The 72,089-nt window shown below is 46.6% G+C and overlaps 2 protein-coding genes across 2 annotated transcripts in view; one reads left to right on the top strand and one right to left on the bottom strand.

Moving 5' to 3' along the window:
* The first annotated feature begins 28,356 nt into the window (after positions 1-28,356).
* On the top strand, positions 28,357-62,286 carry GCSH (glycine cleavage system protein H). The gene is made up of 5 exons (XM_082269979.1): positions 28,357-28,502; positions 55,734-55,813; positions 59,066-59,129; positions 60,678-60,809; positions 61,710-62,286. Exons 1-5 carry the CDS (start codon positions 28,391-28,393, stop codon positions 61,808-61,810), a joined length of 489 nt encoding a protein of 162 aa, XP_082126105.1. The 5' UTR covers positions 28,357-28,390; the 3' UTR covers positions 61,811-62,286.
* Positions 62,287-68,543: 6,257 nt separating this feature from the next.
* The window catches only part of LOC309565259 (deoxyribodipyrimidine photo-lyase-like), a 26,630-nt gene continuing 23,084 nt past the window's right edge, over positions 68,544-72,089 (bottom strand). Inside the window, exons 7-8 of the mRNA XM_082270142.1 lie at positions 71,736-71,961; positions 68,544-69,185 (exon numbers count right to left, since the gene is read on the bottom strand). Of these exons, the coding sequence (XP_082126268.1) occupies positions 68,617-69,185; positions 71,736-71,961 (795 nt within the window). The 3' untranslated portion in view covers positions 68,544-68,616. The remainder of the gene's footprint in view (positions 69,186-71,735; positions 71,962-72,089) is intronic.

Raw genomic sequence — 72,089 nt, 5'->3', positions numbered from 1 at the left:
GATGAAGTCACGTGGGCTGTGACGCAACTAGTCGGGAAGGAGTTGGGTATATCACTTCCCGTTTTCAGCCAATCCTGAGAGACGAGTGGATAGTGGGAGAGAGTGAGGACAAACCCATATACCATAGCATTGCTGATTGGAAGAAAAGAGATGATATAGCCACCCATGGAGAGGAATTGCTTACACCCTAAATGCTTTTAGACCTTCTGGTCTAGGGAATGAGATGAGCTGCTAGCACACACAGTGTGGATTGAGGTGCAAGGGATCACATCACTGAGGAATTTGATAACATTTGCACAACGGATATCACTGGACACACTGATTTTGTTCTGTAATGGACACTATTATATGAAAATTGCATCACCAAATTGTATTGTTGTTCTCCCTTTATCACTTTATTTATTGTTTAACCTATTTTAGGCTATTTGCACATTTTTGCACAATTTTGCATTATTTGCAGCACTGGTGTTTTGGTTACAATACCCAGTAACAGTATTATTTTAATGCTGGATTGTGATAAGACATAAGACATTTATTTTTATATGCATTATTTTGCACATCTTTATTAGAAGTTCCTTTACAGCACTGGCACTTTGAATACAAAGCCAGCAGATAAAATATTATTATTTTCTGTTAAGTCCTCTGACAGTCGCCGCCCCGATGGTATTAGCCTTCACTAATGTGGTAATGGCGCACCCTGCAGGAGCAGGCTAGGCAGATAATTAATTATCAGGTTCATACAAAAAAACTTTTGTACCTCAGCACGCCACTAGGGGGCCATCCCACAGCCATTACCAGAACCCAATCTGATATTACTTCAGTTTCATGCTGCCTAGCATCAGGAGCAGAGCTTTAGGTCTTCTCTGCTAAGACCTTGCGTCTTGGCTTTCTTATATTTCTTTCTGATTTTAAGTGTGTTTTCTTTACACAATAGATTTTTATTTCTTCTCACTATGACTAGTTAGTCAGGGATTCCTTTCCTGGAGGACTACAAGTGACTGCAGAGCTGGTCCTCGGACTGTGTATCATAGATCCTTATGGAGTCCCAGCCTGCCAACGAGCATCGCAGGTTACTGGTACGCCCAGGCCTCGCAACGACCGTGCCCCTCCATATGGGGACGAGCCGGCGGAGCTGCGCTTCGCAGAGGATGTCTCAACCCGGATCGCCCGCGTGTTGCCAGCCTCTCTCCATGGCTGACGGCACCCCCACTTAGGGTGGGAGGTCTCCCATTTTTGAGCGGTGCCCGCTGCTGGACTGGTGAGTACTGAACTCCCTTGTCCCTGGGGACGTTTGGGGAGTTGTGGGCCCACTCCTAGGGGATAGCAGGGAGGACGGTCTCTGTAGGATCCCACTTCTGGCCGGGTGGTTTTCCCTCCCCTCCCTGCCCCTGCTGGGGGCGCTGCATGGGAATGCTGTGGGGGGTCTCCCTGGGGTCCCTGCTAATAGCCAGAAATGTGTTTGGTGCATTTATTTTGCAGCCGTTTGGAGCGGCCGCCACTTTAGTGGTTTGCAGATTCTAAGCTCTGTATAACACAGCAGCCATGTGAGAATTCTGTTCAGGCTCCCTGTCGGGCGCAATCATGTATGTGGGCAACATGCCTAGTAAGGGCAAGAGGCCATTTTCCCTGTGACTTTCAATAGGCACCTTTTCTCTGGGCTCGAGGGTTGGCCTCTAGCGATGTGAGGTCACTTCCTCATTTTTTCCTGTGTAAAATGGGCTGACAGGCTGGGGATTTTTGCTTATATCTCAGGCATTATTCGACCAAATCAAATTCTTTTTTTTTGCTAGTGTGTTTTCTCAAGGGGCTCTTTCAGTTGGTGCAGTTTGTGGGAGCCGCCGATTTAAAAGGCCAGCGTCCCTTTTTTCATTTAAGGCAAAAATGGTCTCCCATGGTAATAAATCCCCCGCAGACCTGGTGGGGACTTCGGGTACACCTGAATCCTCTCCCCTGGCACCCATATCTGCTGCTCTGGCGACTTTGGTGTCCCAGGTGAAACTGCTGATGTCGGCACGCTCCTCCATAAAAAACGGCTTGTGCCCTCCCAGTCCTCTGACTCTGAGCCCGAATTGGTTGCCATGGACGATGGTCCCCCTGAGGGGTCCCAGTCCTCCACGTTGAGGGTGAGGAGGAGGGGGAATCTTCCTCCTCGGTAGCACGGGAGCATGCTGCGATGGATGCTCTCATGGGCGTCATAACAGAAACTCTCAATCTTAACAATGAGCTAGCTCAGTCAAGTGAGCGGTTCGTTTTGCTCGGGTTCCGCAGACCCCAGACTGTCGGGTCAGTCATTTTTCCTGCCCGGGGGATTTTCACGAGATTGTGAATGGCCAGTGGTGGCGCATTTAGCGCATGTTGGTGGTGCCTAAGCGTTTTCCACCCGCACTCCGTTTTTCAGAGGCGGTAGAGGAACGTTGGTCAGTGTCCCCAAGCAGGGGATCACACTGTGTCTAGGCTGAATAAGTCCACCTTTCTGCCGGTAGGGGATTCCCGGTATTCAGGGATCCGGCTGATAGGCGTGTGGAAGCGCTTGCCCGCCACATTTATCTAGTGGCGGGTTCAACCTGTGTTTTGCCTCAGTGTTGGCCTCTCAGGCACTCCTGACATGGTGCAAGGGGCTTCACAGCAGCATCGTGCACACTGCAAGCTTCCTGGGTGATGCGGCTTTGGACGTGGCTCCGTTGGTCGCCCGGTTGTCGGCGGTGGGGAATGCGATCCACCGCATTACCTGGTTAAAGTGCTGGTCGGTTGACCACACCTCCTAAAAGACGGTGTCTGAGGTCCCCTATGAGGGGGGTCGTCTTTTTGGGGTAACTCTAGATGAGTTGATTACGGGGCTCATGGGAGGTAAGAGTACTCGTCTGCCCCAGGTCACCAAGGGAGAGCTCCCCCGCATGCGGAGTGGGCCCTCCTTCAAGACTCCACATAATTGCCTTCGTGCTTTTGGGACGCAGGAGAAGGGTAAACCCTTCCGCCTTCCCGGTGGCCACGAGGAGCCGTGGTGGGGTAAGCCAAACGCCAGTGAGTCTGGTTCGGCGGCCCAGTCCACCTCTCCCTAAAAGGGAAGCCCTCCCGTTCTCGTGGGTGGGGTGACGTCTGCTTTCTTTTCACGAACCCTGGTTGTCCGGCATTCAGGACAGGTGGGTTCATGAACCAATTCGTTCAGAGCACAAGATCGAGTTGATCTCGCCCCGCAGACAGGTTCCTCCAGTCCATTCTTCAGCCGTCCCTTGAGCATCTCAGAGATCTCATGGGGGCTGTGCGCGGTTTGCTTGCACACGTCATTGTACCCGTTCTTTTTCGAAAAAAGTTTTTGCGGTTTTGACTCCAACTTATTCACAGTGCCCAGGAAAGAGGGCACGGTGTGTCCGCTTCTGGACTGGTAGTCCCTGAACCGCTTTGTGCGGGACGTTCAGGATGGGATCCATCCGGTCAATGATGGCCTCGTTGAGGCCTGGGGAATTACTGCATCCATCGCCTTGCAGGATGCGTATCTCCACATCCCTTTTTTCAAGGGTCATCAGAGCTGCTTCCGCTTCGCGGTGGCTGGGGAGCATTTCCAGTTCGTGGCGTTGCCTTTCGGTTTCGCCTCGGCTCCCAGGGTTTTCACCAAGGTGTTGGCTCAGGTCTAGCTTTGCTGCGTTTACGGGGCATTGCGGTCCTCGGTTGCCTGGACGACCTCTTGTAAGGTCGAACTCATGTGTAACCTTGGCAAAAGCTCTGGCTGTGAAGGTTCAGACACTTTAGGAGTTCGGGTGGGCCGTCAATTTCAGAGGTCGGCACTTTGCGGGAGGAGATCGGAGCTCTCAGGAATGACGATCTCTCCTCTTTGCGGACCTGCATGCGGGTTCTGGGATGGCTGTTCTCGGCCTTCAAAGCAGTTTTGTTTGCTCAATGTCACACCAGGTCTCTGCAAGCGGAGATCCTGGACAGGTGGGACAGGACACCTCAGTCCTTGGAAAGGAGTATTTCCTTGAGTCATTTGGGTTGGATCTCCTGTGGTAGCGCTGGCCGCTGTCCATGACACAGGGTCGGTCCTTCAGACCTCTATTATGGATGGTTGTCACCACGGATGCCAGCCTGTCGGGCAAAGGGGGAGTTCCTGGCACGTTTTGCGCCCAGGGGACGTGGTCGGTCGGGGAGACTTCGCTACCGATCAACGTCTTGGAGCTCAGAGCGATCAAGCTTTGTCTGTTCCGGTGGTCACCTCAGCTTCAGGGGTGTCCGGTGCGGGTACAGATGGACAATGCCACGGCTGTGGCTTATATCAATCACCAAGGGGGCATGTGGAGTGCCGGGTGGCCATGGTAGTGGCTGAGATTCTGTCCTGGGCCGGATAGCAGGTACCTGCGTTCTCGGCCGTTCTCATTCCGGGTGTGCAAGCCAGACTTTGGGCCGAGGGGAATGGTCCCTACATCCGGAGGTGGTTCACCTCCTGTACGCCCAGTAGGGGACCCCGGGCGTGGATTTGTTCGCGTCCCGTCTCCACTAAGTGGTTCGTGGCCAGGGCTCGCGATCCTCTGGCAGACGCCGCGGACGCGCTGGTGGTGCCTTGGCACCGCTATTGGCTACTGTATGCCTTTCCTCCGATTCCACTGTTATCCAGGTTCCTCCGCAGGTTGGCGTCGGAATGGATGTCAGTCATTCTGGTGGCCCCGGACGGGCCTCGATGGTCCTGGTACGCGGACGTCATTCAGATGGTCGTCGAACCTCGATGGCGGTTTCCGCTGCAAGACGATCTGTCTCAAGGACTGATCTTCCATTCTGCTTTACAGTTGCTGGCTTTGTCGGCATGGCTGTTAAAAGCCAGGTCCTGAGGGATAGAGGTCTTCCTCAGGCGTTCATCCTTACCTTGTAAGAGGCTCACGAAGCCACTTTAAGGACGTTTTTTTCGCAGCACCTGGAAAGCGTATATCGCTTGGTGCAAACTGCATGGTTTTTACCCTCATTCCTTCTCGGTGGCGAAGGTCTTGGCCTTCTTGCAGAAGGGCGTGGATCAGCATCTGGTGCTGACTAAGGCCAAGGGTCCGTTGTCAGCCTTGGCCGTCTTGTTTCTACGACTTTTGGCGTTGCTTTCTTTGGTCCGCACCTTCATTCAAGAGGTGCGGCATTTGGCTCACCCCGAGGGGAGCTCTCTTGCTTCTAGGGGACCTGAATTTGGTTTTTGTCAGTGTTACAATTAACCTCTCTTCGAGAACATCAGGGGGATATCTCTGTCTGTGTTGTCACAGAAAGTTGTCTTTCTGGTGGCCATCACGTCGGCTTGCAGAGTGTCTGAATTGGCGGCCTTGTCCTGCCGCTCTCCATATTTGGCACTTCATAGAGATAAAGTGGTTCTGCGACGAGTCAATCTTTTCTTTGCTTTGTTTTCTCTGGATGTGGTCCGGGCGGTCAAGGTCTACCTGTCCACCACGGAGTCGATTCAGCAGTCTGATTCTCTATTTGTTCTTCCTGAGGGACCTCAGAAGGGATTGGCCGCCTCTGCAGCGACCATTTCTAAATGGATCAGACAGACGATTGTTCAGGCCTATTCCATCAAGGATCAGGTTCCTCCTTTCCCGGTAAAAGGCTCATTCTACTTGAGCCATTAGTGCCTCTTGGGTTTTTCGCCATCAGGCGTCTGTGGCTCAGGTGTGCAAGCCGGCGACATGGTCGTCAGTGCACACTTTCACAGAGTTTTACAAACTTGACGTTTTAAAATCTTCGGATGCTTCTTTTGACTGCAAAGTTTTGAGTGCGGCAGTTGTTTGAGAGGACATTGTTTTTGATGTCTTCCTTGTTGGGGTGTTTTTTCTGGGTTGGTTCCAATTTTTTACTGTGGGCTCAGGTTGTTACTAGCCCGGTTATTTGCGTTACCTTCCTATCTGGTTGCGTTGCTTTCCCACCCCTCATACCTGCACTGCTTTGGGACGTCCCATTAGTGAAGGCTAATACCATCGGGGCGGCGACTGTCAGAGGATGTAAGAGAAAATAGAATTTTTGTAAGAACGTACCGTAAAATTATTTTCTCTGAGTCCTCTGACAGTCGCCGCCCCCACCCCTCTGGTTTTTGGATCTGGGGGTTGTTGCCTTCCGGTACTGCTTGCTACGAAACTTAAGTAATATCAGATTGGGTTCTGGTAATGGCTGTGGGATGGCCCCCTAGTGGCGTGCTGAGGTACAAAAGTTTTTTTGTATTAACCTGATAATTAATTATCTGCCAAGCCTGCTCCTGCAGGGTGCGCCATTACCCCATTAGTAAAGGCTAATACCATCGGGGCAGCGACTGTCAGAGGAATCAGAGAAAATAATTTTACGGTAAGTTCTTACAAAAATTTTATTATTCACATTATTCAATATCTACCTTGAAAGATCAGATGCATTTAATATTATTTTTTGCAGTTATTTATATCGTTTCAATATTCAGTTATATGTATGTTTTGTTCTGGTTTTAGTGTAATTTGATATTTGGATGGAAGTTCAGCTCATATAATACTGTTTGATTCAGCAAAGACTATGGTCAGCCTTCAGCTGGGGATTTTCAACTTTGAGGAGGTATTGTTAGCAACCATGCAGTTTTATTGGAGATAAAAATGAATGGAAGAGTACGTCACTGGCTCAATATTAGAATTTTCTGGATTATTTTCATTGTGGAGGCACATCTCACACCAACAAATAGGGGCCTGCTTCAATTTGATGTAAAACAGATCAGCTTGCGAGTCAGCTAACTTTTTAAAATTTGATGTGATCACCTTATGGCTGATACTTAACCTCAAGAAAGAGTGAATGCAGCAAACTTCCTCTAGTGGCTAATCTTTAAATATGTAAAATCATTATGTGTCTTTTATTTATTTGCCATTAAAAAGTAGAAGAACAATGGTTCAAAAATGTAGGAGTCCTGTCAAATACTTTTTTAATGTAGACACTGCAATAATATCCAACAATATACACAATAGGGTTATTTTACTAAATCCAATGGGGTTGATGTACTAAAGGCAAATATACTGTGCACTGCAAGTGCCTAGTATATTTGCCTTTAGTAAATCAACCTAATTGTACCTTTCCCTTAAACGATCAGCTTCTCTGATTTAGGCTGGAACCCAATACTATCACATTAAAGCCTTGTAGCCAGAATCAATGGAGGTCATGTTTGTTGAGTGTTTCACTATTGTAAACGAAACCTTTGACCAGTCCTCTTGTGTTTTGTTACCAGAGAAGTCCCATTGCCATTTTAGAAGAATGAGCAGTGTGTAATAGACCAGAATTAAAAGAAGATTCAGTCAGGTAGATCAGTTTATGGGTGTAAGAACTGTAAAGGTAGAAATGTTTAAAAGGGTTATGTAGTAGGGGAGGGTAGCCTGCTAATCAGGGTTTTAGGACAGATGCTAATCTGTTAATACCTACATTTTTTAAATTCTGGGGCACCGTAAAATTCACTCAGATACTCGCAAGAAAATAGCTGCCTAGAGGCCAGAAAGTTGTAAACTAAGAAATATAGTGAAATACCCACCATAAAGGATTTCTAAGCCAATTTCTAAACCCAAAAGAATATAGAATAAAGGATACATGACTGCTGAGAAGCATAGCCTCATTTATGACCAACTAATAAACCAGTACCTTGCCCCCCAAAAAGACACAGAAGCTGATTAGGTTGGAAATAGGGCAAGGCCACAGCTTTATTGAAATTTACAAAAGTAACAACTTTCCAAATGTACCAAACAACAATGCCAGTCACAGTTATACCATGAGCACCAATAAAACATAAACTCACTTAGTCTAAGAGGCCCGTCCTTACCATTAGTGCCAAACAGACATTAGATTGACCCCAGAATTTAACTTGAGGGCATAGCCCATAAAGCAACATAAATTGCTGGCAAGGTCAAAACCGCAAAAAATGCTGTGACAAAACATCACAAGCGGGACAGTGGTCAACTCTTGTGACAGTTGAATCTCCTCAGAACAGTTGGATGTGCCCCAGCATAGACTTTTCCTAGAGTTCAGCCTCCACCTATTCACCTCAGGTCTTTGTAGCCAATCCCAAGGGAGCTACTTAACTTCTCTTTTAGGTTCACACCCACAGTGATGCCATGCTTCCAGCATTCAAGGCTCCCTTTCCCTAAAGGAGGTTCAAGGGGCCTTCATTAGTTTGCTGTAGTCTCAGATTTTATGAATGTTCTGAATAATGAAGCTCATTTAAAGCGGAGTTCCAGCCATTTGACTCACCTGTCCAACGGTCCAGCGATGCAGCCGCCCGAAGCCTCGATCCTCTCCCCCGGCGCCGGCATCACTGCTGTGGGCACCCAGCTGTTACAGTTTGCGGCTTCACAGCCGGGTACCCACTGCGCATGCGCGAGTCGCGCTGCGCGCCGTGATTGGCCGGCAATCTTCTGGGACCTCTGACGTGTCCCAGAAGATTGCAGGGAGGGAGGGGGAGAGGAGAACTTCCGCTCAGGGCGCCGCGGCGCTCAGAGCGGAAGTGGGAGCGGGTACCTGTCAAAACTAGGTACCCGCTCCCCCCCAAAAAAAATGACATGCCAAATGTGGCATGTCAGGGGGGTAGGAACACCTAAAGCGGAAGTTCCACTTTTGGGTGGAACTCCGCTTTAAGTTGATGAAATGTGGGGGCATTAAAGCAGAACTGTAGCATGGCCGAGAAAAGGCAACTGTTGCCATAATAGGCGGTATGCACAACATACTTACATATTATGACAGCCCCCCCTCTTTGGGCCCTTCTCCAGTAATGACAGTTTAGAGCTGTCTCCCACTGTTCCGTCCATTGACGCTATCTTCTCTGTCGCTTCTTCAGGGTTTGGTGCACCCGCTGTTCAGCTACTGGGTGGCCATGGATGATGTAACTCCTGTTCGTGTGCATTGGAATTAAATTGTCCTTATACTAGACTCTGTTTCTACTTTATACTAGGTACAATGTATAGTAGGGGTGCAGCTGGGTACCACCAGGAAGAGCAACAAAGGGTCGGTAACTTTGTAGCAAGTGACCAAAACCGAAGGATGGGAAATCAAGCCTCAAAAATAAATAATGGGGGGAATTTACTAAAACTGAAGCATGCACAATCTGGTGCCGCTCTGCATAGAAACCAATCAGCGTCCAGGTTTTATTGTCGGAGCTTAATTGTACAAGCTTAAATTAGAAGCTGATTGGCTACCATGCACAGCTGCACCAGGTTCTGAGGACTCCTGTTTTAGTAAATCTCCACTGACATTTACTCAAATAAAATCTTTCTAAATATTGTCACTTTTGAAAGCCATGTGATGTAATTTCATTGCCAGGTGTTGGATTATAACCCTGTGCTAGGCTCATTTGTCGTTGGATCATGTATTATTTTCATGACTTTTGTGGTACTGAATCTCTTCATATCAGTTATCTTGGTTACATTCAGTGAGGAGCAGAAGAATCACCAGGTAGGCTAAAAACAGTAAAGGCATACAATTGTATACAGTACATACACAGAGGATAAGATGTGATTCAACAGAAATCATTCAGGAAATAATCAGCAATTTCTCAGGAAATGCTAACTATTCAGGAACCTACATTTACATGGTCATTCATAGATGTCTTTGTGGTAGTGAAAGAATTATCAAATTCTTCAGAAACTAATCCTCAACAATAGAACAAGCCTTAGGTATAGTTTGAATCTTACACTATTTAAAGTAGACCATGCCTGATCCTTCTCTCTCTACCTTCCTTTTACTTATCTGGAGCAAAAAGATACACCGGGTGGAGAGCATGATTGTCCCACAATGCAGCACTGGTTCTGTTTTTCTTTCTCTGTATGTAATATGCAACTATATATTGAGTTCTCTCTCTGTGACGTTTTTCACACTGAATATTTGATTCATCTATGTTTCATTGGCCCCTGTGGGCTAGTCGGGGTGAGTTTTAGCCCCGGGAGCTGCGATGTACGAAAAGGGAGTTCCTGCCTCCCTTGCTGTCCCCGCCCCTCCCCTTCCTTGGGATAAGTGGGTCCACCTGTACATCGGCGTCATGCCGCACCTCCAGCGCTGTGCGTCAGTGCCCCCACTGACATCACCGTGCTGTCTGCGTGCCTGTACATCTACGGGACAGAGAGGTCCGCCCACAGCGTTCCTCTCCTCCACGAGATCACAGATGCCACTGCTCTGTTTGATCTCCACATACCCGGTGCATGACGTTAGGGTTCCAATCCTTACTGCCAGCTTCGGATCCATTGGGTAGGTCAGTCACTGAGCTGTTTCCCCACTATTCTGTTTCAGATTCACTCTCTCCTCCCACTTACTTTTCTTGGGTTAGCTTCTTCCACACTCTCACCCATGTCTCCACTTTTCCTTGTCTCCCATCTTGAATCCTTTTTTCACACACTGTCACCCATTCTTCCCCTTCACTCCATGGTGTTTTCCTTCCTTCAGCTCACCCTTGTTCTACCAATTTGGGATCTTCATTTCCTGCACACCAGCCCTTCCCACCTATATACACCATGTCTGCTATTCATTATTGATAGCAATTGCTATCGCCTCACTACTATTTTTACTTTTACACATGACAGGTTGGAAGGTGCTTTATCTTGTTTGCACATTCATCACTCACCTGCCATGGACCCCCTTCTCTGGCTGCTATCATTTGGGACCCTTCAGCTCCCGGGTCAGACTTAACACGCCGCTGCCACACAGGAGTCCAATCTCGGCATTTTAGTCCCATTGATTTGTGAGTAATTCATACTCCATTGAGTTCTCATTATTTGATTGAATCTTTCTTTCAAAAAACCTTAGTAATACTGCATATCTCAACAACAGTGTTCTTTTATAGATATATCTTGAACATATTGATCTCTGAAGAAGGGAGATGTTGTTCCAGAAACGCGTCAGATCACGATGTTTTATATTCTACTGTCTTGTCATCTCAGCACACTATTCATACTATGTCTGAGTGGTTACACCAAGATGTTTTGCCAACATGTGATTTTATATTGCCTGTGTTGTATATCATTCATATTACAGCCTTTGAGCTATATCATGTGCCATTGAGCACATGTTACTGTTTGTATACTTACAACCTGTGCATATTATGCAATAAAACGAATATTGCTTTACTCATCAATTGTGTATTTAATTGTTCTCCAGCCACCAAACACGTACCTCATACAAAGTCCCGCAGGCCAATTTCTCTTGTTTGTATATATATTTTGGGATGAAGGAGTGTTTTGGTGGGAACCAGATCATTGCCCCTTTTTTGTTTTCTAAAGGAGGCATATTGGTACTCAACCACCTCAAACCCCCCTCCCCGATTTGTTTTTTTCCCTGATACCTAATTGCCGGGTACTCTTCAAATCACATAGTCTCCCGCAGAGTGAATTCAAAACACATGCTTACCCGCACAGTGAATTCAACATTGCTCTTCCGTTATCTACTGTTTGGGTGACATAACATTGGGTTCGGCACCACCATCTTTGTCCTCTTCAGTTAGTTGCCTCTCCCAGGTCCAGGCAGCCAGTTACCGATGAAGTGCCAGGTTGTTATTTTCGACCCCCCCCCCCAGGTTGGTCTGTGTTCCTGATCCTGCAGCTTCTTGGGAGATGGGTTGGCTTCAACCCACCTCCTTAGGCCTAGGGACACGTCATTTTGGCCAAGGCCATTTGTAAACCAGGGGTTGAAAGGTTTTCCACTCCAGCTGTGGTGAAACTACAAATCCCTTGAGACATTGAAAGACAACCACAGCCATGATGGGATTTCCAGTTTTACCACAGCTGGTGTGCGTAATATGTATTAACCAAGCTACTTGCAGTCTCTATCAATGTGACATGGTGACAAAGCAGGAGCATACTTGGGAGAGTATTGTCACCATATAACAAGAAGTGCCTGAAAAAGGACCTTCACCATCCACTGGCATTATTTTATTGAAAGCAGAGCTGGTTGCCGGTCCAGACATCTGGGTGGACCCCAACCATATGGTCGCAGTCTTTCCCCAGCCTGGACCAGCTCTGTGATGTCAGCCGACAGCAGGCTTTAACACGCTGTCTGCTGAAAACAGGTCACAGGAGTGCACAACACACTGCACTCCTGTGATCCACTGGGGAATTAGCATCAAAGGAGCTTTGGCTGTACTTCTCCTTTAAAAAGAGTTTTTCCTGCTCAGGTGTTTTTTTTTTTTTTTTTTTGTAATGAAGAGTAAATATACCTTCCAGTCTTAAAATAGAGCACCAAGGCCAGCATCCACTATCTTGCATATATAACCTGTTGCACATGTCTTGCTGAAGGTATGAGATGGATCAGTTCTGTAAAATACTATATATAAAATATACATTTTTCTCTCTTTCTTTCTGTGTCCCTCCATCCCTCTTTCTTTTTTTTCTTTCTTTCTTTTTTTCTTTCTTTCTTTCTTTTTTCTTTCTTTCTTTTTTTTTTCTTTCTTTCTTTCTCTCTTTTTTGTTCACTCTCCTTTCTTTCTCTTTCTTTCTATCTTTCTCTCTCCCTCCCTCTTTTTTTTCTTTCTTTCTCTCTCCCTCCACCCCTCTTTCTTTCTCTCTCTCTTTCTATGTCCCTTCATTCCTCTTTCCCTCTCCCTCCATCCTTCTTTCTTCCTCTCTATTTATTTCTGTCTTTCTCTCTCCCTCTTTCATTCTTTCTTTCTTTCTTTCTTTCTTTCTTTCTTGCTCCATCCCTCTTTCATTCTTTTTTCTCTGTCCCTCCATCCCTCTTTCTCTCTTTCATTCTCTCTACCTCCATTCTTCTTTTCTTTTCTTCTCTCTCTCTCCCCATCCATCCATCCATCCTTCACCTCCTCGAGTTAATGCCAAAGAGACCAATTTTTGCACCTTCACTGAATCATTTAGATGTTCATTGGCATGACTGTACATGTGCCTTCTTGAGGAGGGGGACTCGCCCTTTTTGGAGGAAGAAAAATGCTGACTATGACCCTAAGAATACCATCCCTACAGTCAAGCACAGAGGTGGAAACATTTATGCTTTGGGGCTGTTTCTCTGCTAAAGGTACAGACCGACTATGCCGCATTGAGGGGCCAATGGACGGGGGCATGCATTGTAAAATTTTGGATAAGAAACTTCTTCCCTCAGCCAGAACACTGTAGATGGGTCATGGATGGGTCTTCCAGCTTGACAATGATCCAAAACATACCACCAAGGTAACAAAGGAGTGGCTCAAAAAGAAGCATTTTAGGGTCACAGAGTGGCCCAGTCAATCTCCAGACCTTAATCCTATAGAAAATGTCTGGAGGGAGCTGAAACTTGAGTTGCCAAGAGACAGGCAAGAAACCGAAAGTATTGAGAAGATCCGTAAAGAAGAGTGGACCAAAATCTTTCCTGAGATGTGTGCAAACCTGATAACCAACTATAAAAAACATCTTACCTCTGTTCTTGGCAACAAGGATTTTTCCAGCAAGTACTAAGCAGTGTTTTGCTTGGAGATCAAATATCTTTTTTACTCACTAAACTGCAACTCGATTTATAACATTTGTTTTGTTTTATGTGTTTTTTTCTGGATTTTTGTTTGATAGTCTGTCTCTATCATTTAAAATATTTAAAAATGATAGCTCCTTCATTTCTTTGTAAGTGGGTGAACTTATAAAATCTGCAGGGATCAAATAATTATTTTCCCCACTGTAAAATACTTGAAAATAAGTGGCAAAACAGTAGTATAGCAAACCTTAATAAACACAAAAACAATTGGTGTAGTGACAAAAGTATCTGTGATAATGATCAAATCATAATCTTATTAATGTGACAATAATAAATGTGGAAAACTCAAAAAATATATATATTTTCAGTAGACACCAATAAATGTATTCCAAGCAATGTCCAGAAAAGTCAGTGTATTATGTAGTTCAAAAACATACAGTATCTCACAAAAGTGAGTACACCCCTCACATTTTGTAAATATTTTATTATATCTTTTCATGTGGCAACACGGAAGAAATGACACTTTGCTACAATGTAAAGTAGTAAGTGTACAACTTTTTTAACAGTGTAAATTTGCTGTCCCCTCGAAATAACTCAACATACAGCCATAAATGTCTAAACCGCTGCTAACAAAAGTGAAAATGTCCAAATTGGGCCCAATTAGCCATTCTCTCCCCCCGGTGTCATGTGACTCGTTTGTGTTACAAGGTTTCAGGTGTGAATGGGGAGCAGGTGTGGTAAATTTAGTGTTATCGCTCTCACTCTCTCATACTGGTCACTGGAAGTCCAACATGGCACCTCATGGCAAAGAACTCTCTGAGGATCTGAAAAAAGAATTGTTGCTCTACATAAAGATGGCCTAGGCTATAAGAAGCTGCAGCATGGTGGCCAAGACCATACAGCGGTTTAACAGGATAGGTTCCACTCAGAACAGGCCTCGTCATGGTCGACTGAAGAGGTTGAGTGCACATGCTCAGCCTCATATCCAGAGGTTGTCTTTGGGAAATAGACGTATGATTGCTGCCAGCATTGCTGCAGAGGTTGAAGGGGTGGGGGGTCAGCCTGTCAGTGCTCAGACCATACGCCACACACTGATTCGAATTGGTCTGCATGACTGTCAGAAGCATCTTCTAAAGATGATTCACAAGAAAAGCCCCATACACACACGCAGATCGTCGTCATACAAACGTTGGCGGACGAAAGATCTGCCGATTGTACGCGTGTTAGTATGGTGCCTCCGACAGCTGTCTGCACACAATCTGCGGACAAGAGTCTTTCTTGCAAACATGAAAATTTTTGTCTGCGGACACCAGAACGGACAATTGTTCGCCTGTCAGTACAGAAATCAGCCGACAGACCGCAGATTTGCAAGACTGGGCATGCTCAGAAAATAAAAAACACAGGGAAAGTTAACCATTACATGACATCACTTCTGCAGTCAGCTGAAGTCTGCGGACAAAATTCTTGTGCTGTCCTTGTGCTGTCTTTGCACTTTTCAACAGACACCGACATCCCGGGGAGAAAAGACGAACATTTGTATGACGACGATCTGCGTGTGTGTATGGGGCTAAAGCCCACAAACAGTTTGCCGAAGACAAACAGACTAAGGACATGGATTACTGGAACCACGTCCTGTGGTCTGATGAGACCAAGATAAACTCATTTGGTTCAGATGGTGTCAAGCGTGTGTGGCAGCAACCAGGTAAGGAGTACAAAGACAAGCGTGTCTTGCCTACAGTCAAGAATGGTGATGGGAATGTCATGATCTGGGGCTGTGTGAGTGCTTCTGGCACTGGGGAGCTACAGTTCATTGAGGGAACCATAAATGCCAACATGTACTGTGACATACTGAAGCAGAGCATGATCCCTGCTCATCAGGAACTAAGCCGCAGGTCAGTATTTCAACATAACGACCCCAACCACCCCTCCGAGAGGTCTACTGCTTTGCTAAAGAAGCTGAGGGTAAAGGTGATAGACTGACCAAGCAAGTCTCCAAATCTAAACTCTATTGAGCATCTGTGGGGCATCCTCAAAGGGAAGGTAAACAAGCGCAAGGTCTCTAACATCCACCAGCTCTGTTATGTCATCATGGAAGTTTGGAAGAGGACTCCAGTGGCAACCTACGAAGCTCTGGTGAACTCCATGCCCAAGAGGGTTAAGGCAGTGTTGGAAAAGAATAGTGGCCACACAAAATATTGACACTTTGGGCTGAATTTGAACATTTTCACTTAGGGGTGTACTCACTTTTGTTGCCAGCGTTTTAGACATTAATGGCTGTGTGTTGAGTTATTTTGAGGGGACAGCACATTTACACTGTTATACAAGCTGTACACTCACTACTTTACATTGTAGCAAAGTGTCATTTCTTCTGTGTTGTCACATGAAAAGATATAATAAAATATTTACAAAAATGTGAGGGGTGTACTGACTTTTGCAAGATACTGTATAAAAATATGAAGCTATTCAATCTGATGCAAACACTCCAGTGAACATGAAGATGTTACTCAAATTGTGTCCAGATACTGTAGCTAACCACCACCATCGAGTGAATTGCAAGGAGTCCAAAGGAAAATTAGAAGATGCATTTACAATTTGGTGCTGCAGCACTTTTTTTTAATGGGAGGACATACTGGTTCTACCTACATTTTGTACATCATACAATATATGTCTAGGCCATCACTAAGTTATGTTGTAAAAATTGCTCTCAAGTCACATTACTACTATCTAACATTACTCACATTCTTTGAATTGTTACAGGCATCAGAAGAGGAAGAAATTGTGGATCTCATGCTCATGAAAATTTGTAGTTTTCTTGGTTTGAAGCACAAGAAGATGTGAACGGAAAGATGGCATCAAGCACCTTAAAGATATAAATGTGTATATTAAAGTGTAAATCTACCCACTTGGCAAACGGATTGTTTCACAATAGGACAGTAAGATATTTAGACATAAAAGACAAAAAAATGCCCTAAGTCAGGTCTTGGAGTCTAACACTATTATCTGACCATAAACATTACAATCTAATTGTGCAAAAACCTTTCCATTTGCCAACAATTATGTAGTGATGAATGCTATTTACTGTACTTGATGACTCGCTAGCTTACAGTATTGAGGAGGAGCTACACTCCACCATAACCATGTACCTGTACCTGCACAGATAATACATTGTGAGCAGCGGTTGTGTCCGTGCATCTACTTCCTCCCAATAGACCCAAAATAATGGGTGAAGTTCTGATTTGACTCACTTTGTCATAATGAAGGTGGAGTCACTCAAAGTATTGTATTTAGCGACTATTCCATTTATCATAGGCATTCTTAATTTACAACAAAGATGTATGAAGTTACTGTATGTACATGTGTTTGTTTTCTCTTTCAGTGTTCAGTGGTGAACTTTGCTTTTCTATTTGCTGAGCCACCTTTTCACTGTGAAATGTCAGCAGTTAATAGCTGCAGTAAATACTTTTCACAAGTCCCAGTAAATTACCATGACAATGAATATCTCGCTGTTGTACTTAAGAACTGTTTGAAGGAAATATTTGCATTGCCCATAGCAACACATGCAGATTTCTGGTTAATAGGACCACACAGGACTTCGCTACTTCATCTGTATAAATCAGTCCCATTATGATATATATATATATGCGCCCCATGCAGTTGCTATACAGCAGAGCTCAGAGAGAGGGGGAGGGGGAGCAGCACAAGTAGCCAATCTAGCTGTGAAGTATGTATTTCATTTGTGTATTTAGCTGTTTACCTGGAGTTCAGCTTTAAATATCATAGTAAAAAAGACTATATTTTTATGTTTAGTAATGTAAAGTTTGGGGGTATTAACTTTAAATATACATCTGCTAACAATAAAGTCAGTGTATTGCATCAACCTGAAACCAGTGTGCTTTTATATTTTTTTGCCTTCATGATTTTTTTAAATTTCCCCAAGCAATCATATTGTTATGTGCATGGCCATGATACCTGTGTAGCACCCCCCTAGATAGGTGCTAGAGATTGAGTATAGTTTTGGCTCTGTCTGCCTATCAGAGGAGCAGCAGGTAAATTCTATATTGCTCTCTGCTTAACAGAGAGCAGGATCTGGGAGTTAGGTCTGCTCAATGTGCTCAGCGTGTGATTCATGTGGTCTGGGGGAGTGTCCCCACTGGTCCAATGGGGAGGCACATTGGACAGTGGAGGAAACCTGGCCAATGAGTACACAGGCTTTAATACAGCCCCAGGGATTGGCACAAACTGCTGTCTCTGTGCATTGTGAGTTGTAGTATAAAACGCCAGGAGCACATGTGCTCAAGGTCTTTGGCTGGTGAGCAGAGTTCCGGAAGGAGGGTGGCGGCTGCCTCCTCTTCTGCAGTGGTTGGTGTGTGGTCACAGGCAGTCGGCCTGGTGAGCCAGAAGTGTGGAGCTGAACCCAGAGGTCCAGGAGAGCTGACTAGGAGCAGTTGAGACACTGGCAAACCTGAAAAGCAGTATCGTGAGTACAGGGGATCGTGTCTACGGGCCTGACCAGGAAGGGGGCCACTCCCAAGTAGAGTAGTCAGAGGACGGGTGTTAGCTGGTGGATAGAAAGGGGGTACTAGGCGAGTGCCCTGAAGATAAGTGCTCAAGAACATTACCTCAGATTCATCTAGTGGCAGGATGCAGCTGCGGCTTTGCAGAATTCTCAGATAGAGGTCCTCACCATTGTGAATAGTTCAAGTGTTGGAGTATCCCACTCATCCCTTCTCCCTTCCCCATATAAAATAAAAACAACAACCCCTAGACTGTTCATTGACTGAGCCAGGAAAGTAAAGTGTTAAAACTCAGCATGCAGCTGCTACCGGTAACCCAGGGGGACTTTAAAGTGTGACAATCCAGCAGCCCTCAAAGCGGCAGTACTACACAATCCTTCAATCCTCCGGAAAAAGGCGCTCCCCCACAGTCTAGCGGTGGATTGTTCCTAGCTGTTGAGCCTGCTCTGGGCATGATGACGTCAGGAACAGTCCACTATTCAAGACCTCTGGAGCGCAGGGGTGCTGGACCAGTAGTAAGCTGGGAGGATCAGATAAGTATATCTCTGCTGTCCTCTCCCCTGAAAATAATGAGCAGTTAACCCACTGCAGTGGAAAATCATTTTTTACTTTGAGTTGGGCTTTAAAGCCTGTACAATTAGAGAAACCCCACTATAGTATATGTTCATTGGGTGTTCCCATTTACACAGAATTCCTAAAAATAGATAAACTAAGTATTTAAAATATATATATCGCTTACCTTTTAGGTGTTTTTTAGAAGAAGGTGACATCTCAGACTGCACACATTTCTGAAGTCTTTGAGGTCAGGGTGCTTCTGTTGAAATAGAAAGACTAGCCATATATGGATGGAAATTGGCCGAATTAGCAGGGACTGCTCGAATTTTAATCCATGTATGGTCACTGTGGTTAGACGGAGGCCGGTCTACCAATCGACTTCTGTTCAACCGTCCTGTCAGGTAAAAGGTGCTCGATCAGCACTTCGGGCAATAGGCTGTAGTGCTAATCTGTGTGTTATAACAGCGGGGAAGTCTCACCCACTGTCAGAATACAATGGCATAGCATGAAGGATTCCCCTATCCACCCCAAATGTGTAAGGGAATCAGTTTAGTTTTTCATTCAGCCAAAACTAAAACATGTATGGCCAAATTGCAAGAATGAAGGTATTTTATTACATACAGTATACATGAGATTTTAACCTTTAGTAGAGGTGGTCTGTGTAACAAAATCAAATAATATGTTGGTGCAATATCTCTATCCAGTGCCGAGACAAGGTCATGGCCAAACATGCCAAAATGCCCCCCCCCCCCCCCAAAAAAAACAAAAAACTGAGCACTAATCTGCATGTTCCCCCCTAAACAGAAAATCTTCCCTTCCTCCCAGTACAAATCCCCCCCACCTAGCACAAATCCTCTACCCCTCAAATCTCCTCCCCCCACTCCAAATCTCCCCCTCTTATCACAAATACCCCTCAATCATCCCTACTAGCATAAATCCTCCCTCCAAAAATACATTTCTGATCTTAGCACAACCCCCCACCCCACCACCACATTACTTTTTTCCAGCACAACCCCCCCACCCCAAAATTCCCGCTCCTACTACAAATCTGCCTTCACCCATACCCCCCCTCCCGAGACAAATTCCCCCAAATCACCAATCCTAGCACACCTTCCCAAATCCCCCCCCCCCAATTTCCTTGTGATGTCTCCCCACATCACATGATATCACAGTGCCCGGGGCAGCCACCCCTCCTTCCCACAGGCCCTGCCTATATCCTAAGTATGACTTTGAGTTTGCAATGCATGCTGAATTTGTAAATATTGAAAAAATAATTTATTTCTCAAATGGAATTCTCCACTCAATTGCTGGAATGATTAAAGGGTATCTTGTAAACTTAACTGTGCTACTCAATACCAGCCTTCTGCCATTGATAAAAAGGTGAGAGTTTGGCCACTTCTGAAAGATAATCACTAAACCATAGCAGAGTATATTTAGTAAGACTGTTATTCCCAATAAATATTTTACAGCGTTCCATACTTGTCCATTTACAACCCTATTTCCAAAAAAGTTAGGAATCTGGGTAAAATCTACAAAGAAACAGAATGCAATTGTAGCACAATTCCCAGCTGTTTTGTTGGATATGGGTCCTGCTGGGTTACCGCTAGCAAAAACAGCACATTTAAAGAGGAAGTAAACCCTCATAAAAAAATGCGAAAAAAAAAAAAACCTGTAAAGACAAAGGCATATTGAGCTAGTATGCATCGCATACTAGCTCATTATGAATTACTTACCTTAAAACGAAGCCCCCGCAGTGCCGCCCGCTCAGCGACAGGGTGGCCGACATGTCCGGCCGTCCTGCTTCCTCGTTTGTGTCCTCTGGCCATCTGATTGGCCGGGGGCGCGATTACATCACTTCCGCACATGCGCGCGGGAGCCGCCGTTCATGGCATAGGGCTCTGACGTCATCGGCTGCATGCAATGTAAATATCTCCTAAACGGTGCAAGTTTAGGAGATATTTATAGCACCTATAGGTAAGCCTTAATATAGGCTTACCTATAGGTTAAAGACTTTAAGGTGAGTTTACAACCTCTTTAAGCATGTTTCCCCCAAGTGTGAGCACTGAGACAATGACCAGTCCAGTATATTTGGGTTTTTGTATTTATTTGGTAACTTGGATATGAGAAGGGATGAGTGGGATACTCCTTGAGCTGAACTATGCACAATTTGGCGGAGACACTTGAAAAGCGCTATTTGGCACTGACTTGACGCTGGCTGAATGCCTATCAACGCTGGCTTGACATTGGTTAACGCTGGCCGGATGCCTGTTAACAATGAACTGACTTGTGAGTTCCCTTAAGCATTCTTGCTGAGGTAGCTACTTGTATACACTGCTGTACTACTAAACACTTCAGTGCCCACACCAGCGCCCCCTTTCTCTCAATTATCTTCAGGGCTTAGCCACTGGCACCCCCTTCCTCTAAGCCTCCTCTACCGGTTAGTTGGCTCCCGGATCCCTTTGACCTTCTGGAGTGAACCCTTCTCTTAGGCAGACCCCTGGGCAGATTTCGAGTTCTCACAACACTGTTTTTCCAGGAAACTTCTGCCCAGCAGCTCCACTCGGTCAGCAACACTCTGGATCCTCTTCCTGCAGCCCAGCTCAACCTCCGGTCCTCTAGGCCGACTGCCCAGGACAACCTCACTTGCTCTGACATTAGGAGAGACAGCCATCAGCCTCCTCCTGGGACTCTGCTTCCCGCCAAAGACCCCCTGTCACATGCTCCCCTCAGGCTTATATCCGATCCCAGGGTGCATTGCGGCAAACTCTACCCACTGAGACAGCTACAAGCCCTGGTGCGCTATTGGCCAGGTTTCCTCCACTGTCCAATAAGAGCACTCATTGGATACAGTGGGGAAACTCCCCAGACTCAACAGACCACACCTGGAAACACATGACAGCCTAACTAACCGATCAGATCCCCTTGATAAGCAGACAGGGCCACATGTATGCTTTTCCTAGCACCTACCTAGGAGGGTGCTACACAATGATGAGAGCTGAAAAAAAACTTTCATAACTAAATGGGTTAATTAGAAACAGGTTAGTAACACAATTGGGTATAAAGAGCATCTTAGAGAGTCAGAATGTCCAAGAAGTAAAGATGGACAGAGATTCACCAATCTGTGACAAGCTGCGTCTAAAAACTGTTGAACAATTTCATAATAATGTTTCTCACGGTAAAATTGCAAACACTTTAAATATATCATCATCTACAGTACATAATATCATCAAAAGTTTTGGAGAATCTGGAGAAATCTGTGTGCATAAAGCAGACATCCCGGGTCTCCCGTGAGGTACAGGAGTTTCCTGCGTTTAGGCTGCGGCTCCCTGACACCTGCAAGTGCCGGCGCGATATCCCAGCTGTCAGTTGCAGCAGCCCGAGTCCATACAATATTCCACCCAGTCGCTAGTGGGGGCCATAGCCCCCCCAACATTATGCTGTGCCCCCCCAACAGGATCCCACCTCCTGCTTTGGGAAGGCGGGTCAGTAAGCCCAGATCCCAACCCGTCATTCCTGAGCATTACTGTGAAGAACAGAGCCAATGCTTCCTGTATAGTTCCGGCACCTGTCACAGGTGGAATGATATCAAATGCACTCTGCCTGTGACAGGAGCCATACAGGAAGCGTCAGATCTGCTCTCTACTGCAGCCGTATGCTTCCTCCAGCGCCGCTCCTGTCACACTTCGTTTGTGTCTCAGAGGAGCCAGCATTACCCACCAACAGTACCAGCCAGCAGTACCCACCAACAGTACCAGCCAGCAGTACCCACCATCAGTCTCTGCCAGCAGTACCCGCCAGCAGCACTCGCCATAAGTACCTGCCATCAGTACCCACCAGCATGATGAGACACTATTTCTTCCACTGATACCAATGATGGGACACTATTCCTCCCACTGACACTAACGATGGGGCACTATTCCTCCCCCTAATAGCAAAGAGGGCACATTTTTTTTACTCCTGCCTGCCCCCCTAAAGTTTGAAGAACAGTAAAACGGCCCTTTGTTTAGGAAGATTGGAGACCCCTTACTTAAACCTACCCACCCTCCCATTCCACAGATATATACTTGCCTTGATCTGATGGTCCCAGCCCTCCTGTGATTGTTTACACCAAGTGTAGCAAGTCCTGGTTGTTCCCCGCACATTACTGCCCCCAGACTTCTTTAGGGCTGTGCCCCAAGGCTGGAGATGAAAAAGGATGGTGGGAGACAGACCCACTGAAATTTTTGGGGCTTTAATGGGAGTAAACAATCACCAGAGGCCATGGCTGTAAGATTGAGGTAAGGGCTCATTCACAGGACAGTACTCCTCCCCGATCAGCACGTATTTTTTTGGAAGGTACAGCTAGGTGTTTCTATGGGTTTGCAGGCTGCACAACCTACTATTTCAAATATTCAATATATATTATAAAATTTGAATTAAATAAATAAAGAGACAAGCAAAAATTTGGTGATATTAAATGGCTGCACCATCTTTTTTGGTTTATTAAAGTGAAAGAGCAATAACTTTATTAAATGAATAGCATAAACACTGAATAAATTCACAAACATACCGCTCAGTCATAAGAACTCGAGAAAAATAATACAAATATTGTTCTAAAACAAGTCCCCCCTTGATCTAAAAGTAACAAACCAGATAAGGCCTCATGCACACAGGATGTTTTACGGCTGTTTCTAGGAGTGTCTGGTGTTTTTTCTCCTGCCTCCAAACTCCCCTGTATGTGCCTAGGTGTCCATGCAGCATTTAACCACTTTAAGACCGGAAGGATTAGCCCCCTTAATGACCAGGCCCAATTTTGCGATTCGGCACTGGGATAGTTTAATGGACAATTGCGCGGTCGTGCGACGCTGTACTCAAATACATATTTTTGGTAAAAAAAATTGCAATAAGCTAATTTTGATTGGTTTGCACAAAAGTTATCGCGTCTACTAACTACAGGAAAGATTTATGTCTGTCAGGATCCGGACTGGCGGCAGGTGAGGACACTAGGGGTGGATCCTCTGTGTCAGAGAGGGAATGGTGTGGACTGTACCAGGGGACCGGTTCTAAGTTGCTACTGGGTTTTCACCAGAGCCCGCCTCAAAGCGGGATGGTCTTGCTGCGGCGGTAGCAACCAGGTCGTGTCCTCCGGTAGCGGCTCAACCTCACTGACAGCTGAGACAGGCGTGGTACAGTAGGACAAGGCAAATGCAAGGTCAGACGTAGCAGAAGGTCAGGGCAGGCGGCAATGGTTCGTAGTCAGGGGCAACGGCAAAAGGTCAGATACACAGGCAGGGCAATACACAAAACGCTTTCTCAGGGCACTAAGGCAACAAGATCCGGCAAGGACAGGAAGGGGAAGTGGGTTTTTATATAATTTGCACTGATTGGACCAGGCACCAATTAGTGGTGCACTGGCCCTTTAAATCTTAGTGCAGCGGCGCGCGCCCTAGGGAGCGGGGCCGCGCGGGAACCCCCCTGACAGCTGATAACTCATCGGTTGCTAAGGACGCAGCGCTCCTTAACAACCAGCTAAAATTTGCAAACTGATATAACGTGCTGCAACCGCGCTGCAAACACGCCGATGTGGTTGCGGCGTGTTACCATAGACTTGAATGGGAGGGGTTGAAAGGCTTCAAGCGCCTCCTGACTCGACATGAGGCTTCAGTTTTGAAGCGAAGTGATGCTAACGCTTCATGTTTTGGTAATGTGATGAGTACTGTGTGCTGCCCATTGTGTTATTTACACAGGCGTATGAAACGCCCCTTAACTACTTGCCGGCCTGTCTATTGGCAAATGACGGTGGAGAAGTGCGGCTCTCATTCTGGGAGGACGTCATATGATGGTGCCCCAGGACGGTTGCTCTTGCATGCCAGCGGGGGTGTGCAGCGCAGCGATTGCGGCCGTGCTGTGTTTCTAGGACACGGCGTGACCCCGATCTTGGTAAAGAGCCAATGATGTGGCTCTTTACCCATGTGATCGGCTGTGTCCAATCACAGCCGGTCACATGTAAATGCAGAAGTGCGGTATATCGGTGCTCCTCTCCTCACACTGTCAGAGTGTGTGGCGAGGAGAGCTGATCAGCGGCTCCTCCTCAAAGGGGAGTCTAGAATAAGTAATCAGGGCACTGATCATCAGTGCCCTGATTACAGTAAAGCAAAAACAGTGCCCATCAGTGACACCAATCAATGCCCATCAGTGACATCAATTAGTACCCACCAGCGACCCAAATCAGTGCCCATTAGTGATGCCACTCAGTGCCCATCAGTGCCTGCTCATCTGTGCTGCCCATCAGTGCCACCTGTCAGTGCTGCCTATCAGTGCTGCATATCAGTGCCCATCAGTGCGGCATATTAGTGCCTCCCCTTCAGTGCCAAATAATCAGTTCCCATCAGTGCAGCCTAGAAGTGCCCATCAGTGCCGCCTCATCAGAGCACATCAGTGAAGGAGAAAAATTACTTATTCACAAAATGTACTGACAGAAACTAAGAAAAACTTTTTTTTCCCAAAATATTCTGTTTTTTTTCTTTTTTTTAGTAAAAAATAAAAAACCCTGCGGTGATTAAATACCACCAAAAGAGAGCTCTATTTGTGTGAAAAGAAAATGATACAAATTTCATTTGGGTACAGCATTGCATGACCGTGCAATTGTCATTCAAATTGTGTCAGCGCTGAAAGTTGAAAATTGGCCTTGGCAGGAAGGGGTGAAAGTGCCCGGTATTGAAGTGGATAAACTACTGCTTTTAAAAGTGAAGTAAAGGATTATTTTTTATCTCCCATTCATACTTACCCAGGTGGAGGCATCATCAGTCCCCCTGGCATCTCTCTGCACTGAGAACCAAGTGATTGAACAACGCTCGGTTCTGATGTCAGTCCAGGCACCTGGCGGATCCCGGTTGTTATGATGTGGTGCCTGGAATGATATCTGTGCCGTCAGCAAACAGCAGACTTCAGCCCGCTGTCTGCTGAAAATGGGTCACAGGAGTGCAGAACAAACTAGACACTGTGATCCATAGGAGAAGTACAGACAAACACGCTTTATCTGTACATCTCCTTTAACCACTTAAGCCCCGGAAGATTTTACCCCCTTCCTGACCAGGGGGTATTTTGCGATTCGGCACTGCGTGACTTTAACGGACAATTGCGCGGTCGTGCGACGCTGTACCTAAACGAATTTGGCGTCCTTTTTTTCCCACAAACAGAGCTTTCTTTTGGCGGTATTTGATCACCTGTGCGATTTTTTGATCACGCGCTATAAACAAAAAAAGAGCGTAAATTTTGCAAAAATAGCAATATTTTTCCCTTTTTTTTTATATGAAATTCCCCCAAAAATAAATGTAAAAATCAAAATTTTTTTAATATTTTCGGCCAATTTGTTTTATGCTACCTATGTTTGGTAAAAAAAATTGCAAAAAGCGTATTTTGATTGGTTTGCGCAAAAGTTATTGCGTTTACTAACAAAGGGAAAGATTTTTGTCATTTTTGTTGTTTTTTTTTTTAACGCGTAATGGCGGCGATCTGCGATTTTTTTTGCGGTACTGCGACATTGCGGCGGACAGATCGGACCCTTGACTGACATTTTTGACACTTTTGGGGTTACCAGTGACATTTCTACAGTAATCAGTGCTATACATATGCACTGTTACTGTAAAATTGCACTGGTAGTGAAGGGGTTAACTTTATTTGAGAGGGAGGGGCTGTGTGTGTCCCTAGGGGCGTGATTCTAACTGTGATTGGCTGGGGCTTCAACTGTATGCAGAGTGATCAATGGATCTACATAGTAGATCCATGTGATCATCTCTCATACAGAGAGGAGAATGACAGGCAGCTTGTTTACACAAGCTGCCTGACTTTCTCCCTCTCCCCCGCCGATCGCAGAGTGGCCGGCGGCGATCGGGTCCGCCGGTCACACGCGCGGGGGGGTCCGTGACCACGCGGGAGCGGGAGCGCGCCTCCGGCGGCGCGCGCTCGCTCCCTAAACCCTCACAGGCGAGCGACGTAGACCTACGTCACTTTGCCTGTGAGGGGCTGACCGCCCACGTAGATAGTCGTGCGGCGGTCGGCAAGTGGTTAATGCCGGTGTGCACTAGGCCTTATGGTGTGCACAGGACACATAGAAAACAACGTGGTCTCATAATTTTGCCACCGGAGACACGCGGTGATGCCGCACTTTGTAGCCACAACTCAAGTGGATCTGTCAGGTGAGGTATTATGCCCAACATTAAAGCGGAGTTCCGGCTTCCCCTCCAAAAATTAAAAGTCAGCAGCTACAAATACTGTAGCTGCTAACTTTTAACCACTTTACCACCGGAGGATTTTGCTGTCTTACGTCCAGGCCACTTTTTGCGATTCGGCACTGTGCAATTTTAACTGACAATTGCGCGGTCGTGCAACGCCGTACCCAAACAAAATTTACGTCCTTTTTTTCCCACAAACAGAGCTTTCTTTTGGTGGTATTTGATTACCTGTGCGATTTTTACTTTTTGCGCTATAAACAAAAAAAGAGCGACAATTTTGAAAAAATAATATTTTTCAAATTTTTTTATATGAAATTCCCCCCAAAAAAATGTAAAAATCTAAATTTTTTATCATTTTAGGCCAATTTGTTTTCTGCTACATATTTTTGGTAAAAAAAATCGCAATAAGCGTATTTTGATTGATTTGCGCAAAAGTTATTGCGTTTACTAACTAAGGGAAAGATTTCTATCGTTTTTGGTGTTTTTTTTTTTTTAACGAGTAATGACGGCGATCTGCGATTTTTTTGGCGGGACTGCGACATTGTGGCGGACAGATCGGACCCTTGACTGACATTTTTGACACTTTTGGGAGTACCAGTGACATTACTGCAGTAATCAGTGCTATAAATATGCACTGTTACTGTAAAAATGACACTGGCAGGGAAGGGGTTAATTTTTATTGGTGACCAAGGGGTTAATGTATGCCTGGTGCTTACTGACGTGTGTGGGGGGAGGTGACTGAGTGACACAGGGACAGATCGCATGTTCAGCTATGCTGAATCCTGCAATCTGTCACTGTCTGTCACTTAGGAGATCCGCCCGCTCTGTTTACACAAGCGGGCGGATCTCCACACTCGATTCCCGACGATCGGGGAAGAGCGGCGGTGACGCCGCTCCTCCCCTGGCCCGACTCCCGCTGTGACTGAATACAGCGGGAGCGAGCCTCCGGCGGCGCGAGAGAGGGGAGTGTCTGGCGACGTAGACCCGTTATCGAGCAACTTTGCCGAAGTAGAGCTCCAGTGAGCAGCGGTAAAGTGATTAATATTAGCACACTTACCTGTCCTGGAGTCCAGCGATGTCGGCACCGCAGCCGATGTTTCCACGACTGGGTCCCTACTGTGCATGCGCGAAGCACGCTGCACATTTCTATTGGCTCAGCGGCAGGGGAAGGAGGAGGGGGCCGAACTTCTGGGACGGGGGCCACGGTCACGTGTCCTGGAAGTGGGGAAGGGTGCCGTCAAAAACAGGTACCCGTTCCCCCCGCCCTCCCTGAAAGGTGGCAAATGTGGCACCGGAGGGGGGAGGAAGAAAAAGAGCGGAAGTGGAACTCTGCTTTAAATGGACAGGTGCATGTCCTGAATGTTTACTTCATATCACTACTGGAGCCTGCGCCTTTAACACCCCAAGCAGTAATGGCAGCCCCCATATTTATCCTGACAGAACACTTCACTATGAAGCAGACCTGTTAGAACTACAAACTACAGGGTGACAACCCTGGGAAAAGCTGTCACCCGCCTTAGTGAAGTTGCTGCCAGACTGACTGTCGGGAGATATATAGAACTTAGAGACACACGGACATGCAAAGGAATGCGTTTATCTTTATTACATAACATTACACCCCGTCCCAGACTCCGCTGCCCGCGGCGCATGCGCAGAGCTGTGTTCTCGGAGGACGCTGTGCCCGCGCTGTGGCGGCCGGAGTGGGGGCGCGCGCTGTGGAAGATGGCGATGAGAGTGCTGAGCGGGCTGAGGAGTGTGAGCGCTGCCGCCAGGCTCGTCCCCTGGAGGGGCTGTCCCGCCAGACTGCTGAGCAACGCCGCCCGCCTGCTGGCCGGTAAGTGTCCTTCCGAGACCCGGCCTCTTATCATGGGCAGTGTGTGGGAAATGTCCCAACTATACCAGCCTGAGGCCACACACCGACACCGTACAGGAGGACTCACTCCGAGCACACAGCTCCTCCACCCCATACACAGCTCATCCACTACATTCACCTCATACACAGCTCATCCACTACATTCACCTCATACACAGCTCCTTCACCCCACTCAGGACACACAGCTCCTCCACCCCATACACAGCTCCTCCACTACACTCCTCACTCAGGACACAGTGCCTTCACTTCACACCACCTTCACTACATTCACCTCACTCAGGACACACCGCTCCTTCACTGCACCCCCCCCCCATACACCGCTCCTTCACTGCACCCCCCCCCATACACCGCTCCTTCACTGCACCCCCCCCCATACACCGCTCCTTCACTGCACCCCCCCCCATACACCGCTCCTTCACTGCACCCCCCCATACACCGCTCCTTCACTGCACCCCCCCCCCCATACACCGCTCCTTCACTGCACCCCCCCCCATACACCGCTCCTTCACTGCACCCCCCCCCCCATACACCGCTCCTTCACTGCACCCCCCCCCCCCCCATACACCGCTCCTTCACTGCACCCCCCCCATACACCGCTCCTTCACTGCACCCCCCCATACACCGCTCCTTCACTGCACCCCCCCCCCCATACACCGCTCCTTCACTGCACCCCCCCCCCATACACCGCTCCTTCACTGCACCCCCCCCCCCATACACCGCTCCTTCACTGCACCCCCCCCCCCCATACACCGCTCCTTCACTGCACCCCCCCATACACCGCTCCTTCACTGCACCCCCCCCCATACACCGCTCCTTCACTGCACCCCCCCCCCCATACACCGCTCCTTCACTGCACCCCCCCCCCCCCATACACCGCTCCTTCACTGCACCCCCCCATACACCGCTCCTTCACTGCACCCCCCCCCCATACACCGCTCCTTCACTGCACCCCCCCCCATACACCGCTCCTTCACTGCACCCCCCCCCCCCATACACCGCTCCTTCACTGCACCCCCCCCCATACACCGCTCCTTCACTGCACCCCCCCCCCCATACACCGCTCCTTCACTGCACCCCCCCCCCCATACACCGCTCCTTCACTGCACCCCCCCATACACCGCTCCTTCACTGCACCCCCCCCCCCCATACACCGCTCCTTCACTGCACCCCCCCCCCCCCATACACCGCTCCTTCACTGCACCCCCCCCCCATACACCGCTCCTTCACTGCACCCCCCCCCATACACCGCTCCTTCACTGCACCCCCCCCCCATACACCGCTCCTTCACTGCACCCCCCCCCCCATACACCGCTCCTTCACTGCACCCCCCCCCATACACCGCTCCTTCACTGCACCCCCCCCCCCATACACCGCTCCTTCACTGCACCCCCCCCCATACACCGCTCCTTCACTGCACCCCCCCCCCCCATACACCGCTCCTTCACTGCACCCCCCCCATACACCGCTCCTTCACTGCACCCCCCCCCCATACACCGCTCCTTCACTGCACCCCCCCCCATACACCGCTCCTTCACTGCACCCCCCCCCCATACACCGCTCCTTCACTGCACCCCCCCCCCCCCCATACACCGCTCCTTCACTGCACCCCCCCATACACCGCTCCTTCACTGCACCCCCCCCCCATACACCGCTCCTTCACTGCACCCCCCCCCCATACACCGCTCCTTCACTGCACCCCCCCCCCCATACACCGCTCCTTCACTGCACCCCCCCCATACACCGCTCCTTCACTGCACCCCCCCCATACACCGCTCCTTCACTGCACCCCCCCCATACACCGCTCCTTCACTGCACCCCCCCCATACACCGCTCCTTCACTGCACCCCCCCATACACCGCTCCTTCACTGCACCCCCCCCCATACACAGCTCCTTCACTGCACCCCCCCCCCATACACAGCTCCTTCACTGCACCCCCCCCCCCCATACACAGCTCCTTCACTGCACCCCCCCCATGCACAGCTCCCTCACTGCACCCCCCCCATACACCGCTCCTTCACTGCACCCCCCCCCCCCATACACCGCTCCTTCACTGCACCCCCCCCCCCCATACACCGCTCCTTCACTGCACCCCCCCCCCCATACACCGCTCCTTCACTGCACCCCCCCCCCCATACACCGCTCCTTCACTGCACCCCCCCCCCCATACACCGCTCCTTCACTGCACCCCCCCCCCATACACCGCTCCTTCACTGCACCCCATACACCGCTCCTTCACTGCACCCCCCCCCATACACCGCTCCTTCACTGCACCCCCCATACACCGCTCCTTCACTGCACCCCCCCCCCCCATACACCGCTCCTTCACTGCACCCCCCCCCCCCCATACACCGCTCCTTCACTGCACCCCCCCCCATACACCGCTCCTTCACTGCACCCCCCCCCCCATACACCGCTCCTTCACTGCACCCCCCCCCATACACAGCTCCTTCACTGCACCCCCCCCCATACACCGCTCCTTCACTGCACCCCCCCCATACACCGCTCCTTCACTGCACCCCCCCCCCCCCATACACCGCTCCTTCACTGCACCCCCCCCATACACCGCTCCTTCACTGCACCCCCCCCATACACCGCTCCTTCACTGCACCCCCCCCATACACCGCTCCTTCACTGCACCCCCCCCCCCATACACAGCTCCTTCACTGCACCCCCCCCCCCATACACAGCTCCTTCACTGCACCCCCCCCCCATACACAGCTCCTTCACTGCACCCCCCCCATGCACAGCTCCCTCACTGCACCCCCCCCATACACCGCTCCTTCACTGCACCCCCCCCCCATACACCGCTCCTTCACTGCACCCCCCCCCCCATACACCGCTCCTTCACTGCACCCCCCCCCCCCATACACCGCTCCTTCACTGCACCCCCCCCCCCATACACCGCTCCTTCACTGCACCCCCCCCCCATACACCGCTCCTTCACTGCACCCCCCCCCCATACACCGCTCCTTCACTGCACCCCCCCCCCATACACCGCTCCTTCACTGCACCCCCCCCCATACACCGCTCCTTCACTGCACCCCCCCATACACCGCTCCTTCACTGCACCCCCCCCATACACCGCTCCTTCACTGCACCCCCCCCCCCCCATACACCGCTCCTTCACTGCACCCCCCCCCATACACCGCTCCTTCACTGCACCCCCCCCCCATACACCGCTCCTTCACTGCACCCCCCCCCCCCCATACACAGCTCCTTCACTGCACCCCCCCCATACACAGCTCCTTCACTGCACCCCCCCCATACACAGCTCCTTCACTACACCCCCCCCCCCCATACACAGCTCCTTCACTGCACCCCCCCCCCCCATACACCGCTCCTTCACTGCACCCCCCCCATACACCGCTCCTTCACTGCACCCCCCCCCCATACACCGCTCCTTCACTGCACCCCCCCATACACCGCTCCTTCACTGCACCCCCCCCCCATACACCGCTCCTTCACTGCACCCCCCCCCCATACACCGCTCCTTCACTGCACCCCCCCCCCATACACCGCTCCTTCACTGCACCCCCCCCCCCATACACCGCTCCTTCACTGCACCCCCCCCCCCCATACACCGCTCCTTCACTGCACCCCCCCATACACCGCTCCTTCACTGCACCCCCCCCCCATACACCGCTCCTTCACTGCACCCCCCCCCCATACACCGCTCCTTCACTGCACCCCCCCCATACACCGCTCCTTCACTGCACCCCCCCCCATACACCGCTCCTTCACTGCACCCCCCCCATACACCGCTCCTTCACTGCACCCCCCCATACACCGCTCCTTCACTGCACCCCCCCCCCCCCCATACACCGCTCCTTCACTGCACCCCCCCCCCCCATACACCGCTCCTTCACTGCACCCCCCCCCATACACCGCTCCTTCACTGCACCCCCCCCCATACACCGCTCCTTCACTGCACCCCCCCCATACACCGCTCCTTCACTGCACCCCCCCCCGATACACCGCTACACCGCTCCTTCACTGCACCCCCCCCCCCCATACATATGGGGGGGTGTGCTCTAAAAAAGAAAAAAAAACGTTGAGAAAAAAAACAGCCCTTTAAACTGGTTGCTAGGCAACGATGTTTGGGGTCGCTCCGCTCCTCCAAGACTATAGAGTCAAGGGCCATCTTGCCCTCACTCGACTTCCTGTCTCCTGTCTGAGGATTCGGGATCGTATCGTTTTCCCCGCTGCCGGCGGGTCCGGTAAGCGGGGAAAAAGGCCGGGATGCGGTGGGAAGGGGGGGGGGTTTCCTCTTCTGCCGCACCGTAAGCGTGATCTCGCAGCGAATCTGCCGCTGGGACCACCCTTATCTGAAAGCCGATCGCCCGCCGTTTTCAAATTTAGCATCAAGGGACCGACGCAAAACTGAGGCGGGCAGTCGGTAAGTGGTTAATCCTGTCTTCTCTGATCCTCCCCTGCTTCCACTGTCCCCAATCCATCTCCTGATAACACAGAGCCTTTGGAGTCCCTCTGCACATGCTCTGTTTGTTTATTGCTAGAGAGTATTTTTTTGGGTGGGGGGGGGGGGGTTGCAGAATGCATATGATCAGCACAGGGCCAGTCAGCACTGTCCAGACCGGGGGGCAGGGGTCCTGCATCCTGATAGGACAGTCAGTGCAGTATAAAAAAACTCCTCCTACAAACTTTAGCCAAGCACTGATGGAAGTCACAAGACTGCTATATACTGCTGATGAGAAAAGGTATTTTGCAGTTTATATTTACTAAAACAATTGCATTTCCATGTTCTGTGTACTGTGGGAGACCAGATATAGTGAATGCAGGGTCCTGGGTTTAGTAACACTTTTTAATTTTTTGACTAAAGTTCCACTTTAATTCATCCCATGACAGACCTCCAGAGCCATTACTTTTCACTGCATACACCACAGGGAGGCCTGGGGCTCCCCCCTGTAGGTCGCACAGAGGCCCCTGGGGCTCCCCCCTGTAGGTCGCACAGAGGCCCCTGGGGCTCCCCCCTGTAGGTCGCACAGAGGCCCCTGGGGCTCCCCCCTGTAGGTCGCACAGAGGCAAAGAAACAAAAAAGGGCGCACCGACCTAGCGCATTATCCTCAATAGAAGGCTTTATTAAAGTAACATTAAAAAATGGCTACTCACAGACGTAGATAAAATAAATCATATCAAGCTCAATTGCTCAAACGTCCGGGTGTAGTCCATACAATCGTTCATAACTGATGAGTTGACGGCTGACGCGTTTCGAGGCCCAGCCTCTTCCTCAGAGCCACTGTGTCATGGCTTTCTCCTTGGTTTATGTAGTGATGTACTGATCCAGTCCCTACCCCTAAGTGGGAGTGTCTCTTCCCCCGGGGGAGTGGCTAGAGTACAGAGGCCCCGGGGGCTCCCCCCTGTAGGTCGCACAGAGGCCCCGGGGGCTCCCCCCTGTAGGTCGCACAGAGGCCCCGGGGGCTCCCCCCTGTATGTCGCACAGAGGCCCCGGGGGCTCCCCCCTGTAGGTCGCACAGAGGCCCCGGGGGCTCCCCCCTGTATGTCGCACAGAGGCCCCGGGGGCTCCCCCCTGTAGGTCGCACAGAGGCCCCGGGGGCTCCCCCCTGTAGGTCGCACAGAGGCCCCGGGGGCTCCCCCCTGTAGGTCGCACAGAGGCCCCGGGGGCTCCCCCCTGTAGGTCGCACAGAGGCCCCGGGGGCTCCCCCCTGTAGGTCGCACAGAGGCCCCGGGGGCTCCCCCCTGTAGGTCGCACAGAGGCCCCGGGGGCTCCCCCCTGTAGGTCGCACAGCTCATTCACTCTTCACACCACAGAGCTCTCCAGGACTATCACTATACATCGATCAGCCATACCATTATGACCACTGACAGGTAAAGTGAATAACATTGAATATCTTGTTACCATGGCACCTGAAAGTCAATAAGATATATTGAGCAGCAAGTAAACATGTTGTCCCTGAAGATGTTGAAAAAATGTTCATTGCAGTTTGTTGTGTATGGGGCTGCAGACTGGTCAGGGTGCCCATACCAACCCATCTCCACAGCCAAAAGTGCTTACAGTGGACATCAGAAATGGAGCAATGGAAGAAGGTGGCCTGATCTGTTTTCTTTTACATACACCACCAGGGTGGATTTGATTTAAATCATTTTTAAAAAGCAACTGTCATCTCTGTCCTCCTGACCGGCTGTTGACTCCCTGGCTGTCCCATTTACTTTAACCACTTTACCACCGGAGGATTTTGCTGTCTTCCGTCCAGGCCACTTTTTGCGATTCGGCACTGTGTGACTTCAACTGACAATTGCGCGGTTGTGCGACGCCGTACCCAAACGAAATTTACATCCTTTTTTTTTTTCACACAAACAGAGCTTTCTTTTGGTGGTATTTGATCACCTGTGCGATTTTTACTTTTTGCGCTATAAACAAAAAAATAGCATTTATTTTGAAAAAATAACAATATTTTTAACATTTTTTTTGTATGAAATTCCCCCCAAAAAAGATGTAAAAACCAATTTTTTAAAAAAATTTTGGCCAATTTGTTTTCTGCTACCTATGTTTGGTAAAAAAAATCGCAATAAGCGTATTTTGATTGGTTTGCGCAAAAGTTATTGCGTTTACTAACAAAGGGAAAGATTTCTGTCATTTTTGGTGTTTTTTTTTAACGCGTAATGGCGGCGATCTGCGATTTTTTTTTTTGTGGGACTGCGACATTGCGGCGGACAGATCGGACCCTTGACTGACATTTTTGACACTTTTGGGGGTACCAGTGACATTACTGCAGTAATCAGTGCTATATATATGCACTGTTACTGTAAAAATGACACTGGCAGGGAAGGGGTTAATTTTATTGGAGAGGGAGGGGTTAATGTATGCCTGGTGCTTACTGACGTGTGGGGGGGGGGAGGTGACTGAGTGAGTCATGGACAGATCGGATGTCCAGCTATGCTGAACAGTCCGATCTGTCACTCCCTGTCACTATGGAGATCCATCCGCTTGTGTTTACACAGGCGGGCGGATCTCCACACTAGATCCCCGGTGATCGGGGCAGACCAGCGGCGATCACCGCTGCTCCTCCCCTGGCCCGACTCCCGCTGTGAATGAAAACAGCGGGAGCGAGCCTCCGGCGGCACGCAAGCGCCGCCCAGAAGGGGGAGTGTCTGACGACGTTAATACTACGTCGTCAGACGATAACGAGCCACTCTGCCGCAGTAATATTACTGTGAGTGGACGTAAAGTGGTTAATGGAAGGCTGGTGATGCGGCAGTGAGCAGCAGGTGAGTGAATGCCCGCTAACAGGTGCTGTCATGATGGATCTGAAATGACAGGGGCTCTTTAAATATAAGGACTCATTCTTGCTGGTAGTTAGAATTTTTAATATTTGTAAACAAAATGAAGGTTTCCTATTTAGAATGATAAGCTGTCAGTTTAGTAACACAGCGACATCAGAACCAATTCAATGATACAGTTTGTAGTGTACATAGATTTGCAAAACAATGGGATAAAGGATATTCCTTAACTTTGTTTTATCGCATGGTTACTGTGAAATTGTGTGACTGCATCAATGTGGTGCATGTTATCTCAGCTTATAGAGCTTGGATTCATAGAATGAGTTTACCAAAAATGTAAAAATTGCAGAATATACAGCCTCATGCTACAGAACTAAGCTCCATTTCATGCTGAAATAAACTAAATTAATAATGTATCTTAACTACTTCTGGACCGGAAGATTTTCCCCCTTAATGACCAGGCCATTTTTTTTTAATCGGCACTGCGTTACTTTAACTGACTTTTGTGCAGTCGTGTGACACTAACCAAATAAAATTGGATGCCTTTTTTTTTTCCCTCGAATAGCTTTCTTTTGGTGGTATTTAATCACCTGTGCGATTTTTTTTTTTTTTTTTTTTTTTTTTTTTTTGCGCTATAGACAAGAAAAGAGCGACAATTCTGAAAAAAAATATATATATATTTCACTTTCTGCTATATAACATTCCCAAAAAAAAAAAATGTAACAATCAAATGTTTTCATCGTTTTAAGCCAATGTGTATTCTGCTACATATTTTTGTTAAAAAAAAATCCCAATAAGCGTATTGATTGGTTTGCGCAAAAGTTATCTCGTTCTACTAACTAGGGGAAAGATTTGGCATTTTTATTTTTATTTTTTTACTAGTAATGGCGCGATCAGCGACCTATTTATTTTTTATTTTGCAGGACTGCGACATTGCGGTGGACAGATCGGACCCCTAGCTGACATTTTTGGGGGGACCAGTGACATTACTACAGTAATCAGTGCTAAAAATATGCACTGTTACTGTAATGACACTGGCAGGGAAGGGGTTAACCCAGGGGTGAGCAAAGGGTTAGGGTGTGAGCCTAGGGGGTGTTTTCTAACTGTATGGGGGAGGGACTTGTGAAATGAACACAGAGACCTGTGATCCTTAATAGGAGGATCACAGGCACTCTGTGATCATTTCAGAGAGCACAACAGTCTGCTGTGTTTACAACAGCAGACCGTCGTTCTCTCTCAGCGGGGAGCGATCGTGGGTGCTCGGAGGCAGTTGCGGTCGCTGGCCCCGTGGATTGGCATCCCTGCTGCCTAGTGGAGGGTGGGCCCGTGCCTCGGGTGGCGCATGCTCACCTCCCAGGAGCGCTCCCTTGAACCGCCGTACAGGTACAGCAGTTCGCGCAACCGAGCCAGCCTGCCGCAGTATATCTGCGGCGGGCGGTCAGTAAGTGGTTAAACCCCAGACAAGCACAGGAAGAACATGCAAACTTAATGCAGGAAGTATCCTGGTTGGGATTTGGACCTCAGTGCTGCAAGACAGAAGTGACAACCACTGAGCCATTTATTGAATGTAAACTTTACTGTGCATCACTGTTGCTTCATACTAAACAAAATAACTTGAATCTCCTGCATGTGACAACTAATCCTTTTTATGCAACGTCCCATGTATGTGACACAGCTGTTCTGCTGGGGCATTCCATAACTGAGGAGGAAAGGGATAATGTGGGAGTTGTTCAAAGCATCCAATCAGACTGCAGCTGTCAGATACATTCTCCTTCCTCTGCTCTGATAGAATGCACCTGTCTGTTTCACACTATCCTTTCACTGACTGTTCTACACTACAGGCACACTCTCCAAAATCAAGCTCCTAAAATATTTCTCATATGGTATTGGGGTGTGTAGGCTTCAGACAGTGTACTTAAATCTTGGTATGTCGGGCATACTTCTGAAAGTTTATTGCAAGTCTGACTATAGAATAGAGACTGAAGGAAATACATTTTAGGTGTTCATTGCACGGACTTGAAAAAGCTTCAGGCAAACATAAGAATGTAAGATTTGTTTTAGACACAGTTTAATGTTTAATCTTTGCAGTCCAGCTGGAAACCATTTATATTTGAAATTCTCAAAGGTATTACCGTCTTATCACTTAAAGAATAATTTCTGCATCAGCATGTTTTACATACACTGGTCTAATTTGGACCAATGTCACTGTGTAAATGACACACCTGGTTAAAGCCCCCGGAAGCTGGAAATGCCTAAAGTAGATGCCAATACTCCTTGTTGCTTCCGGGTCCCGTGATGAGAGGCTGCTCTTCGACACAGGGGGTCGGCTGCTCAGCATGGGCAGCATTAAGAAAATGATTTGTTTTCTGACTGATTCAGAAATGCAAAGCATTCTCTAAAAGGCATCGGTACTGAGCATCCAACCTCCTGTATTCAGAAGGCATCAGGCCGGCCACTCAGCACAGGTCCTGGAAGCAAGTGGAGATCCCTGGAGTGGTGTCTACATCAGTAATGTTCAGCTTCCAGCGGCATCAACCAGGTATGTTTATATACATGTTACATTGGTCCACTTTGGACCACTCTGACTATGCATAACATGCCGATGGCTGGAATTATTCTTTAAAGCCTATCTATGGGAAAAAGATCGCCCACTCTGAGTGCTGCATAAAAAAAATAAACTTCTCTAAATGCCCTTTTTACTTGCCTCAAACTGCAGTCATGTGACACTGCGGGGTCCAGAGTCTTCTCTCCTCTTCTGTTTACATTCGGCTGAGCCTGTGTGACATGGAGACTTCCTATTGGCTGTCCACTGGTGGCGTCCTCTCAGTATTTAGAGGAGAAAGGACATCACCGCAAAGGGAACCGTTGATTGCAATAGAGCATCTACAGCTGGATTAGAGGTCCCCACACCTAGAAACAGCTGCAAGGGAACTAGATAGGGGGCTTGGGTATGACTTGGTTTACCAGGGAAGGACAAACAAACCATGCAGTGTGGAGAGGAGGAAAGGGGTTTTATTTTGTCCAGAGTGGGACTTTTAAGAAACCCTGTCTGTCTTTCACAGTGATCTGCGTCTCCTAACTTCTCTTAGTTACTGTGCTGCAGCCTCTTTAGGATCCTTTGGCATTGGCGCTCCCTGGAATGTCTGATGCCTGTGTCCTCTGCTGTCCACTGTGGCTCCTTCCTAGGACCCCCATACTCTACAGCAGTGACATAGAGAGGGCCCACAGTGAGTGGCAGGGGACACGGGCATCCAACCGTCTAATGTTGAAGAGACTGATGGAGGCTGCAGTGCTGGAATGAAGAATGCGAGCTGCTGGAGAGGTAAGTATATTGACTTTTCCCTTTCATGAAACTACAGATCTGTCTCTGTATTCTCTCCCTGTTTCTTATCTTTCTCTTCCAGACAGAATTTTTGTTTTATGGCACTGCTGAGACGAGTCCCTCTCTAGCATCCCAGGCATCCCCTCATTTTCTCCAATATCTCTCTTTTGTTCCCTAATGCACTATAAAAATCTATTTTAAAATAATTTGGTGTAAAAAAGTCAGTTTCGGCTTAGGGCATCCTGAATTTTCGGTTTCTGTTTCAGCCCAGAATTTTCATTTCGGTGCATCCCTACTGGATAGAGATAGGGCTCGGGTAAGTATTAGGGGGGCTTTTTCACACAGTAGTTTTTTTATGTTGATGCATAGAATGCATGAAAATAAACCTTCTGACTTTAGAACCACTTTAAGTTTAGCTTCAGATGACGGCCAAGTGAATGGCATTTTAACCACTTTACCACCGGAGGATTTTGCCGTCTTACGTCCAGAAAGATTTCTGTCATTTTTGGCGTTTTTTTTTTAACGAGTAATGACGGTGATCTGCTTTTTTTTTTTTTTTTTTGCGGGACTGCGACATTGCGGCGGAGAGATCGGACCCTTGACTGACATTTTTGACACATTTGTGGGTACCAGTGACATTAATACAGTAATCAGTGCTATAAATATGCACTGTTACTGTAAAAATGACATTGGCAGGGAAGGGGTTAATTTTATTGGAGAGGGAGGGGTTACTGTATGCCTGGTGCTTACTAATGTGTGTGGGGGGAGGTGACTGAGTGACACAGGGACAGATCGCAGGTTCAGCTTTGCTGAACCCTGCAATTTGTCACTGTCTGTCACTTAGGAGATTCCGCCCGCTTTGTTTATACAAGCGGGCGGATCTCCAAACTCGATTCCCCGACGATCGGGGAAGAGCAGCGGCGGTCGCCGCCGCTTCTCCCCTGGCCGACTCCCGCTGTGACTGAATACAGCAGGAGCGAGCCTCCGCCCACAAGGGGAGGAGTCCAGCGACGTAGGTCTACTTCGCTGGACGGGAACTAACCACTTTGCCGCAGTAGAGCTCGAGTGAGCGGTCGACAAGTGGTTAAGGGGAGGGTAGCAATGGCAGGCTGCATAGGTTTTACTTATGTTGAAGTATAGTGGACCAGTTTATCATTGCTCACTGGCACAGTTATTCTGTTATGTAAGGCTGGGTTCACGCATTTGTGAATTGCATCCGATTCGCATTACAGGCAAGCGTGACTGGCTCTCTATGGAGCTGGTTCACACAGGTCCGGGGCAGCCGCAGTTTGGTGCTTGTTTGGGTCCAGTTCAGGTGCGAATTTGGACCTGAATCGCGCCTGAACCATTGAACAGACATTCATCAGACCCCAGGCACAAACTCGCGGCTGCAGTTGTGTGAAACTGGCCTTACTGATTGCAGGAGTTCTTCCTAAAGTTGCTGGAAATGTTTATCTGTAAACTTGTCAATAAGCTGACTGGCATTCCATCTTTCCATGCACTGTAAGCAATTCTGCCCCTCGTGCTTACTGTAGTTATCAGCTGTGTTTCCTTTGAACACAAATAAAATGGTTAAACTGTTATGAATTTAACAGAAACAGATATTCAGTATTAAATAATTAACTTTCTTCATAGTCTCTAATGTGCAGAGTCTGCTGTGTAGCAGAGTACACCGGCATATACAGACGTGAGGGATTCCTCAGGCCTTGTCACATCTGTCATTTGTCCTTTATACCCGTCTGGTTGATGAACTTTAGTATGTTTGCATTTGAAAAAGTGTGACGTAAGGCTAAGCATAGTGCGGTGACTGGTCTACATGTTCTTATTGGGTAAAATTAAAAAATGTAGGGTCAGCTAATCAAAGAAGTGCTTAACCTCTCTGGCTGTATTCCCAAGTGTGACTCGGGGTTAATATAAAGTGCCAAAAGCGGTAACCCCGAGCTACACTCGGGATTACCCCACAATCAAACTTGCTTTCTGCTGCGATTCCCGCCGTCCTGTAGCCATCCTCCCGCTGTCCTCTCGCTGTGTGCTTGGCCGATGCCAGCACCTTCTTCCGGTTCCCTTCCCTGCGAGCGCCGAGATGCAGGGGGTGGAACCGGCAGGAGATAAAAATAAAAAACAAATTACAAGATACAGTGTAATCTGTTAGGATTACAATTTTGTATCATGCCATTTCAGCACAGGTTTTCACCTAGTGTCTTTTCCAGTGCCCTGCCTGTACTTTTTGCGGCTCTTTGTGCCTGGAAAATTGAGAACATCCATGGCGTCCAAAAAGCGTTTTTAGCTCAAAAGCGCTTTTGGACGAACTGGAAAACATCGACGGTGAATCGGAATTATTTGAAGAACTGAGCAATAGCGATTCAAGGGAAAATTCGTCATCGTGTATTAAAAATGACAACAGCGACGACTCTGCGACTGAGCCCAGCGATGTGCGGACTTGGTGCTCTATTGACTGCAGTATGGATCAGGCAGCAACCCCAAGATTCCCATTTACTGGAGCATCTGGTATGAAAGTTGACGTTGACCATGACAACCCCTTGGTGTACCTACAATTATTTCTGACCAATGAGGTTATTGAAAAAATAGTTACCGAGACAAACCGGTACAAAGAGCAACAATTGGCTAGATGCAAGATGCAGAAAGTGGGAACCACTGACCAAAGATGACATTTGGAAATTTCTGGGCCTAATAATTCTTCAGGGAGTGGTGGGGAAACCCCTGCAGAAGTGCTATTGGACAACCAATACATTACTTGCCACTCCATTCTTTGGCACGGTCATGTCAGAGTCCAGATTCTCCCTCATAATGAAATATCTCCACTTCCAAAACAATGAAGAATTTGATGACATTTTAATTTGTGATTTCGTGTTTCAAACTTTATCATTCCTGGGATAGACGTCTACTAGACTCTTGTTTGGACAGATTTAAGTGAGTTATTCCTAACAATTACAGGCCTAAAATATAAAACGTATTTCCATGTAAAACAAAGTACCGCTTTTAGCACAAAAATTCTGACATAATTAGACCGCCAGAGAGGTTAAAATCTACTTTCTGAAGTCTACAAGTGTGCATTAGGACTGTCAAAAATCCAGGGAGCTTTTAAACTTCATTTATACCAATGCCTTTTCATGCTTTTGGCAGAAATGCAGAACATTATTTTTAACATGGGGTCTTATCTAACGCGTTCAAATGTATGCATTTTTGTGCCTTTGCGTTTTTGGAAAGGGTCAGGGACTTTTTTAAAGGCAAAACTTTTTTTGGATCAAAAGACTTCATTGGAGAAGCTGCATGTAGTGCATTTTTTAATCGCGATTTTGCTGTGATTTTGCAGCGGTTTATGTTTTTTTAATCTGCCCAACAACATTTCTCCCAAAAAAAAGCATTAACGCATATTGCGGCAAAATCGCTGTAAAAATTCAAAAAGCACTGCAGAAATGCACGAAAACAAACTGCATTGGTGATAATGGAGCCTAAGGGTCCTTTCACACGGGGCGGACTGTTTTTTGATCCGCTCCGGCACGGTCCGTATGTCCGTTTGCGGATGATAAACAGAGATTAATAATGTATGTCAATGGGATTGCAGATGACACCGCTGACATCCGTTTTTGCGTCCATTCCGTTTTTTTAAAACGGAAGAAAAATAGGGTTCTCTTCCGTTCCAAAAAAAAACGGAACTGATAGGAAAGGACGCAAATCGGATGTCAGCGGATGGTCATCCTCTGACATCCGCAATCCCATTGACATGCATTATGTCCGTTTTTTCATCTGCAAAAAAATGGGATGAAAAACGGACATACGGAGCGTCCGTGTGAAAGGACCCTAAATCTGCAAACTTTGGCTTCTAAATTAGAGAGGGGAACAGAGAAACAATCTATTGTTTTTTTAGTGTGTTTTTTTTTTTTTTTTTTAAGCAGGATGTGGGGGTTGGATAGGAAACCCAAGCAGTATAAAAAAAAAAACCTGTGAATGAAGCAGCTTCATGCTTACCTGTCTGGTGGCCAATGCTCTAAAATATCTCTCTTGAAGCCCAACCTGTGGAGTCCATTGGCACTGCAGGAATTAATCGGTGTGTCCAAATTACAGTAGTGATTTCTTGCAGCTTCATGTAATGTCTCCAGTCTATGGCTGTCTCCTGAGCCTGTCTCCAGTTTCCAACAACTCCTGTAACCCGTTCACAGTCTCTGAGGCTCCTTTCACACTTGAGCGTATGGATTAGTGATCGACCAATATAGTTTTTTTAATACCGATATTTTTGTCATCGGATATCGGTATCGGCCGATATTTTCAGACATGTAAAAAAAAATGTTTTTTTATTTTCTTTTTTACAAAGGTGCTCCTTGTGAAGTACCAAGCCCCTCCTCGGCACTGAAAAGCATTCAAAACGCCAAGTTTTGTTGTTTTGAATGCTGTCAGTTTTTTTAATTTGGCGCCGAGTACCTGGAAGAGATGTCATGACATCACTTCCGGGTTTTTTACATGGAGACCTGATCAGAGCCGAATGAGGCTTTGATCGGGTCTTCTTTTCGGCGGCGGTGGAGGTAGGATGCCTGGGTCTCCTGGTGGGATGGGAGACCCAGGCAAGCTGCGGAAGGCGGCGGGATGGGGGGGGGCGCGTCCCCTTCCGCTCCTTGTAATCACAGCCGAGCGGCTTCTCGGCCGCATCGGTTGTCATTACAAGTCAGCCAACCGTCGGATATGGACACCGGCACCCCGGGGTGATGCCACTAGCTGCAGCCTTCACTCCGGTACAAGCACTTTCCCAAAATATCGGTAACCTCAGGTGCCGATTCCGATATATTGGGGAAAGTGCATATCAGCCGCTGATATATCGGTGTTGCAGATAATCGGTCGATCCCTGGTAGGGCTGGGCAAAACGATTTTATCGATTTTGTAGTGTAAAAGGATTTTTATTTTGCAAACTCGAGTTTTTTGCTACAATAGTTTTTTCAGACTTTTCTGCGTTTCGTCCTTGTGCGTTACCATAGCGCGATATGATCCAGCCCCCGCCCTGCATAACCGACAGTACACACACACTAGAGGTCACTCAGGGGCCCCCATGGCCTTCATGCGGGACACTTACCTGTAGAGGCGGGCCGCCCTGGGCTCCAGCCAGCTCCTAGTCCGCTGCAAACCGCACAGCCAGGCCCGGGAATCGGCCACAACACACCGAGAACTCCCCAGTAACCGGACCACCGCCGCTGCCATCTCTGCTCAGTCTACGAGGAACGAGCCAATTAGCGGCCACCACCAGGCCTGGATGTGACGTCAGCTGCCGGGAGAGGAAGCGGGCGGTGCGTCTGAGGGGAGGCGGGGTTATACCTGTACAGAGACTAGCCACACCTGTACAGCGCTTCTCCTCAGTCCTCCACACAGGTGTGAGCTCTCCTCCTGTGAGCCTTCCCTCCCCGCTCAGCGCCCCTCATTCCACACAGTCCTTGTGCATTACCATAGCGCGATATGAGCCAGCCCCCGCCCTGCGTAACCAGAGCCTCATTTACTTTTTGTTTTGGGATTCTACGCATTTTAACTCTTGAGGACAATCCTAGCAATAAAGTTGCACTTTTGACACTGTATCTGATGTCTGCAGTCATTTTTTAAGTGCATTGAAAAAAAAAATCGAATCGAAACTCTAATTTTTCTTTAAAAATCGAAGATTTTTTTTTAGGCAAAATCGCCCAGCCCTAATCCCTGGTATGATTTATCAGATCATCAGTATAATAAGATTTAAATAGGGGACATTGAAATGAATGGATTTTTGCTTGTTGGGTGTTTTGGAACTTCAGAGCTAAGCTTTTGTACAAGCTGAAAATCACTCAGGTGTGAATGGGGCCTGACATTCTCCTGCAGCATATCTGCAGAGTCTGACCATCTCTTGTATCATGTCTGCAATCTCTTACTTTCTCCTGTATTATGTCCAGTCTCTGACCATCTCTCTTGCATTTTTCCTTGAGTCTTTGACTGTATCCTGTTGTGTGTCTGCTGTCTCTGATAATAAATATTCACAGAATTGTATTATGCAGCCCTCTGGTGATATCAGTGGCTGCACTTGAGGCCTCCCATATCAAGAAAGTTGACCACCACTGACCTAGTCTGACTTCTCTGCTTTGTGGAATAGCATGGCCTCTGCTTACCACTATGGTTCCTCCTGCTGACCCCTATTCACTCCAGGGCACCATAGCAACATCCCAGCAGGAACCACAGTGGGCAAATGAGGGCAGACACACTTTTCCCCATACTCAGGTGTTGAATAGTATCAGCACAGAGAAAGAGAGGCTACTTTACATGTGAAATGGAGACTAGAGCTCCACCTGCTGGATGAATAGAAGACTGCATAACAAATATTTCATATTTACATGTATATAGAAAAGTTTTCATATTTTTAACAATTTTATATTTAGTCCTGAATATAACAAAGAAAATCTATACAAAAGGAGTATACATTCCCTTTAGCGATAGATTTTTTTTTTTTTTTTTCTTGACAAAACACCAATGACTTTACACCTATGCACTGCGGTCAAATGCAACACATCATGTTAGAAACATTAGTGTGTTACGGTGCCGTTCCTTGTCAATGACATTCCAGCCAACTAAGACAATGCACCTGCATTGTAGCATGCTGCAATACACGCTGTGGTGCATTGGGGGAAGGGGGGATGCCAGTCCATGTTGTCAGCCAATTCAGATAAATGCATAATAACATGCAACATAATGTGTGTTGGGCCTCATGCACACCGGGTGTGTAGTCCCTTTTGCATGAGCTTCCAGGGTCTTCCTGTGGATAAGAAGGTACAGGTGCATGGTCTAGCCCTGCTGCTGGCAGGCTGAAAGTTGGTGAGCCTGGACAATGTCCCAAGTGGTAATAATGTTTAGGGTATTCGTTACTAGGTGCACCAGCCGCATCAGCTTTCAGGCTCTTGCAGAGTTTTACAGGCAGCGGGCTGGATGGTGCACTTGTGCTTTCTGCTTTCACAAAGGTGAATGGCCAGTGTGCCTGAGGCCCTAATGCAGTGCTCCAGTATGAATGGGGCCCTCCCTTGGTGGTTGCCTTTTAAATCTTAATCTGCTGTGCTAATCCTGTTGTTATGGTTCATAAAGTCGAAGGAATTCTTTGTGTGAAGGTATTTTTGGTTTCGATTTTTTTTATCCGTACTTGTATTTAGAGACTGTCACCAGTTTGTACTTCTTCTTTTTAAATTACTTTTCTTTACAGCAAAAATAATAATAGATATTTTTGGCACAATTTGTTTCTTATGCTTTTGTTGACCATACACTATACGAAAATCGTTCGAACTCCTTATCGAAAAAGGAACACGCGGACATTAGAGCAAACGATAGTGCCATCATGTAATGACCGATAAATCGTTCAAATGACATAAATGAATCAATTTTTTGTTTTTTCACATATATCTAGTGCGGCAGTTTAGACGAGAAACACATTAACCTTTTTAAATTTATTGCTCGTTTGGTAGAAAATTTCCAAACTTGTCCTTCGGTTTTTTTTTGGCTCAAAAACGTCACAACCAATTACCGATTTGTGGTCATTAACTGGCCTAAAAACAAAAGAACTGTCCAAATGACTGCATTTCAGCCGATTTTTGGTATAGTGTATGGCCAGCATAAGTTACCTTGTTACAATTACAAGCAGTGCGAAGTTGACGGGAATCTGAATTTCCCCCCCTTTCAAAGCCCCCCTCCCCCGGTCACCATGCTTTTAGATTGTTCCTGGTAAAGCTACCTTCCACAGAGGTTCAGTGTGAGCTGTAAATAAACTATGATAGAATAATAAAATATGACCACAGTAATAACAGCAATCACAATTACAGGAATAGAAAGCTGTGCCTGGAACTCTTAGCGCCCATTCAGACTGGCGCGACACGACTTGCTGGGGCGACCTGTGAAGTAGCGGTGCACAGCGTGCACCGTGACCTCGGCGCGACTTGCAGGGTCTTCATATAATTGAAGTCAATGCAAGTCACCTCCAGGTCGCCCCAAAGTAGTACAGGACCCTTTTTCTAAGTCGGAGCAACTTGTGTCGCTCCTATTAGAACGGGTCCTGTACTATTCATTGGCGAGCGACCGACCGCGACTTGTCAGGCGACCAAGTCGCCTGACAAGTCGCGCTAGTGTGAATGGACCCTTAGGGCTCATTTAGTTGGGAAAATAGGCACCTGTGTTCAGAGACGGTTAAATACTCCCTTTGGACGTAGCAGCATTGTGTGCCAGATACAGGTTGGCTGATTAGCTGCAGCAGAAAAGCCCCAACCCCATATAAACTGGATAAGTGGTTACATGCAAACTAGTGGTGCACCAAAATGAAAATTCTGGACTAAAACCGAAAACACTGAGCAGTTTTTGAAGCGCTTTGGCGGTTAAATAAAAAAAAAAAAGCACAAGAAAAGCTCAAGAAAAATGCATCCCTTTAAACTCTATGTATGTCTTCACACTGGTTCATAGTGCTTCCCTTGCATGCTAAAAATCCTGCTTGCCGCATTTTTGGCAGATTCGGTCCGTTAAGAAAACCGTGCCTTTCCATTGAGTCACATGACCTATGAAAAAAGCACCGTCAACGCGTTTTCACTGCGTTTATGCCAGTGTGAAAGTAGCCATAATTTTCGGCAGCTTTTTTTTTTTTTTTTCTTTTTTTTTTCTATTTGCAAAATTCCAATAACCCTAATTTCAGCCGATACATCGGTGCATTCCTAATGCAAACACCCTGCTGTTTTCACATACTGTGTGCAAGGGAATGTTTCTCTGCAAGCCAGAATTCTGCGTAGAGCCCTCGCTGGCGGTCGCCCTTGTGCATCCAACTTTGTGGCGATTTAGTTGTTCCTGGGTTTCTGTGTCTTCGCATCGGCGGTAGTTGCTCCCTCGACAGCCTCATATTCGCTCCACAATGACCGGTGCTGCTCATGATGTGGGGATTGACTGATTCTATGGTGTGGACCTGGCTCTGGGACAGCTAGCTGCAGCCAGTCCTGACAGTTCTAACCTATGGTAAAATCTGTCAGGGTTGTCTTATAATGACACCACTTTTAACAGAAGCAGCTTACTGCCCCAAGCCGTCCCATTGCACATACAAGGCATGTGTGTGCTAAAATAGAACAGCTTGTTTTTTGCATTACAACTTGCTTGTCTTGACACACTGCAGTGCATGGTAAAGGCAGGGAAGTAAAAAGAAAAACCTAAAGAAAATGATGCATGGTAATATGTTTTAAAACTCATTACAGTTCAGCACAATTAAACATGCATGCAGGTTTTCCACTCATTGGTAAAGATTAGTCATTGTTTCTATAAAGCAGCACAGTTCAGTGAAAATCTAATCAAGGACTGAGGTTAGTTAGCTCTTTTACGGGTCCTTTCACATGGACTTTGTCTTCTCTGCTCTGTTCAGCAGGGGATTCATGAACTGACCCCTGCTGAATAGGAACAGAAAGGGACAAGTATCTCAATCTTTTATGTTTGGCTCCAGAAAAATGGAAGAGAATCCACACTTTCTCTTTCCTTCATTGACGGACACAGCTCTTCAGCTTCATGACCATAGGGTTATGCTGCTCCCTACAGGAGTAGGACTCTAGGCAGAGAAAAAAGCTTGAGCACGCCTATGAGGCAGTCCCAGGGGGTATACTCCAACTTCCTGCTCTAGGTATTCAGTTTTTTTTCTGCCTAGTCAAGAGTAAGGACCTAGTTCCTTGCTGGCATCTCTCGTCCTGACAATTTTTTCCTTTTTATTATTTTGAGAGAATCTACTATCAGCTGCCGGACTGAGCGACTAACTGGATAACCTAGATCCTTAGGGCCTCCCCAGTCCGGCCAGCAAGTGCGTGCAGACCGCAGCTCTCTGCGCTAGGTCGGCTGCGACATAGCACCACTGGACGTGGGCTGGCCTGCGAGTTAAACCTCTCACGAGGGCGCATACAAACTGGCTTCAGCCTAAGTCGCAGCGTTTCCACCTGGCCGACGGCACCCACATTACGATGGAGCGGTGCCCACCCTGTTCCTGGTGTGGGAACTAGCTGTCCCCCCTTTACCCCTGGAGGGTTTTGGGGTGGACGTGTGCCCCTCCCTGGGTTGGTCAGATCCCCCCCCCCCCCCCAGTCCATGTCTCCCTTCCCACCAGCTTTGTGGTCTATTGCGGCCTGTGCCCCCCCATCTTCTCACACACAACCTACCCCCCGGGGCGGACATAACCTTCTTTAGATTAAATGGGGTGCTGCACTGGCGATGGGGTTGGGGGGGGAGCGCGCCACTGGCGACCGAACGATCACTTATCCAGGGGGATAGGTCTGGTGGGGGCGCCTGCCAGGGCCCTCCTCCTTGTTGGGATCTGCACGATTAATCGTTAAAAAATCGCGATCTCGATTCACACACACAACCCCCCCCCCCCCTCCCACGATCTTCAAACGGCATATCCTTGTTTCATAGAGCAGAGCCGTTCTATGCTCACTCGCAGCTCTCAAGAAAAAAAAAAAAAAAGCCAACATTGTTAAGATTGCAAGTTAACTATAAACACAATGATTTACAATGTATCATCTCGTTCTTTTAGATCAAAGGAATGAACTTCCGTCTGTAAGGAGGGCAGTTTAACCACTTAAAGACTAAGCCTTTTCTGACACTTTTTGCTTACAAGCTAAAATCATCAGTATTTTTTGCTTGAAAAGTACTTAGAACCCCCAAACATTATATATAATTTTAGCAGAGACCCTAGAGAATTAAATGGCTATTATTGCAATATTTTATGTCACGCTGTTTTTGCGCAGTGGTCTTTCAAACGCAATTTTTTGGCAAAAAATACAGATGGATTAAAAGAAAACAACTTGACACTAAAAGTTATCCCAATTTTTTTGTATAATGTGAAAAATTAAATGCTAAAAAAATGTGATCTTTATTCCAAGCAAAAAAATTGTGATTCTCATTTTACCCAGAATCGTGCAGCTCTAGGTTTCCAGTTGAAAATAGCGGCGGCCATGTTTTTGGAGTTCAGATGGGTGGTGATTCGGCGGTGGTAAGCCCTTCCTCGGCCTCTAGTGCTGATATCGAGATATTACTCTTTCTAATCCCCGTGTGGTGTGCATATAGCTGCTGTGAGCTGACCGGTGGTGGTGAGTGCCTGGTGGGGTTGTCTTTCCCTCTTGCTGCTATACAGTGGTAGTGCTGTGCTGGGCCTTGTGGTGCAGACAGCGTGGTGGGGTGTCTTACAGTGCTTTTTACACTTTGTTGTGTGGTTCCTCCTCTCCATTCATGGAGTCACTGAAGCATGTTTCACCACCTGATCCCCTCTGAGGCTGTCGAGCCCTCTGGGGCCCCGCAACCGGCCCGCACTGACGGCAGTCCTGGAGTCCTTGGTGTCCAAAGTGGATTTGGTCCTGGGCAAATGGGCTAACAAAAAGCATCCCCCCGCCTTTACCTGCTTCCTCTGTCTCATCAGATCCAGGGTCTGATTTGGCCGCCGCAGATGCTAGCTAGCCTTCGGAGTCTGCATCCATGCACCCTGGGTGCTCAGATAGTGAGGATGATACCTTTTGTTCCTCTAGCCGCACATGAGAAGGTGCTAGTGGATGCACTTATTGTGTCAGTGCGGCAAACCTTACATATTGAAGATGCGACTAACGCAGCATCAGAGGTAAGGGTCACTTTTTGCTCCCACAGGTCCTCCAAAGCGGTGAGGGTGTTCCCCTTTCCCACCTTCTTTGACGATATCGTCTCCAAACAGTGGGGGTCCCCAATACGCTCCTTTGTAATCCCTAAGCGTTTTGCAAAGGGGTACCTTTATGAGGAGTCCCTCCTTAAAAAATGGACGGTACCTCCTGTAGTGAACTCACCGGTTTCCAGGTGGAATAAAGCCACTGTAATACCGGTAGAAGAGTCCCTGGTCTCAGATCTGGCTGATAGGAGGTCAAGAGGCCTTGACCTGCCATATGTTCTGTGGCTGGGTCAGCACTTAGGCCGATGTTTACTATCACCCTGGTGTCACAAGCTATGACTGAATGGGCAAAAGTTTTTTACGCCGGGACCTGGAGGAGATACAGCTCCCTCCTGCCTTTGTGGAGCTGGCGGATCAGTTTGTTCAAGGGCTACAGTGCGTCTGTGATGCCTCTTTGTATGCTGCTCCCCTGCCTTCTGGACTGTCTGTCTCAGCAGTAGTCCTACGGCGCATTATCTGGCTGAAGTGTTGGTCTGTGGACCAGGCTTCTAAGAAGGCCTTGTCCGATCTTCCATTCGTGGGGGATCGCCTGATTGGAGCTTCCTTGGATGAAATAATCAAAGACCTCACAAGGGGAAAGCGCACTCTTCTTCCTTTTCTGCTCAAGTGGCCTTTTCGTCCCTCAGGACCTTCCTGATTCAGGACAAGTGGGTCCACAAAGTAATTCGAATTTTGATCATATCCTCCGGAAAGGTTCTTCCCTTCCAACCTGCACTTATCCCCAGATCGCTTACAGGATCTCTATGGGGCAGTGCAAGACTTGTTACTTCAAGGAGTAATTGTATCGGTTCCGATGTTGGAACACTTTCATGGTTTCTATTCAAACTTGTTTACGGTTCCCAGGAAGGAGGGCAAGGTTCGTCCAGCTCTGGACCTCAAGGTGCTAAACTGCTTTGTTCGGGTACAGGAGTTCCAAATGGAATCCACGGTGGGGGTGTCCCTACATTAGGGGGATTTTCTCACATCCATTAACATCAGGGACGCTTACCTTCACATCCCCATTTGTATCACTCATCAGATCAGCGTTTCCTCTGCTTTGCCGTGGGTGAGGAGCATTATCAATTTGTGGCGTTAATCCTTTGGTCTCGCCTCCGCTCTTCACAAAAGTGTTGGCCCCAGTTTTAGCATTAGTGTGTCAGCGGGGGATCGTGATACTGGGGTACCTGGATGATCTGCTTTTTGCAAACAGAGTCTGAAGACGGCTCTGTTGGCCAACTTGGAGATCACTCTACAGACGCTGAGGGAGTTCTGCTTGAATCTTCAGAAAGCTGCTCTGGTCCTGTCCACGGACCTGGAATATTTGAGCCTGACTGTGGACTCTGCCTCGGCAAGAGTGTTTCTCACTCTCTGTCAAAACTTCAGAAGTTGCAGGAGGCGATTCGGCTTCTGCTGTCCAGCAAAAGGTCATCTCTTCGGACTTTCATGCGGGTGCTGGGCCTGATGGTGTCTACCTTTTGAGGCGGAGTTCCATACAAGATCTCTGGAAAAGGAGATTCTGGTGAAATGGAACAAGGATCCTCAGTCTCTAGACAATCTGATCCTGTTGAGCTGGAGCACGAGGGGGGCCCTGGTTTGGGTGGCTTCGCTCTCCAGCACTTCAGGGAAAATCATTTCTTCCCCCTGTACTGGATGGTTGTCACCACAGATGCCAGCCTCTCTGGTTGAGGAGGCGTCCTCGGCACAGAGTATGCTCAAGGAGTCTGGACTCTGGAAGAGTCCAGGCTACAATCAATGTGTCGGTTCTTCAGAAGCCTCCCTTTGAAAACATTCGAGAGATTCCTCTGCTTATCCCAGAAGATGGCCTTTTTTGGTGGCTATTAATTCTGCTTGCAGGGTGTCTGAGCTAGCGGCGCTGTCTTGTCATTAACCCTATCTAGTGGTTCTTCGACCATGTCTGTCCCTTCCAAAGGTTGTCTCGGATTTTCATTTGAATGAAGACATTGTGTGGCCCTCCCTGTGGCCTGAGCATCCTAAGGAAGTTGCTTTGCATTCCCTGGATGTGGTTTGGGCAATCGGGGTGTACCTGGCAGCTACGGAGTAGTTTAGGAAATCAGACTCTGTTTGTCCTCACGGATGGACCTCACAAGGGGCTGGCTGCTTCTGCTGTGACCATTTCCAGATGGATCAGACAGACTGTGGTTCAGGCTTATTCTATTAAGGGTCAGGTTCCTCCTTTCACTGTCAAGGCACACTCTACTCGGGCCCTCAGTGCCTCCTGGGCCTTCGTCAGTGCTGCAGGTTTGCAAGGCGGCTACCTGGTCGTTAATGCGCACATTCACAAAGTTTTATAAAGTGGAAGTTTTGGCATTTGTAGATGCTTCTTTTGGCCGCAAAGTTTTGCATGCTGCTATTTAGAGGACTTGTCCTCTTTGGAGCTCCCATGTTATCTGGTTGGCTATGTTTAGCCTTGGGGAAGTTTGTTTTCTGCTGTTCCCACCCCTCATGTTTGACACTGCTTTGGGACGTCCCTACGGTCATGAAGATGAAGAGCTGTGTCTGTCAATGAACCAAAGAGAAAATTTAGTTTTTGACTTACTGTAAGATCCATTTCTCTGATGATCATTGATGGACACAGCACCCACCCCTCTATGGAGTTGGGGTTTTTTTTTCTTCTGACACTACTTGTTACAAAACTGAATGCCTATAGCAGGAAATGGGAGTATACCCCCAGGGACTGACCCATAGGTGTGCTCCAGCTTTTTTTATCTTTGTTAGTGTCCTACTCCTGTAGGGGGCAGCATAACCCTACGGTTATGAAGATGAAGAGCTGTCCGTGAATAAACTTAAGAGAAAAGGATTTTACAGTAAGTCAAAAATCCAATTTTTTTTTCTTTTTTTCCTTTTTTTCCTCTCCCGGCATAAATGGACTGACAAAACTCATTGTTCAGTCTGGATCCATCTGAAAAGCTGACAGATTCAGACTGAACACTTGTGAAACGGCCCTGTCCTAGTGAGGGAAGATTTCAAGTGCCACTGAAACTTTATCCTCTTGGGGGACTCAAGGAAAAATGTCTCATTTGATGATAATTGGAATGTCACCTTTTGATCACCTATTATCACGTTTAGAATCTTTTTGATTTTTGCACAGCAGCACTTTTGAGTTACACTTTCATATTTACCATAGCGCAGCATTAATTTTTCATTTTCACCTTTTGATTGCAGTTTGTCATACTGCAGCCTAATGAAAAGGCCGGGGAAAGTGCTAGTTAAACTTTAACTTTAACTTAATTTAACTAAAAATGGCAAAAATACCTTTCTGAACCTTTATTCAGAACACTGCAGCATTCAGAAAAGAAGGAAATTCCCTAGCCATGGGTGAATTTTTCTGATAACACTTGGCTGTTGGGGTTAATAGACAAGTTGTAATGACATCCCCCCGAGCTCATTGTACTAAATGTGTATTCAGCAAGCCTAAATCAGTTTGTTTTTACTTGCTGAGCAGCCTGCGATCTGGTTTAAGCCAGAGAGTTTTCGTCAGACTCGCTGAGCTGCTATAGCCTGTAAAAAGATGTCTGAGGAGGAAAATATATGTTTAATGATGTGAAACATTTCAGGATACATGTGTCCATGTTCATGGAAATTTCATAGTTCATTGGTCACCTTTTTTGTTCTTATGTTTCCTACGCGTTCCATTTTAGTGCTCATACACCCTACAGCACTCTAAAATAATGTAAATAGAAACCGTTATAACGCCGTGTTGTGCAGAAGTAATTGAGAAGTGCTAATTCACATCATATAACATTGTCCAGATTTTTAAATTGCAAGTAGAATTATTGCTTTATTGTTTTAGTGGGATTTAGTTAGCTGTTTTATATTTATATTTTTCATGATGCATACAGTAATGGCGCTTTTCCACTGCATGGAACCGAACGGTTCGGCTCGCTTTTGTGCTTTTCCACTGCTGGTACCGCATGGTATGGTGTAGGAACGGTTTGGTACGGTATGGCGGCGCTTTTCCACTGCATGGAACCGAACGGTACGGTACGGCTCTTAAAAAAACAGTACCTACTCGATTGTGGTTCCAACAGGTACCAAACTGGTACCATATCCCACAATCCTTTGCATGCAGTCACTACTAGTCACTACTAGCCACTGATTGGTCAGAGAATCCCACGCACCCCGTTGTTATCCCACCCACTTAACTTGAGTACTACTTTAGTGGAAAAGCAAACCATGCCTTACCGTACCGAACCGTTCCAACACCATACCATGCGGTACCAGCAGTGGAAAAGCAAACCGGGCCAAGCAGGGCCGAGTAGAGCCGAGCCGGTACTTGCAGTGGAAAAGTGCCATAAATGTGATGTGTATTGATTTGTGTGTGGCTAGACTGAGGCTGGATGGACATTGCTTTGTGTACATACAGCACACATGGTTACATTGGCACGTGTGTAGGTGATTAATGGGCATGTAGAGTTTTCCTTTTGCAGCCCATACACAGCTCCAATTTTGTCAGATTCCTGCTAAATCAGCTGAAATTAGAGCCATGGGTGGCCTTATTGGTACCAGCCTGTTAGAAAAGCTACAATCCTAAAAGCTGAAGCTGGCCATACACTATACAAGTTTCAGCCAGTTCCTGATAAACCAGTCAAAACTTGCTACATGGTTGGCCCTGTCGTCACCCTCCTACCAGACGTCCTTTTGAAGGCAGAAAATTGTTGCTGTCAGAATATAATAGCCGCATCAGGAGATTTGTCTTTCCATGCTGTACCCGGGGGCTGAAATAGCAGTCTAGGGGTGTGTTGAATACTTTGCAGTAACTATTTTAACATGGTCACTTGCGTTTGAAAAAATATATTTGTATCCTTCATCCTCTCACAGTAAAAAGCTGGCCACACTCGTCATTTGTGTCAGATTTGATATGTCAGATCATCCCCCTCAGACCTAATCTGTTTGTTTCCTCTCTTTCAGACCGGAAGTTCACAGACAAGCATGAATGGATAGCCGTTGAAAATGGGATTGGAACTGTGGGAATCAGCAAATTTGCCCAGGTATTGATTTGTCAGGAATGTGATCTTTGAAATCTGCCAGCTAACTGCAGCGAAATCTTATCTGGGTCATTTAATGGACTTTGTCTTTTTAACACGTTTTGTCTTGATCAGGTAATAGGAGCACACAAGCAGTTGTATAGGAATGCTATAGACTTTTTGGATTCACTTATGGGGGAATAAACTTGCTCCTTTTTGTTCATATAATTATAAAAAAATAAAATCAGTTAGGCTAACTTCACACATAACATTCAATGCTGTGATTTTCTCTCCGGCAGCTGTCTGTTGTGGCTGTGGTAGGGGCAGTGTGGTGCATTATTCAGCACATCATACACAGCTCCATTATTTGTTTTTATTTGTATTTGTACAACCTTCCTGTGAAGTATACAAAACGTACATTTCATTCATGGCAATATACAGCAAAGCACTGCCATGCAATTTGACACGGTACACTGTGATTAGGGCCTCATGCACACGGGGCGTTAGAAAAAACGTGCTGCAAAGCTAGTTCTGACGCCGGAAAAAGCAGCTGTAAAAACGTGCTTTCAGTAGCTTTTTCCATTGGCATTATTGCATGTTTGGCCACGTCGCTTTTAGCAGCGTTTTTTTCTGCCTCCATTCAAAATCAATGGTTCCCTATGGGAACCTATTGATTTGAATGGAGGGCGCATCGCAAGTCGGATCAGGATGATCCAACTTGCGGTGCGACTTAAGCTGTGAGAATCTTGAGGGGGAACTCCACGCCAAAATGGGGAAAAAAAATGGCGTGGGGTTCCCCCCAGGTTTCAAACAAGGCCCTTCAAGTCTGGTGTGGATTTAGAGGAGAGCCCCACGCCAGAAAAAAACTGCATGGGGTTCCCCCCAAATCCATACCAGACTGTTATCCAAGCATGCAGCCCGGTAGGGCAGGAAGGGGGAGGGGACGAGCGTGCGGCTCCACCCCCCCTGGACCATACCAGGCCACATGCCCTCAACATGGGGGAGTGTTGGTGCTTTGGGGCAGGGGGAGCTCTGCACCCCCCACCCCAAAGCACCTTGCCCCCATGTTGATGAGGACAAGGGCAGGGGGCTTCTCGGTATCTGGAAGCCCCCTTTAACAAGGGGGCCCCCCAGATCCCAGACCCCCTCCCTATGGGTATGGGGTATACTGTACCCCTACCCTTTCACCCCATAAAAGGCAGTGTATGTAAATAATGACAGGAGACGTTTTGGAAAGTTTATTAAAAATCTCCATCCGGTCTTCTCCGCTCTTCTGGTCTTCTCCCCCTCCGCTCTTCTGGTCTTCTCCCCCTCCGCTCTTCTGGTCTTCTCCCCCTCCGCTCTTCTGGTCTTCTCCCCCTCCGCTCTTCTGGTCTTCTCCCCCTCCGCTCTTCTGGTCTTCTCCCCCTCCGCTCTTCTGGTCTTCTCCCCCTCCGCTCTTCTGGTCTTCTCCCCCTCCGCTCTTCTGGTCTTCTCCCCCTCCGCTCTTCTGGTCTTCTCCCCCTCCGCTCTTCTGGTCTTCTCCCCCTCCGCTCTTCTGGTCTTCTCCCCCTCCGCTCTTCTGGTCTTCTCCCCCTCCGCTCTTCTTCTTCCTCTGGTCCTCCTCTGACGCTGTCTCCGGTGATTATGCCGGTCTCCGCAGCTTGTTATATAGCCATTGTGGGCGTGGCTTCCCGATGTCACCGGGAGGCCCCGCCCCCTTATGTCGAGGACGACGAAGTTGGGATCTGACTGTCGCCATGTCTAAGCCTTCTGGCCTCCTAAAGTATTTCAATTCTGTTCAATGCACTTCACACGCATCATCTGTTTCTCAGGGTTTCCAACCAGGGGCATCTGCATTTGCTGTAGCAAATGTAGTCCTGCCTTTCTGTAATCGTATATAGTTTTAGGTGATACATTAACTAATTAATTGGAAGTACTCGCAGCCTGAAAAAGGATCATGGGATGTCTGAACATTACAGAACCCCCAGACCTATTTAAAGCATATAGCCTTCCTAGAAGGGGAAAGTTGAGAACCTTTCATGGCCTCTGGAGATCTTTTTTTTTTTTTTTTTTTTTTTTTTTATTTATTCAATATTGAATAGTCTTGGCTATTTTCTAGGATAGGAATTACACCTTTTAAGCCTCTAAGGACTTGTACCTGTGAGTCTTTTGTACTGAGCTTGCCCTGCTGGAGTGCTCTTGTATTCAGACAGAGGTTTTCCGGGCTGTACATCCATACCCGCACCACACTCAAGTTGGGAGCAGCAGCTGTGTCTGTGCCAACACGGGTATGGGCAGAACACCTGTGCATCCCTGAATGGACATACAGTGGATATAAATATAAGTCTACACACCCCTGTTAAAATGAAGATGTTAAAGTGTCAGGTTTCTGTGATGTAAAAAAATGAGACAAAGCTAAATCATTTCAGAACTTTTTCCACCTTTTAATGTGACCTATAAACTGTACAACTCAGTTAAACAACAAACTGAATACTTTTAGGTGAAGGTAAATAAAAATAAAAAACTAAAAATATGGTTGCATTAGTGTGCACACCCTTAGTACTTTTGTTAAAGCACCTTTTGATTTTATTACAGCACTCGGTCTTTTTTGGTAGGAATTTATCAGCATGGCACATCTTGACTTGGCAATATTTGCCCACTCTTCTTTGCAAAAACACTCCAAAAATGTCAGATTGTGAGGGCGTTTTCTGTGCACAGCCCTCTTTAGATCACCCCACAGATTTTCAATGGGATTCAGACCTGGTCTCTGGCTGGGTCATTCCAGAACTTTAATCTTCTTCTGGTGAAGCCATTCCTTTGTTGATTTGGATGTATGCTTTGGGTCATTGTCATGCTGAAAGATGAACTTCCTCTTCGTGTTCAGCTTTCTAGCAAAATCACTTTTACATGACAGAAACCTGACATTTTAACAGGGGTGTGTAGACTTTTTATATCTACTGTAAATGGCCCTCACTCGGGCGTACGCTATAGTACACATGTGAACAAGTCCTAAACATTACATGGGATAGTAAAGGTAACAATGTACCATTCTGTGCTCCAACTACATACTGTTGAGGAGTGGCACATAACAAATACCCATGGTCTGTATGTGGCCCATGGGCTGCTGGTAGGGAACAATGGAACTAAAGGTTATAATGCTGTTTTTAGCTACTAATTCTTTAATGCTCACCTGCCACTTTGTAACACCAGTTTATGAAAAGATGGAGATATTCAGTTTTCTGCTATTAGCTTCTTCTAGTTACTTACTTATATGTTGTATTTTCTTTCTTCTAGGAGGCATTAGGTGATGTGGTTTACTGTAGTCTTCCAGAGGTTGGGACCAAGTTGAATAAACTAGGTAAAGCTTGCATGGGTATACTTATGTGGAAAATGTCTTCAATCGTTTTAAAAATATCATTGCTTTGTAAGGATGGTACATTAAAAATGGATTTTCGTATATCAAGCACATGAAGTGACCAAAGAACTTGGAGCTGCAGGTTTTTTGTGTTGCAATGCATTGGCGATTTTAATGGGTACATATGCTTGATCAGGCGTCCAGTTTCTTTGTGACTGTACATTATAGATCCAATCAAAGGAGTCCTAAGGAAGATGACCTATGTCAATAAAAAGGTTTACCTGCTGTCTTCGTGGTCCTAAATATGTAATTGATAGCTTTAAAGGATAAGTTCACCTTTGGGAACATGTTACTCCCATTTTTAGGGTGGAACATTTTACTTGCTCCACCCATTTTTAGCGTGGAAGATGTAACTTGCACCCAGTGCTGCAGCCACTGCCAAATCCCCTAGCTGTCACTTTTGTAAGTTGGCACGGCCGTGCGGGGCTCCGCCTACACAGCTTTGTGTGTGAATGAACTACAAGCCCCGACATCGTTAATGGCTGTCGGCTTATAGTTCTCAATGAACTACCATGGCGCTGTGGAGCGCCGTGGTAGTTAATTGATTCTTCCTGTCAGATTGTATCTGCGTGCCCAGATACACTGACCAGTGGCGGCCTGTCTACAAGGGGCGCAGCCCCCCCCCCCTCCCCTCAGGCCTGCACAATCAAACATCATGTGTGTGGCCGGGCACCAGGAGAGCTGTGACTGCTGGAGGGCTCTGCCTATAGGGTGAGTGCCCCCCCCAAAAAAAATCCTCCAGCAGTCTCCACTGATCGCTGGATTCTTAACAGGCTCCAAAAATAAATGCACATTTTTTACGTGCAAAAAAATGTGCATTTATTTTTTCTAAGTGAACTCAGCTTTTAGGTAGCTGTTGTTACAGAAAGGTCAGACTAGGTGTTATAAATCTGTATACTTTTTGTAGTACAGGCCCTTTCAGAACAAGTAATCTTACATATTTTGTTATGTGTTTGTTTTGAAGTAGTGCTGTGCCTTTACACAAAGACTTGCGGAATAGTCGCCACCAAGTGCCCCACTTCTCACAGCCCTGATGTACTCTCCTTCTATCGAATATTCTCCATCTTTGTTGCTCTCTTCTTTTCTCTGTTTCCTTTCCTTTCTTCCTCTCTCTCCTTTTAGGGTGATGTTTCCCACCCCGATTTTCCTGAGGCTACCTTGGGGTCCCACATATCCGTACGGGTCCCACACAAGGCAGAGCCTTAAAGCAAGATAGTTGGGGTTCATGAAGGGCCCACTTCATGTTGTTTACAGATTTTATGGTGGTTATAGCCCGCCCCACCCATATATGCCCCTTCAGGGCTACTGAAGGCAGTCAGCTTTAAGTATGTTATGGTTCATGTGCCTGTTTGCTTGTTTAATACTGCTTAATTATATGTTATGTTGTGAAATAAAAACTTTAATAAAAACATTGAAACACACAATATACTTGATCTGCATGAGTCACTTTTACATTTGGGCATTTTATAACCTATCTCTGATTTCTCACAGAGGAGTTTGGAACCTTAGAAAGTGTAAAGGCAGCTAGTGAACTATTTTCTCCACTGACAGGAGAAGTTACAGACACAAATGGAGCCCTAGCTGACAACCCCGGCCTGGTGAACAAATCCTGCTATGATGAAGGTAAACACAATCCGTGTTGTATTTAGACTGGTCCTTGCTGCAGTCATGTCATTACTACACAGTGTGTTATTCTAACTAATTTTTCATTATCTGCGGTAAGGTTACTATAATTCTGATAACCTACATAAAAAAGGGATACTTGTTAAAGGGGACTTCCAAGAAAACCAGAAACCCTGTATCTGGGTCTCATCTATGTAGTGTTGCCAGCCACAACATTAAAAAAAATAAATGAGCTGCAGAAGATTAGAATGTTTCGGTCCTTCATTGCCTGGGTGCTGTGTGCACACATTTCAGTAGAAAGCTTCTTTCTTTCATGCATTCCACTGTGCATAGACCACTATATGAACCTTTTTGAAAGAATTGTAGTGTATACCCCCCCCCCCATAACATGCATAGAAATGAATGGTGGAATGTGTGCTGCCTGTGCTTTGGATGCACATAGATCAATAGAATACAAGCAATATTTATTTTTGACAATCCAATACAAGTTTAGTTGAAAATCTCCTTTGTCTTCTGGCCTTCTCTTTCCATAACTTCCTGGATTCCCTGCATGTTTTGCAGCTTTCTTCTGTTCATTTCTTTAGTACCTTACTGCCTGAAAGCAGTGATTCATTTTACTGACTCTTATCTCCTGAAACTCATCACCTCCGTAGTTCAGGGGGCAGGCACTGCGAAATATGTGACACAGCAGTGCATATTCACAGGGCATAGGAAATGTGTCACTGTATTCTAGGATTAAATGTGTGGAATTGTTTTTAATAAATATGATTTCAAAAGATCATTCAGAACACAATTTTTTTGTTCAGATTTATTTTTTTCTTAAGCGCTGTTGTGTGGGTGGTGATATGAGATTTGCCTCTGCTGACTGACCCTTGCTCATGTACTGTTTCTTGCTTACAGGATGGTTAATAAAGATGACTGTAGATGTTCCCACTGAATTGGATGATCTGATGAGTGAAGATGCATATGAGAAATATGTGAAGTCCATTGAAGAACACTGATATCATGAAGGAACATGTCCAGACATCTTAGTCATGTTTAGAGTCAGAGTAGCGGTTTACGCCCATGTTGGCGCTATGTGCCTACTACAGAGGTAACTGCTAACTAAGCTTCCCGCCATGTAACCTAAGTTGGACTGGCCGACACAGAAGCAGCTTCAGGATCCTCCTAATTTTTGTGTTTTTTGTTTTTTTTTTAAAGAAATTACTCCGAAATTTTACAGTTAATACAACTATAATTATCCAGATAGGATAGTCTTTATATTGGTTCCCTTTGTGTGCTTCCCTCCAATTTTAAAAGACTAGATTTGATACTTTCCAAAGACTGCCATGTTTTTCCTGTACGGGAATCATTGTAAATGAAAACAATAATGTTTGATAGAGATCATATTTTTTTGGTAATCATGATGAATGACCGTAAAAGCCCCACTGCAGGTTTACCAATAATACTGTGTAATAAAAACATATTGACACCTAGATTGCTGGTGTTTGTTTCCTTGTAGTAATCCACAGAGATGAGTTTCTGATAAGTGATCATTTTTTTTTTTTTTTATTTGCACGAACATCCAAATGTTTGGCATAAGCTTTCGTGGTATACCCCCTTCTTCAATGTTCAAGGTCTAAGCAGTACTAATACCGAGTTGTAGCACAGTGGTAATGTTTAGAATTACAGAAGAGGTCTAGTGCTAGAATTATTGCTCTCGCTCCAACATTCACGGTGATACCTCACGTGCCGTGCGAATACCATTTACGTATGCGTGCGAGGCAATTTACAGCACACTAAATTTGGTAGCATAATTTTTAATGTGGAATGTATGTTCCTTGCTAAAGAACATTTATTTTTTTTTTATCAAGTTGTTATGGGTAATTTCAAACAATGAGTTCTAAACAGAGTTCATCCATCTCATATGGATTTCCTACAAATGATTCAATCGATGAAAGTGCCTTCACCACCCTGCATGTGCACCAATTCCCAATAAATATTGCACTCACCAGATATCTGCTTAGTTAAGCCTCGTATCAATCACCCCTCATGGGGAATATTCTGATGATCACAGAAATGGAATAGGGATCTCATCCTGTATTAATATTCCACCATTGGATAAAGATAGGCCCAGAACAAGAGAACTCAAAATCATATGGGAAGAAAGGAAGGGGCTACATAGTGTGATACAGTCAAATAGGATTTATTTAATAGCCAAAACCCCCTTTATAAATGCACTCACAGTGGATAAAACAATTTTCAGGATAACAAAATGAACAAATGATGTAACCTGCTCCTTCCCCTCAGTCTCCTTCACCGTCACCACCTCCACAGGTGAAGGATACCAAGCGGAAGGAGCAGGTTACATCATTTGTTCATTTTGTTATGCTGAAAATTGTTTTATCCACTGTGAGTGCATTTATAAAGGGGGGGGGGGTTTGGCTATTAAATAAATCTTATTTGACTGTATCACATTATGTAGCCCCTTCCTTTCTTCCCATATGATTTTGAGTTCTGTTGTTCTGGGCCTATCTTTATCCAGTGGTGGAATATTAATACAGGATGAGATCCCTATTCCATTTCTGTGATCATCAGAATATTCCCCATGAGGTGTGATTGATACGAGGCTTAACTAAGCAGATTACTGGTGAGTGCAATATTTATTGGGAATTGGTGCACATGCCGTGTGGTGAAGGCACTTTCATCGATTAAAAAAATTGGAGGAAATCAGTATAAGATGGATTGATGAACTGTTTGAAAAGACACGTGGTGTTATCTAGACAATATTAAGGAGCGCTGCGAAACGTTTTAATTGGTTTTATATTAATTGAAATGTTCTATTGTTTGTTATGTGACTTTATAGCGGCAGCACCAGTTGTATAACATTAATTTGGAATCCTTTGCTACATAAGCACTGGGGTCGGTGGACCTTTTTGTTGAGTTTTTTGTTATGGGTAATAGTCCACTTTAGCCATTTAACAGTATTGCCTGCTATCATTAGTTAGAGAAGCGGTTCTGTTCACTGCCTTGTTTTTAGCATTTGCCGGCTTTTCCACTTTCTCTAGGATGGTGAGAGTTCCCCCTGTGTGTTTAAGGCTGCTACTGCTTCGGTGTGCCAATCCCTACTGTGAAATGACCTATGTTGTTTTTTTGGCCAAGTATTGTTGAAGCCCCAGCAAGTCCCAGAAGAAACCTAAAATTTTGAAAACGCAACAAAAAACACAGCAAGTCTACGTGTTAAGGCCAGAAACCTGACATTCACCAATGTCAAGGGAAAAACACTTACCAAAGGAGGTTGCCTAGCCAGAAAACTTGACTTTTCTCAGCGTTTCAGTGCTACCCATCTGTTTTCCAAGCCAATACAAGCATAGCGTCTAACCCTCCTCTACCGAATACTAAAAATTGATTTATAAGCTCCTTACTTGATAACTGAAAATGTTCAATAATAGCACAACCCAGTAGCCTACACAGATGTGAAGAGACCGCTTAGCCCCAGTGGCCAATCCCACAAAGTCTATTTGACAGAAGTAAAAAGGTACAATGAAGACCTTGCCACAAGAGTAGGGAGGCAACCAGAATTAGGCTTTAGTTCCAGACTGGTAAGATGAAGCCTCTAAGGCAAACACAAGGCCTTCGGGCCGAATGCAGCCCCCAGACCATTTCATGTGGCCCTCGTACCTCTCCTGCAGCTGCAGCACCCTTTTGTCTCTGCCCCGACCTCGTCTCAGTAGTCGGCAGCAGAGAGGACAGAACTCCTTTGCCAGATCAAGCGCTTCTCTGTGCAGCTGCAGAAAGGCTCGTCTTTACCCACCTTCTCAGCAGTCCACAGCAGAGAGGAGGGCAGAACTCCTACAGATCCTGCACCTCTCTGTGCAGCCGCAACACCACCTTGTCTCTGGTCACAGCAGACTCTGTAAGCTGACTCCAGCCCTCCTCTGGTCCTTCTCCAGACCCTTTACGTTCTTCTTCCCAGATCCACCTGTATCATCTTCCTGGCAGCAGCACAAGGTAAGGGGGTGCATTGTGATGTACGCAAGGGTGGGTGGCTCTTGAATTCTGATGGTGGAAGGTGGCGTGGGGTGCTCTGGACATCTAATCTTACAGATATAACCGACCCTTTGAGGGCAACTGTAATGCTGATGTGGCCCGCAATGAAATTGTTTTGACACCCCTGCTCAAAGGCATTGCGGTTTAGAGTTAAAACAGCTTCTCAAACACCCCTAGGAGACAAGGGCCTGAAGAAGAATGCTGCAGAGCCCACCTATCCCACTCCACAGCCATTATTCCAGGAAGTGCCTGATCATTCTAAGTCCAACAAAGCATCAACTGCAGTGGAGCAAGCACCAGGAAGTTTAACCAAAATGCTATAAACATTTGATGAAGGGAAGGGAAGGAATCTAGAGGACCATCACTGGAAGGCTGCTAAACAGCCAAGAAGGCAGATAGTACTTTCAGCAAGATATTAGGGTGTTCCAACAGCTGACAAGACAAAAAGGCCGGGCACTGCAGTGATCTCTACTATGCATAGGACCTCAACATGCCTAGGTGTGCAAACCTCTCCATTAGTGCAACCACTACTGGTTATGGACATTCTGTTGCCAAGGGAATGTCCTTTAGGAGGACCAATCGAGCAAGGCTAGGATACTCTGCATCGTCTACCAATTCTCCCTGTCACTGAGGACTCCCAATCCTTCCTACAGATGAAGGCACTGAAATACCTGGATTGGTGTTCAACAGAGCCTGAAGAAGACAACTTAGGGAACAGGAGGTGGTCCAAGGGATGGAGGCACTACAGCAAGTAGTGTTGTACAGAGACAAGGAAAGTAGACTACCTCACATGCCTGAAGATGCCAATTAAGCATGGTGGGGACTATGATCTACAAATCTGTACAGAACCCAAATCTGCAGGTAGTGGGCAAAAGAGAGAAGGCTAGCAGAAAATTGGTTAGACCTTTCTCAGCAAAGCAGAAAAAAGACATCCATCCTTCTTGGACTCAAGCAAAACAAAAATGGAGCATACGGGGTTGATGATCGGTTGGACTGGGGGGGGTTGCCTACAATTTTTTCTATTTTCCAGTGTTCGAGCCTCCTGTAGACAGCAGCACAACCTGACTGTGCCTGAATTCTTGTCCCACAATAGACCATAAAGGACTCATTCCTTGGGTGGTAAATGTGTTCCGTTGCAGCTCTAGGCTTCTAAGTACATCATGCTGTGCTGAACAAGAGTGCTGCTGAGTCTGTACTGGGCCACCTCATGTTTTAGACAGAGCCTTATAGTGGCTCACAGAAGCATAATGGGCCATTATCCTTTAAATCCTTTGTGCCTAAGGGTGTACAACAAATCTAAATGCCTAAGCCCGATATTGACATGTTAGTAAAACCATACATATCATCACAACTACTGTGCATCCAGGTGGATTATACCTTCTTTTTTTCATGACAAATTGGGCTTTCATTTGGTGGTTATTGGTAATGGATATCCTGATTTTTTTTTTTTATTATCAAAGGAAAACTGGCCCAAAAATATTTTTTTAAAATGTAAATGTATATTTCTTACTACTATCATAACTTAACACCAAAGGACAACCCAAAATAAAGTCTTCTGCTCCTGACAATCATGGCAATACCACATACGTGTATGTTAGTTAGTTTGAACCGTAGTACAGGTCAGAAACAGTAGTGCAGGTTTTGCTTTTTTTTTTTTTTATCCTACCTAAAACACACTGACACTTAAAAAAAAAAAAAAATCCTGTCCAAAAAATACTAACCCCCGACCTTGACCCAGTCACTAACCCGGCACTATTTTTTTAATTATTTATTTTTTTCTACACACACTTTTTTAACTCTGCAAGGACAGAGATTGATATAATATATCTCGCTTGTCCAGTCGCAGGGACAGTAAACACAGGGGCAGGCTTCACAGTGACTGACCACTGTGATAGCCAATCAAAGGCTATCACAGTGATCAGGTGACCCGGAATCAGATACGAGACCCCTGTAAAAACCCTGGTCTCTGTGCTGGGAGCGCTCGTACAGCACCAAGGGAGATATGCAAATATGTGGCCCCATTGAAAAAAAAAAAAAACCCAGTCCAGAGCATATTTACATACAGATGGCATGAAGGGGTAAAGGAAACCAATAAGAGAAAATATAAAAGTGGTGATTTCCAAGTTCTTCATTTGAAAATGCTGGTGAATGTTGATCCAAAGGCTTCGGTACTTTGAGTCAATTATGCATTGTTTTGTTTGCATTTGGACTTTGTATTCTAAATGCTTGTTCCTTCTCCGTTTATTTAGAAAGAACTGAAAGTTAAAGCCAGCAAAGCACTCAGCATTTCAGAAGGCCTGATGTTATTGCTTGACAGCACTGTGTAATTAATCTTAGTGCCTGAGAGTACCAGATAGCCCATGTTATACAGGCCGGATTAAAGGCTCACTGAGGACATTAAGGGCCCATGTCAATTGGTTTTGAGCTGCAAATGCTTTTGACATTAGCTTGTGACACTTAGGCCCCTTTCACACATACAGTCCGTTCAGTTCATCAGTCACGTCAAAATGTATCCGTTTTTTTTTTTTTTACATCTACTACAATGCAAAAACGGATGAAAAACTGACCGTTTGTCCCTTTACGGCTTCTTTCACACGTCCGCTCCGGATTTATTCTCCGCTGCGGGACTTTTTTTTTTTTTTTTTAACGGAGCGGATGACACTTGTGTCATCTGCTCCGTATGTCCGCATATCATTCCATCCGTTTGCGGATGATATACGGACATAATGTAAGTCTATGGCATTGCGGATGTCAGCGGATGACACCACTGACATCCGATTTTGCTTCCTTTCTGTTTTTTGAACGGATGAAAAAATAGGGTTCTGTTCCGTTCCAAAAAACGGAACAGAACTGAAAGGAAGAAAATGCCATAGACTTACATTATGTCCGTAAATCATCTGCAAAAAATAGGATGATTTGCGGACATACGGAGCGCCCGTGTGAAAGGCCCTACATCTGTTTTTCGTCCGATCCGTTTTTTTGACGGATGAAAAATAGGGCATTCATCCATTCCAAAAAACTGACATTGACAGAAGCGGATGAAAACGGATGATCATTGTCCTCCATTTTTACATAGAGATACACTGATGTCTGTTTTTCATCCGTCAACGGATGGATGACAAACGGACCGTATGTGTGAAAGGGGCCTTAGGGTAAATTTACTAAAACTGGTGCACACAGAATCAGGTGCAGCTGTGCATGGTAGCCAATCAGTTTCTAACTTCAGCTTGTTCAATTAAGCTTTGACAATAAACCCTGGAAGCCGATTGGTTTCTATGCAAAACTACACCAGATTTTGCACTCTCCAGTTTAGGAAATATCCTCCTGTGGTAGATTTAGACATGTGTTTAAATCTCCCTTTGCTCTGAAGCCCCCTCAGCGTTTTGATTGCGCCTCAGAGGCTACAGACAGGCGGTGAAGAAGCGATGTGCCGCCTCTGCACCGAACGTTTTAACCCTATTTTTGCCAACAAACACACAGCAACCTTGTGCATTGCACATTTACAGTGCTCCCCAATTTGCTAGAGTGTGTAGCGATCGCTGCCTTAGGTAAACCTTAGCAGAACATCCTGACAATGGCATGTAAACAATTGTCCACTGCATAGTGCAGCTTAAAGGGGGTGCACGAATAGCAGCTCAACTGCGTATTAACGCACATCTAAAGCCTTAGACTTAGGTGAGAGAAGTTCTGACAAAAATAAAATTTATAAATATATATTTTTAAAAATGCAGTATAAGGCCTAGGTTCACCAACCATTGCAGGCAGTGTTTGGAAGGAACTAGTTAGCTAGATGAAAATAGGCTGGAGGAATTATAGAGAAGGGGTCACTCCTGGGAGTTCTGCGGCTTTTATTCTTGGGGTCTCCCGTTGCAGGAAGACCCTCCATGATCCTGGCAGTTCTCTCCCTCCTCTCATACATCTGTGCCCCCTCATGGATAGTGCTGGCTGTGAAATGCCGCTCATTCATATAAGCAATGGTTTCATCCCGCTTGCGGCTCACATAACCTTTTAGCACCGTGTTGTAGGGATTGTCTTTTGTGTCCGGTTGGAGTGTCTTGTATTTGAATTCCTTCCTGGTGATGACCGGTAACAGGAACTGGCCTGTGCTGCTTTTGATGACATCATCATCCTCCTCATCATCATCATCATCATCATCATCTCCATCTGGACGCCCCAAGGTGAGAGCCAGGAGCGGATCAGGAACAGACACCATGTCAGAGCCGGACACCTTGTCTACAAATGCAGAGTGTTTCTGACGTACTTCAACCACATCCCTGAGAGACTGCTCCCGCCTCTCCTCCAAGTCCACCACGATGCGGTGAGGATAGTTCTGACCCAGTACTATACCTGCACAGAAACCATAAAATGTGTAAAGCTCATTTAGAACCATGAGAAAAAGTAAACATTACCTAATACGCAATAAGATAATAATAAGAAAATGATGTAAGCTGCTATTGCTGACCTTTTTGAAGATGCTAGTTGCCTGGCTTTCATCCAAATCCATTTGTTTTAAATACTTTGGAGGTGCAAATCTGTTTATCAGCTGCTGAGATCAGATACACAAGAAGTGCACTGTTCACTCACTGTTAGTGTATTGACCAATGTGCCACCACCGCCCAAAGAAATACTTATTAAGGGGGGTCAGTAATCGTGTGACATTTTTATCTGCCTCTAACAATGCATCAAAAGCAACAATCATCAGGCCTAGGTGCTGTCATGTGGGGGAGGGGGGGAAGCATGACTATAGCCCTGTGAGAGCCTGGACTTTGAGAAAGCCGAAACTTGTACAGGACATCATTTAGTCCCCCGGTGGCAGGGGAGTGCGAAGAAGGAATTTACAGAATGCCTCTGCTGCAAACTTGTTACTTTTAAGCTACTAAGGGTGAAGTTCAGATCTGCATTAAAAAAAACTTTATGCTTTCCTCATACTAAAGCAACTTGAACACATTGCTACCAGTAGAGGGAGCCTCAGCATAATGTATTCATGTAAATCTGCAGAAGAGATTTTTGAGCTGCTATGTGATGTAGCTGAATACTATTTATTTTGGAATGCATGGATTTAATGTTTCCACCTTTTGTGCCTTTTTTCCCCCCCCAATATGCTAAATAGGAATGTATATATAGTTTGGCTTGTTTGCTTTAAAAGTGTATCTAAAACATAAAACCAAAAATAAATTATATTGCAGCTTACAAGTCTTTGGGCCCCTTTCACACAGGCTTTCCGATCCGGTATGCCTGTCAGTTTTATTCAGGTGGACCGGATTGGATGCTCCATGGAGCCCTATGGGGCAGTGGATGTCAGTGGAGACATGTCCGCGGACACCCGTCGTTCCTGTCCGTGAAATCTGGATGGACGGAAACCCTATTTTCCATCCGTCTGGAGGATCGGGTCGGATAGGATCGGATGAAAACAGACAGGCGGTCCGTTATCATCCGATCTCCCATAGAAGAGAGCGGGGATCTGACAGCTCAGTCTCTGCATACAGAACAGAGACGGAGCTGTCACCCGCCTGCTCAGTGGAGGATCAGCGGATCGATCCCCGCTAAGCAAAACAGAATCCGTCGGACGCACCGCCCCTGTGAAAGAGGCCTTGGTGTGATGGCTGCATTCATTTTCATTTTTCAAGCTCCTTTTGCATTATTTTCACTTTGTAATCCTGAAAATAAACACCTTTTTTGTCCATAGGTGGCTATGCCCCTCCTCCACAATATCTATGGAGGAAGCCATGATTGTCACCCTAGGCTGCTCTCCTGATATGGCCTACAAACATGTCCATAGCTCTTCCTCTCCATTATATGGGGAAAAGGGAATTAGTAGTTTACAGAATATAGGCGGGAAGGAAAATATTCTTGGTGTAGCTCACAGGAAGTAACAAGAACAGTGCACTTCTGCCAAGGTCTACAAGTATTTTTTGTACTTGCTGTACTTGGAAAAACAAAACAAAACAAAACCCAGCCACCACATTTAAAGTGGTTTTAGAGGCTCAAGGTTTTTTACCTTCATGTATTCTATCATTCCTAACTGGCTAAGACAGCAGTGGAAGCCATTGGCTCCTGCTACTGTCAATCACAGCCATAGAGCCAATGAGGAGAGAGTGAGGTGGGGGCCGAGCGGCAGCTCTGTGTGTCTTATGGACACAAATAGTGGGGCTCGGGAGCGAGCATACACCAGTGCCCCCAGAGAAAGCAGCCTGTTATTGGGGGCACTGACTGAAGAGGAGACAGAAGCGACAGCGGGGGACCTGAAAAGGGGAGGATCGGGGCTGCTCAGAGCAGGTAAGTATGACATGTTTCTTATTTAAAAAGAAAAATAAATATAAGCATTTAATGTCACTTTAAGGACTATAAGCTGCAGTATATTACATTCTTGCTCTTGGGTTAGTTATCCTTTAAAGCAGACCTCAAAGGCTAAAAATGAAAAATAATGCAAACAGGCGGGTTCTCTGTTGCAGAAGAGACATGCAACGTCTCTTCTACATAAAAAAATACACTTATCTAACTGTTTTCAATCCTCTGCTGTGCATGCGCAGCGGTTTACATTCTGGCACAGTGCCTGTGTGCCAGGATGGCTGCACTCCTTTGCATGTGTGGAAATTACATCACCCTACACTGGCCAATCAAGACGACTTAAAACTGGCACCTAGAAGAAGGGGATGCTAGTGAGGGACCACGCAGGCATCAGATAGTAGGAGCATAGGTGAGTATTACTGCCTTTTAGTTCCACTTTAAGATTCTATCAGCTCAATACACTAGTATGCAGCACAGAATAGCGGGGTACTGGATGGTGCTAAGGATAGAGGGGAAAAAACATTGAAAACATCAGAGAAGTAAATAAATGGCAGCCATTTATAGATTAGTAAAAGTGCTGCACCTGACAGATTACATTTATATACCCACCGGCTCGTCTGAGTTGAGATGGAGCAGATTTCCAAGGCATGTGAATGTATTCATCAGGCAACCCAGCCAGCTCTGGACACCACTTCCTCACATAGGAGCCGTAGGGGTCACAGGTCATGGCAGCATCTACAGGATGCATGACAAAATTCCAGTGGTCGAGTCCGGACATTCCCCCATTCTGCCACATCATGGCATTGATAGCAACATCTGCATCCACAAGAGTGTCCTGGCAACACAATCACAAATATTCATTACATATCTTAAAACTAAATGTCCTGGTATTCATCACCTGTACTTGGCTGAGATGCTATTTAAATCCTGATATTAACTTTTTTTATTATCTTTTGTATGGCC

Source organism: Pelophylax lessonae, assembly GCF_965119305.1.
Source record: "Pelophylax lessonae genome assembly, chromosome: 10".
NCBI classification, from domain to species: domain Eukaryota; kingdom Metazoa; phylum Chordata; class Amphibia; order Anura; family Ranidae; genus Pelophylax; species Pelophylax lessonae.
The sequence above is the reverse complement of the archived record's forward strand: the minus strand, read 5'-3'. Positions and strand labels throughout refer to the sequence as shown.

Bases quoted from the DNA above. Each gene is read 5' to 3' on its own strand.
- GCSH (XM_082269979.1), top strand. From the start codon at position 28,391: ATGGCGATGAGAGTGCTGAGCGGGCTGAGGAGTGTGAGCGCTGCCGCC. The intron at 28,503-55,733 runs GTAAGTGTCCTT...CCTCTCTTTCAG, and splicing joins CGCCGCCCGCCTGCTGGCCG to ACCGGAAGTTCACAGACAAG. The intron at 59,130-60,677 runs GTAAAGCTTGCA...GATTTCTCACAG, and splicing joins GACCAAGTTGAATAAACTAG to AGGAGTTTGGAACCTTAGAA.